The sequence below is a fragment of the Pinus tabuliformis genome, chromosome 6, assembly GCF_031772625.1.
Source record: "Pinus tabuliformis cultivar Carrire ecotype Pingquan chromosome 6, CPIR1, whole genome shotgun sequence".
Classification (NCBI taxonomy): Eukaryota; Viridiplantae; Streptophyta; class Pinopsida; order Pinales; family Pinaceae; genus Pinus; species Pinus tabuliformis.
In genome coordinates, this window is record NC_142292.1 from 1687170849 (window position 1) to 1687242937 (window position 72089).

The 72089-nt window shown below is 39.8% G+C and overlaps 1 protein-coding gene across 4 annotated transcripts; it reads left to right on the forward strand.

Moving 5' to 3' along the window:
- The first annotated feature begins 11830 nt into the window (after nt 1-11830).
- Nucleotides 11831-52140, forward strand: LOC149265462 (inactive ubiquitin-specific protease 5-like). 4 transcript variants are annotated; one of them, XM_089393148.1, is made up of 3 exons: nt 11831-11950; nt 39220-39483; nt 51587-52140. In XM_089393148.1, the coding sequence occupies exons 2-3, from the start codon at nt 39425-39427 to the stop codon at nt 51852-51854; spliced, it is 327 nt and encodes a 108-aa protein (XP_089249274.1). In that variant the 5' UTR covers nt 11831-11950; nt 39220-39424; the 3' UTR covers nt 51855-52140. The 4 variants fall into 4 exon arrangements, with proteins under 4 accessions (XP_089249274.1, XP_089249266.1, XP_089249272.1 ...); XM_089393140.1 differs by having other exon boundaries at nt 11837-12359; XM_089393146.1 differs by having other exon boundaries at nt 11837-12045.
- The last annotated feature ends 19949 nt before the right edge of the window (nt 52141-72089 follow it).

Below are 72089 nucleotides of genomic sequence, written 5' to 3' on the forward strand. Positions count from 1 at the left end.
CTGCTCCAATGATTGCCCAAGACTCCTTACTGCTGCTCCACAAAACAAACTCCACAACTCTTCACAAACTCCTCACAAATTCTCACACAAATGCAATGAGATAGATATGAGGAAATGTGAGGGGGTTGGGTAGCTTTTATAGGCTTGGGAAAGGTAGATGGCCTTGAATAGAACCTAAAACTAAATTAGAATTTTGTTTGGTGTCAGATTTTCCGTCCAAAACAATTTGTTGGGTGTCTTTGGGCGTCACTGGCTAGTTCGGTCAGTTTAACACGAACTCGACCGAGCGGACCAGTTTGTTACCAAAATGACCGAGTCGGTGACAGGCTCAGTTGATTCGGTAACAAACTGGCCACCGGACCGGCCAGGGGTATGGCTTGGTCAGCTCAGCTGAATCCGAGTCGGCTTGACCGTTTTTTAAAATAGTGATTCTAATACAGGGTAAATAGATTCGTAGTTTATGGTTGTCATGCAATATACATATTGTATTGTAATACTGTAAAGAAGAAATATTGAAAAAATCTTTTTGTTTTTCTCTGCTTGGCTTTCCAGGGTAAAATATTTGTGTTGATGTGTTTGTGCTCCATTGCATATTTTTTGTTTAACTAAGAATTTGTTTTCAACAATTACTTATAAATGGTTAAAACCTACAAACCAAGCCTCCGTTGATGTTAATAATAATGGTTGGGTTCAAATTTTAAGAATGTCTTCTCAGCTCCACAAGGTTTTGCCTACTCTAAAATCACCACTAGTAAAACCTTAAAGGGATCCATGGATAAGTCCAAATAATCACGTGGCCTTCGTTGTAGGGAAGGATGCACTTGGGTTGTTATAAATAACCTCCTCATGGTTGGGGTAGTTATGGGGGATGAGGCGAATATTGGGGATGGGCGAGCATAAAATGTTTGGTCTCCACCTCGATTTACGAGATGAATATTGGGGGTGGGCGAGCATAAAATGTCTAGTCTCCACCCTGATTTAAACACTCATTACTAAAATTAGCGATTGAATTCGATCACCTTGGGAACACTAAGCATCATGATATTGATGATTGAACTAAAACTTCCAAGTTTCTAAATACATATAAAGTGTTGACTAGCCTAAGACGACAAGAATATATGGATTATGAGACTACTAAACCCCAACAAAAGCAATGCCATTGGAGGGATTATAAACCTTTATAACACACCATAGTTTAGAGAATGCATGATAAATTCTTTGGTATTTATATTCTTTTTTGTTTTTGTTTTTCAAGTTGTATGTGATCCTCTCGGCTTGATTTGTGGCTCGAGGAGCCGTGACCCAGGGGCATCTCATCCATCAAAGTCACCAGGGGATTGCACTCGTCCTAGGCCACACCAACCCTGAGCTGAATGGATTTTTTAGCATGTCTCATTCCCCAGCACAGGGCACAACCAACCCCCGTGAGGTTTGATCTTGGGTTGCCTTGCTAACGAGGCCCATCCTCAACCGGTTGTGATAATGAGACTTGAAGATATTTATATTCTTTATTTACAAGAGGTTGGTTGTTTTTAAGTTTTTGCTTGTGATAGCCATTAGTTTTATATTTCCAAGTGCTTCTAGTTTTGTTTTTAATCATAAATAGTTTTAGGTTGGTGTGATAATTTCCATTCACCTACCTTATATTTAGATGTGACAATCTCTAGTTTTGATTCAATTTAATGATTAATGTGAACATTGTTAGATTTGGATATACATTTTTTGGGACTAGCTAACATCTATGCTTGAAATGGTGGGATAGAAAGGGTATCATTTTGAATGTGGATGATTGGAAACTAACTTGTGTAGAGGAATTTAACATGGTTGAAACACATGATGATAAGGGAGAGCGTCTTCTAGTGTGAATGTTGATAAGGAAGATATGGTATGAAATTATCCTAAGGTCATATTGGACCTATGTGTCCCTAATAAAGTTAGGAAAAAATGACTTCTTTACATTATGGTTCTTGATTTAAATTTGTAAAAGCACTAAGAGAATGCTTAAGTGTTTCAATAGAGCTATCTTCTAAGGAACAAACCACTTTTTATTTTGACTCCCATTTGGATTCATTACTTGTAAATGATTGGGGAGATGATTCTCTCTAGCCACCAACCTAGTGTTGTCTCTCTCTCTTATGGGAACTTATAGAATATATGTTGAAAAAATGTGGTTCCTATTGGATGTTTTCCATTTGCAACATCTAAGATGTGCCAATGTTATTAAAAAGATATGAAACTTCCTCACACAACCTAAATGGGTCGAAGGTTGGATTGTTTGGTGGATAGTGTTATCAATCAAATAATAGTGTTCTCGTATGACTATGGATTCCAAATTATGGGAATTAAGTAGGAACACCACAAGGTATTTGGAAAAAAAGTCGGAGGAGCTCCAAAAAAGTTACAGTTCAATCCATTCTAATGAGGAATTCCATGTCTTGCTTATAAAACTCACACACTTCCTAAAAGTGGATCAAATTATGCATGTTAGGGGTGCCAAAATATGCTCACAACAACATTGGGTGGAGTTTGGAGATAGGCAAAGCAAGGATATTTTTCAAGGTTGTGGCATCTAAATAAGCATTAAAAAATATAACTTATATCAAATTAATAAGCAACCATATTACTATTAACACATAAGACAATGAAGATGAATATTTTTGTACATAATATGATAATCTTCAATCTGAAGGTGTTATTGAGGAGAGGAAGGTGTCCATGTATGCATGTTTGGATGTCGTACATCAATGTACTTCTCTGAGAATATGCAACTTTGTGATGAAGACTTGACATTAGATGGGTTGATGACTACCTTAATAAAGGTGTTAAAGGACTAGTAATTTGACCTTGGTGTTTTTTCATATGTGCTTTATAAATCCAAATTGGACTTTATTAGGCTTAACTTGTTTTGGGTATGTGAGAAGCATTGTGAAAACAATCATTTAGATAACATATTTATTAAATTCATTAATGACCCTATGGCATTGAGATCATCATAAGATAAATATCAATCACCTTGCTTCTTATGTCCTACATGATCCTGGTCAAGTTAATGCCCATGTCAAACACATATTCCTTGTGAACATGGAGTTATAGAAAACATGGCCCATTTGAGTTTGATTAGCTTTGAAAATGTCATGATAATCCAAGAAGGTGTGGAGTGGACTAGTTACTTAGAACTTGTTGTATTATACATACAAAAATTATTTTAAAAATGTGTGTAACAAAGTGGAGTGTTTCTTTGTGGGACCCCATTTTCGACATTGCAATTATTTCGATGGTGTTTCATTTGTCAATGCCAATTGCAAGCTTGATATTTGACTTGACACTTTATTATTGGTGATATTTTGACATGTATATGTTTCACCTGGACATATTATATATTTTAGTTGATCTTATTATATGATTGAGTTATTATTGCATTTCACTGCATATGGTTCCTAGTAATTGAGACACATATATATTGAGATACATTTGTTTGATCATTCTTAGGACCCACACCAAGAAACCCGAATGATATATAATTGTTATGGAGATTGGTCTTCCTAGAAGGGGACTTCATGTTCAAACTGAGATGTATGTACCTATGTAGACCCTAAATTGCCTTAAACGAGGACTTTGGGTGGATTTAACTATGGAGAATGACTTGTGTAAATTACATTTTAGAGATTTTAACTCCAAAGGCTAGTGATGTGACCTTGAGGAGGGCTTACCATGGAATCGAGCCCTATGCATCTAGAGTTAACTGCTTAATATATTACTTGAGGAATATCTTGTTTGAGATCAAGAGGACTTATTCTTTTTAGGATGGGTGGATTAGGTTGGTGTTAATTATTCTTTGGTTTTAAATTTGTTGTGAGAGTTTTGGTGCATTGGGAATTGAGTTTGAATAGAAATAAAATCCCTAGATATCCTTTGTTAGTGTGGAAGGAAATGGGAAATGTTTTGGATAGATTTTGGGACAGAACATGTTTTTCCATTACCATTTTGGATTAGTGCACCTATGAAGGGGGGATCATAATAACTCAGTGGGGAAAGTGTAAAACCTTTGTTTGATTATTGAAGTTTGAAGCACAATAGCCCTATAGGAAAAATGTTGAGTCCATATTGCATAATAATTCCATAAGAAGAGTGTTAAGATCACATCACACAATAGCCCCATGGGGGAGTGCTGATACAATAACTAAGGTTTTTCATCCACTAGCAAGATAGATGTTGGTTTATGTCATGAATTTTTTTTAGACTTGCTCTTGGTTGTTAGGATTGGTAGCCTACTAGCTATAAGAGTGAAACATTGGTAGCCTACTAGCTAGCATAGGGGGGACTTCCAACATCTTTGGTTGCATGTTATTTGGGAGGGAAATCACTTGGAAGCGCATTTTGCCCAACAAATATTGAAGTTACATCAAGAATGAAAGATTGGTTTGCACCAAAGTTGGGACTTATAGAACTATGATTGAACATATAAGTTTTTGTTTTGTTTTGTTTAACTTCCTCTACTCTTTGATTGATAACTCTTGATCAATCCTTGCTTGATTTGATCCATATTAAGAGAGGTATTAAATTAAATTTTTGTTTAAGTTTTGTATTAGTAAAGGTCCTATGTAGCATGTCCATAACATTCTTGCCAAATTCCACCATCTCACCCTTCATCCCAACCTTGCTTTAGGTATCAAGATTCAAACAACACATTGGGTTTGTAGTCAAAAACCCCTTTTTAGAGGTATAAGCATGTTTTTCTGCTAACCAAGCTTGAAATATTTAGAATGATAGAGCATGGTTGCCTTCTCAATTGAATTTTGTATATAATAACTTGTAGAGCCTTAGATTAGCTCTCCTAAAACATGATGGCCTAAGGATTGATTAAAGGCATTCCACTACTAGAGCTTGATTTATGTTTTAATGCATGCCAAATGGGCATAGTTTCATTTTAGAGCCATTTAGAAACCTTTCATTAAGCCTAAAAGGACTATTTTTTCATAGTTTCTTACACCAAGAGGCGAAGGCCAACATTTAAGAGTTCCTTAACTCAAGTGTCTAACACATGGAGTGAATGAAATAATGAAACATATCTTTTCTTTTTGTGATTATGTTTAGTTAGTGTGGGATTGGGGTTATAGATTTTGTTTTCAAGTTCTCCCTTCCCATCTTTCTTGGAAAGTCATCCTCATGGTCACAAACTCTCATGTAACATTAAATTTAGAGGTGCTTGGTAATTGATTAAAATAGAAGCCATTTTTTTCATTTGGAAAAAATGAAACGTGTTTATAAAAAAATCTCAACACTAATGAAAGATTTATGCAATAGGATGGAACCCTAATTTGTGCCAATCTATACTTGCACATTTAAGTGAAATTTATGAAAATTATGGAAATGGATCACTTATGCAAACTATGAGAACATCAGGTGGGGTTAATCATCTAGAATAAGCATGGCTTCTCTTGATAATACCCTTGCCCATTGTGCCTAGTCTTAAAGATTTGTCTTTCCAAGTAATTATATTGATAGAGTTATTTAAGAGTGTTTATATAGATGCCATAATTGGTCTCCTACCCTTATTTTTCCCATTGAAAAAATCCCAAAATCTTGCTTTGGTTATATTCAAGGGCAATAAACCTTTGAAGCCTAATCATGGCAATGATGGTGTGTTAGAATTATGATTACATTGGGGGTGGAGGGGTTTTAATCAATGTAATGACCAATTTAACAATTTAAATAATTTCACAATCATCGCAACTGAAAGCATAATATTGCATCGATAAAATCAATCATCACATTAATACACATGAACACCATATATACATGAAAACCTTCACAGGAGAAAACCACAAATCTTCTTATCTTCTTCATTCTTTAATTACATCAATTCACTGACACCAACCTGCTGGAGGCACCAACCCCCAAAGATATGCAAGCACCAACTTGTTATTGGCTTTAAATTGATGTAGGCACCAGCCTGATGTAGGCTCCAACCTAATGGACACACCCACATCTGAAATCTGCAAGCACCAACTTGTTGAAGGCTCCAACCTAATCAAGGAACCAACCTCTGATAGAGGCACCCACCTCCTTCACTAAAACATAGTGGACCACTTTTCACAATCTTTCAAACTGGATCCATAAGCTCAAAACACAATAAATTCCCCTTACAAATATGATCATATCAATGCAATATCAACTTGTTCTTCAATCATTAATACTAACATCTTCTTCAATTCTCGTACCAAGACTAAACCTATTCAAAAGCCCCGGACCATTATGACAACAATAAAAGAAATATAGCCTCTTTCCCTAAAAAAATTGTCTTCATGACTTTTCATGTCCCCCTTTCAGATTACCAAAAAAAACTTGCCATTTGACCCTTCTGAAAAATCAAATTTGGCTTCAAATGACCCACAAAACATTATAAAAATTAACATTTCAACAAAATGACCCTAGTGGGTCGACAAAATGCACTTCTCTGACATACACTTGACAAAATGCACCCCGCTAGTTTTACAAAAATTCCAAACCCCAAAAAAGTTTTCAACAACTCTCACATGACTTGAATACGTGACCTCTCGTAGCACAACTAGGCCCAATATGAAATCGACTGCCATGTTCTTCATTTATGCCATGCAACCAAAGAATGTTTAAATATGAATCAAACTACATTCTGAAACCAAGCCATAGCCAAAACCATATGCTAACAACAAGCCAAGAATCAACCTCATGAGAAAGCCAAAAACTTTCACGCTTGACCATTGTGCCACACTACTTGTATCTCAAACCAAATCCATGACATGCCATTCCATTCCATCGCACCCCACCCCCCGCCTCCAACACACACATACACACACACACGTGTGTGTGTGCGCGCGCTCGTATGTTACTTGGAATGAAAGCATAAGAAACCCCAGAGTACTTCCCTACATTTCATGGATGGTAAATTGGGTAAGCCATCAACCCTGATTATGGGGTCTTGCCCAAGGGAATCAAAGAGAGTCGAACCTGTGATCAACAACAACTAGCAATAATATAAAAAAACTACACATCTAGCTTTAGACCGCTTGAGCTAACCCTTAGGACTATATATGTGTGTGTGTGGAGGTCACCGAAACGATGTTAATACAAATTGGGATCTATGTTTAAACCTCCATATGACAACATTTAACGCTTAGACTGTGACCAGGGTAGCTCCTTGGGATTTCCCCTCCATATGATTGCGCCATGTAACATGGTCCTTAGGGGTCCATGGTCAACTATATGTTATGTCAATGTGATGTGATCGTGCCACGTGGCATGTGGCACTCTCTGAGTGGTGCAATTTATCACTCAAAATTTTACCCAATTGACCACCCAAAAACATTGAATTAGCATGCCACATGGCACCCTGCCATATTGCCACAGCATCACACATCATCATCCACGTTGGCTCTTCATGTTATCCTTATGCCTATGTGTACACTTGTCGCTCATCGCCACCTGTCTCTATTCCACACCGACCTTCCACGTGTCAGTCCACATGTTACCTTCTATTATGCATGAATCCCATGCCACCATCTGACATGTTGTGTCACCCACGTCACCCACTTGAGCATCGATGATTCGACGTGCTAACTGGGCATTTGTTAGTCGAAGGGTCCAACTAATATGTGTCAGCCTTCATTCGCTGACATGCACTCAGTTGATGTGACAACTTGCTTTACGTCATCCACATATCAATGACGTATCAGCCTGTCATTAGGCTCATGTGTCGTGGTTCTTGGTGGTGTGGAGTGTGGGAATTTATAACAAGGGGCAAGGGTTCCAAAATGAGGGGTAGGGTCTTGTGAAGGAGGGGTGAGATTCTGGCGTTAAACTCCATGCATGTTAGCATGCCAATCCACAATTGATTGCCCACAAATGTGTGGATCCACCCTAAAGCTGCACAATCTTTAATAAATTTGGTGTTTGATTCCTTTTCACCAATGTGCATTTTCAAATTAGCTTGTCTCTTATTTCATAGTAGTTTAGCTAAGTGTGGCATATTATTGGAAAGCTCTTAGAGATCTTAGAGATGACTATCCAACCAAATCTTATGCATACTCGTTTGATCGTCATAACTTTAGCAAATGCTCAATGATCTCTAGGGTTTGTACCAACACATTGTCCAATAGGATAGGAGCCCATCCTCTTTGATTTAAACCAAGTATGGAAGGCTAGGGGCCACCCCCTAAGGATAAAGATTTTTGTCTTTTAGACATGATGATGATGATGTTCTTTGTGTAGGCTAGTGGGATATTATCTTTCTTATGCTTTTTATTCCCAAGGAAAATTTCATGGGGCTACCGAGGGGATGATTCCCCAGATTTGTGGATGACATCCATGGTAAACCCATCAATGTATACTAATGTGCCTAACCTAGGGTGATTCAATTCAATTACATGCTATCATAAAACTAACCAAATTCCCAATAATACTGGTGATAATTAGTTGAGCGAACCGAGGTACATGCTAGCATAGAACTAGCCAAATGCCCAATAACATTGAGGACTATTAGTTGAGCTAACCCCTATCTTGCTAGTTACTTGCTACTTGCATGTTTGTAATTTATCGTTAGCGTATATGAAAAAATGTTATTGGTTTACTAGTTTTCCATGTTATCGTAAGATTTTGGATTCCATTTCATGACTGTTACTTAACACAACTCACCTTGTTTTGGTATAAAATGCCTTGTACATTTTGAACATATTAATATGAAAATAATGCATTTTATAGTAAAAGCACTGTAATATTGTCCTTGTTTCTGTCTCATATCCTAGTAATTCATCAAGCCTTCTAGCAATAATCATGGTCTTTGAAGACACAACTTACTCTTGTTAATGTGAAGATACATTGTAAGGCGACATTAAAGTTAAATTTGATCCATCGTCTGAAGATGGATATGATAGTTTGCATACTTCAATATCCCTTAAATTTTGTGTTTTAATGACAATGTAATTTTGAGTAACTGCCATGAATGCAACTAATAATCTAAGTATATTTAGCTTTCCACCATCTTAAGCGTTATTTATCAAGGATGTGATTTTCTTGAGAGGTGAATATTATAGTGAAAGATTAGGGATGTGATAATTTGGTTCGAGTGATAAGGTACTTCAAAAGCATATTTAATGAGACTAGAGATATTGTTTAAAAACAATCAACATTTCTTCATAACTATAATTTATCACCTATAAGTAATAACTATATTGTATATAATCAGAGATATAATCATAACAATTATTTTTTCTTTTAGCTCGAGTTGAAAATATATTTATATTTCAGAAAATTTGTGCTGCAACTGTACATCCTTTACAAGTATTTCCTGTTGGTCCGGATTGTTCAACACTGTATTTCTTGTTGGTCCAGATTGATTAACATTGTAGTAAGCAACAAAATTCTAAAATGTGTTCCAAAACTACGCCCTGGAGTAGGCACATGGGCGTTATAATGTTCCAAAAATTCTAGCTTGTAGATCACTGAAAAAACAACAACTAAAAACTAACACTTACAAAACATTATTTGTATGCAGGCTTAAGGAACTGGAGTTAAGCTTAGAACCCCATCCACTTTGGGGTTTCCTTTTGCTAGATGGACCCCCTCATTCACTAGGAGGTCTGCATTCTTTTTGTTGTGCCTGTAAACACTAATAAAAGATTTGGAGTGAAAGCTTCTTAACATATGATAGATCCTTTTTACAATAACTTAGTTCATGAGGAGGTCTTCCTTCTTGTTGTTGTGCCTATAAACACTAATAAATGATTTGGAGTGAAAGCTTCCTAACATATGATAAATCCTTTTTAAAATAACTTAGAGTTTGATGTCAAAAGAAATAAAGCCACTAATGAGATGACACAAAAGGAATCATAACAATTCTGAAATAAAAATAATTTATAAAATACTACTTACATAAAAAACTTTGTTAATTCTTTTGCTTGGAAGACCTTAAATTAAGATGATAGCATCTTTACTCACTTTGATTCATCAAAGAATTCAATATCATACCTTGAAGTCTATGTTACTTTTAATTATTATTATATATATTAGATGTCCATAAAAACTACAAATCTTACTTTACAATAACATATTCCACATTAATACTTTCCTCTTCCAATCGATATTCATAAAAGTATATTTATCTTTTAAAATCAAAATTATTTTTCAGGTATCTTGATCAAAGATGTTTAGCCTATATATGCAGGAGGCTCTTCGGTTCGGAGAGCATATTCTTCAGCCTCCCATGAGACCAAACCCCACATAGAGGATCACGACATTTTTCAGGGTATTACCTTGAGACAGGGGCACAAAGAGAACAATTGATACCGTTTCATATCCAAACTCTAGACCAGTGAGGATCCGTTGGGACCTCACCCCACCACATGAGACCCTAATAGCTAAAACATCTCAGATCCGTCCCTGGGAGACGGACTAGGTTCTCCAGACCTCAACAATGCACAAACTCCCCCAGACAACGAGTTAGTGGACAATCCGTACCTCCCACTAACCCTTCATCAGGTTAACAAACTTTATGGATTATTATTATTATTATTATTATTTATTTATTTTTATTTTTATTTTTTTGTTTTTATTTTTATTTTTTTGTTTTTTCAGTGCTCTTCAGTCAGTCTCGGATGTTAGGAGCGATGGGTCTGAGCCTCTTCGTCAGGGCATTGCATACATTCTATCTTTTATGTTTCTGCATTGTACCTTTTATATTCATGCATTGTATTTTTTATAGGATACCATTTGATTCTCCTGCATTTTATGGACATCATTGTACTCAACAGTCCCTTTGACCTACTTTGTGGTTAAATACAATTACCTATTATGAATAAACAAAATCCTAAACTTCTCCACTTATTATTATTATTATTTATTTTATTTTTTTTTACACGGTGGGAAAACCTATCATAACTGAGTGGTCAAACCAAGAGTGAGGACAACCATCTCTCGCTGCTAACCGCGAATGCAGGCTGACTCATCACCCTTATTCAAGGAAAACCATGCCACCTGGAATAACCTGCTGGTGGCCTGTAAGGGGCAAGTTTTCACTCCTACCTCATCACCCTTATTCAAGGAAAACCATGCCACCTGGAATAACCCGCTGGTGCCCTGTAAGGGGGCAAGTTTTCACTCCTACCGGATGCCTTTGGGTCTTGGGCCGTTAATTTCTCTCCTTACATCCGAAAAAGACAACCTCTTAGCCAAACAAAAATTTTAGGACATACTCTAAGCACTAAACTTCTCCACTTTGAATATATTCTTTTACAACATATCTAGTTCTTTGAGATATATCCATAAATACAATGATCACATTTTATATGGATATAAATAATTGTTTTAACAACAAGAAAATTGTTCTAACATTTCCTTTTCTCTCTATTAAAATATTAATTATTTTCACAATATGGAAATTTGTTTATTTTATTTTAATCAAAATTCAAAATTTGTAAAGCAATAAATCCATTTATATATTAAAAACAAACTTTAAATAACAAAACAAATAATTTTTTATTACCAAATTAAAAAATTAAATTAGATTGCACCTTTTCTCAAATTCAAATGTTCTCACCCTCAACTTATTTACTTCTATGGATTGGTTACACATGTATTTATTTATAATATTTATATTAATTAATTAACCCATTATTTATGAAATAATTATCCCATTCTTTATTTTTCTTTGGTGAAGCTGGAAAGAATCTCTAGCTGCTTAGTTGGAAGATTCTAATTTCAATTTTATGGTGTGAAAATAATATGTTAATTTTAACCCTCGATCGATACCATCGCCAAAATTTCAGACCAGTTATTTTTATTTTTATTTTAACCCTCGATCGATACCAGCTTGTTTTTCCTCTGGTTTAGAAAATTATCGTCAATTTTAGTTCGAGCGGTCTCTGAATCTAAACATACACTCAATTAATATTTCCCGAAGTTGAAGGAGACGACCATGGTGAGTGGAGTTCCCATGGTGATTTCAAAGTCAAAACCCAGGGTTTTACAGTAATCAGTTATTTGCAAGAATTCATCCCACTAGCAGCCAACTGGGTATGCCGATATGTACCGAATTCGGCCTCTTAGGGTTTATTGGAAAACCCTTGCTCATCTGTATTTAGAAAAGGGACCTGTATTTCTCTATCATTTGCACAGATTTTTTGTCAGGTATCTGTGTCACATGTAATATTTTAGATCGATTGAGCCAGAGTGATGGTTCTTTAGGGCTTGAACCAACCTCTGGAAACATTCGGTCTCCACTGCCTAAAAAGCTTGGTGACAAGCTGATATTCACTGTGGGAATGACCCACTTCCTAATGATCGAGATTGAAGTTGGAGTTCAATCATATTGTCTCGAAATATAGAAGGTCGTGCCGAGCTCTACAGGCATACGGATCGTATGTCCTTGGCGTCTATAAATGTTAGAGTGTGCTGTTTTCAGCTGTTATTGGATGAATTTTGACACTGTGGAGTTAGAATTGTTATTGGGGACGGGCAACTTGCTGTTCGGATTTATCATTGGTATTTATGCATTTTGAATTATATGCGATCTGGTCCATGTCCTAGTCAACATTTCGAACCCTTCTACCTGAGATTCATTGTCAGAACTAACAAGGTCAAGGTGTTTGTGAGTGCCCTGTTTGATGTGGAAGTCCACATCTCAATTCCTACTGCTAGAAAATAAACCCAATAGGAAAAGATGGATCCAACAAGTATGCAACTTCGAACTAGTTGATAAAACTGCAAATTGCCCTACCACTTTCGAGTGAGTCGATTTTACTAAATCAGAGTGAATATCCCGGTCCCCTAAAGTAGAAGCCTAAAATGAGATTCAAATTCAAATATATATTTCCAGTCAGTGTTTTGAGTCTCGACTTGTGCTTTGATAGGACATCATCTGCAGTTAAATATTTGGCCATGAATATTCTCGTTTCTCGGAGCATTGGCTTGTTATTCGTTATATGGTCTTTATTTCTTTCACTTTCTTTCTTGTCTTTCATTTCTGTCCTCATTGCCGATTGAATTTCTTCTATCTGTTTCCATTTTCGCTCGGTAATCCCAGCTTCTTTGATGATTTGATTTCTCCTTCTTGGTAGCTTTACAATATTGCATTGATATATGATTCTTTTTAAATATGTTTCTAGCTTTGTTTCTTTTGCACGCAGTGTTCAGACATCTTAGTTCTCCCTAAATATTATACATGACATATTTGACATTCTCATTAATAGCTTTTGTTTCTCCATGGACATTAATATACTTTTTTTATTTCCTCCTACTTTCGGTTAAGAAGTTTTCAGCCGTTGTTATAGTCTCTTTGTCATTTTACTACTGATATTATCCCTAGCCTCTCGTCTACCAAGCTTTTGTGTATGCCTGTTATTTCAACACAACGTTCTTTAATTAGCTTCCTAATTTTTCATGTATGTTACAGTCCATTTATAATAAATGCCTAGGACTACATTTCTTTGCCATGCGTTTTTATTGCATTTCTTACCTCAGCTAGCTTTGACACATCAAAATCCTCAATGTGTTAATTAGTCTTACACACAAACAACTATAGCTTCTGAATCTCACTTATTAATCTATTAGGCGATGCTTGTTCTGCCTGCAAAGCTAGAACACTATTATAGGGAAAATCACACAATCAACACCCTTGACATGTCAAGCATGCAATATAATACATTAAATCATATATTTTGAGAGAAAAACCGATATAGATTATATTAAGGATATATAAAAATCTGGATACATATCAAAATCTGTGAGACTCAGCTGGTTAACATACAGCTGAAACAGATGACAGATTAAGTGACGAATGCGACAACATATAAACCTATCATTACAATTATGATCAAGCTGGTGGATCCATCCTCATGATAACAGAGGCACTACAAAAATGAAACAGACCTGTCCCAAAAAGAAAAGTTATTGTGAGAAGACATAAGATACCACATGAAAAACGCTTCGTGGGAGAAGCGAAACCGCCATGGAAAGATGTTGAAAACATATGAAACGTAATGAAAGCCCAAATCTGTAAAGCACCCCCCATTGAGTGAAGCAGGTCCCAAAAAAGAGCAAAGACATAGTCTATGATATGCCTTGTTATAATGTGCACTATGTGATAGGAGACAAGCCATGTGGGCTGAGTTATTATGACGCCGTGTTGTGAAATGTGAAATGCCTTACAAATATTCCTAGTAATGAGCGCAAGGCTATAGCCCGATTAGTGAATGCATATTAGTCCTGGTAGTGGGCTAGGATCATGGTGTGGTTGTTATGTTTCCTTGGTCTGCTTATGATTATATAAAAGTATGAATAAAATGAAATCTGTAATAATATAATATCCGCCAAAAAGGGTTGATTGAGTAGGCAACAAGGGGCCAGATGCCACAAGAGGGAAAGAGGAAATTGTGTGGATGGGTGATTTGACTTGAAACATGTCCTTCCGGAAGCACAAGATTCTTTCCCATGCTTCCTCATGTCCTCACATCAGTCTGACTTATGTGTCTCCAAAGTGCAAGTTGTCACATCACTGGGAAGGGAGGAGGCCTAATGCAAATAAAAGTTCCTTTCTTGCCTTTCATTATCATTCTTCCACTTTCCATTGAGCATTCCTCTCCCATGCTATGTGTATATGTCTGGGGTTATGGATAAATCTGTGTTTGAATCCATGGCTCTTATGGCTCTCTGTTATTGGCCAAGTGTTTCTAACTTGCGCCTTTGGGTTATTTCTAGAAGGCAACCAGTAGGATTCTTTTTCTCTGCACTGAAGAGCACTTGAATGGGAGAAGATCCCCGAGGGACTGTGGAGCAGAGAAAGGGAAGATTTTGGTTGTGTTGTGTAGGACAGTGGAAGAGAGTGCCTTGGCTGATTGATGGCTGGATGAGGGCCTGGAATGCTTAGTAGCGAGCAGATTGGCTATGTCATGAGTGTAATGGTTTTGTCTGAGTGAGATTAGAACCCCGTAGTGGCCTCCTTCATGATGTTGTAATGTGATTTGGGGGTGGAATCCATAGATGATTCCTATGGTTGGGTGGTGAGTCACTCCTAGCAACATGTTGGGTGGACTTGCCTCCCTCTATAGACAAGTGTTCATGCTTGTCTATCTATGGAATGCCTTCTATTATGTTAATGGATGAATTCAAAATATGCAATGCTATTTTTGTGCTATTTTATGTTGCATATGAATTCTATTTCTATTGCTATTAGAAGTTCGAATTAAGCATAATAGTTGGTTATTAGAATAAGGAAATTTGTATAGATTGCCCTGATGGTCTAGCGAGACATCTGGATTCGTGGGATGTCACAAAGCAAGAGAAAGTAGAAAGCTAAAGCTAAGAGATAGAGAGATAAGATAAGATAAGATAATTTTATTTATGTCTAACTATTGACCACAAAGTAGGTCAAAGGGACTGTTGAGTACAATGATGTCCATACAATGCGGGAGAACCAAACGGTCTCCTATAAAAGATACAATGCATGAATATTAAAGATACAATGCATGAAGTATAAAAGATACAGTGCATGAACATAAAAGATACAATGCATGAAATGCTTTGGCGGAGAAGATCCAAGAGCTAATTGGAGCTAATGGGTCTGAGGATCAGACCCATATCTCCTAACATCCAAGGCTGAATGAAGAACACTAAAGGAAACTCAACAAAGTCTGTTGACCCGATGAAGAGCCAGTGGAGAGCTCTAGAGAAAGTTCACTAAAGTCAACAATTGAAGACCAAAAGGCAGTACAAACTTCTCTTTAATGTTCCTTTTTGAGCCTTGAGTTTTCAGTATATGTATTCGAGATCTTATACTTGTGAATGGCTACTTAAAGAATTCAGGAAGCAATTGCGATTAGTTAATTGTTTAATTTGCGGCCTTATCACTTTCTTCATGTCAACCTTAGGCAATTCTTTCACCTTTGACTTTTTATTCAGCAGGTCCCATGTGCTTTTTGCACTATTTTGGTGGGGGTGTTAGAAATTTTAGTGTAGGTCAGCACAAGTCTAGAAATAAGACTTCCATGACTTGAAGGATACTTTAACAATAATTAGAAATAGCATCGCAATGATGGTTGAGAAGTCCCTGCAGGTGCTTCCAGCATTATCTCCAAATTTCTCAAGGTGAATCTACCATCTGTCTCCATATCTGTCTACAAGTACACATTAGAAGTTGTTATAGTTCAACTCCCAATTGGTTGTACCACCTCCTTAATTGGATCCTAATAGTATACTTTAGACAGTGACGATTAATAAGATTTTATGGGAAAAACATCTCTTACCCCCTAATGTTAGTGCTTCGTTCTTAAGTACATGTTGGATCTCAACATCAGCGAATTGTGTTGGAATTCCTAGGTAAACAGCATCAGTAATTGCTATAGTCCATAAGTTCAAGTGTCCTCACATTGCCACACCATTTCCTGTGTTCCGTGGTAACTAGATGTGGCCTGCACCAATCTTTAGTGGGACTTAAATAAAGCTGCAATCAATTTAGTGGATCTTCTTAGGTTTTGAACAAGTCTTAAATGCCTTGAAAATTCTTTGACAAGCTTTCACTAGTTTTCAATAAATCTTCATTTTTCAATTCTTAGATCTCTTGATGGATTGGTATCAAGAAGCATGACACAAACATATATTTTCCAAGGAAAACCTTGTGTTGAAACCCAAGGGATGCTTCCTCACATTCGTTGATGTTATCCCTGGTAAACCTCTTGGTGTAGACTAGTGCGCCTCACCAGGAAGGGTACAAACCAACACCTGTTGGCATGGAATTAGTCAATTTCCCAACAACATTGGTGACAAACCATTGAGCTAACCTATTGGGCTTCAAAATGTTTGGAACATCTCATCCCACCCTCAAACACTTCAACAGGAATGAAATTGTTGGTGCCTTGCCAGCCCCAATCAACCCATGGGGGCAAACATGTCATAAGTGGAACTTGACCTTAGGCGAGGAGGAGAACAACTTCAATTCATAACCACCTAAACTAGACCCAATTAACTTTGTTTGTTGGACATCTTGTCCTGTCCCAAAGCACTCAAGTGTTAGTGAGATTGTTGGTACCTTGTGAGCCCCATTCTGACCACAAGGGGCAAACATGTCACAAGCAGGATTTGAACCTGGGTGGGGAGGATAACAACTTTTCCTATTGATCACCCAAGCTAGACCCAGTTGACATGATATTGGCAAGTTATTGACTTCACACACATATTTAAATCATTTGATGAAACAAAGAAAGTGGAAATTGTCCCAAGCTTTCTCGAGAACGATGACAATCTTTAATTCATATCATATTGCTGCTTATTTGTTCATCCAGATTAAAAGGTTATCATCATTTTTTGGAAAAATGTACACCCCGTCATTCTCTTTTTTATCTGCCATTTGATTCAATGCGACTAGATGTATAACCAAATAGTGACAATTCACTAAGAATCATTCTTTTTGCTTTGCAGGTTTGGAAGATTTACAGTAAACTACAACAGTTTGTGTTGCGCACCCCACAACTTGAAACAAGAACATTTAGATTCATAGTTTCTGATACATCTCCCTGTGATCACCTTGAAAAGAATTAAGAATACTGGAAATGAAAATTAATTACTTTCTGAAAGTCTCTGTTACTAATTTTCTAATGAGACTTCTTAAAACTTAAGCAGACCAACATTATTGATAAATAATAATAATAATAATAACTGTTTAAGGTCAAGTCCAAGCCAGACACCAAATTGGTATATGAAACCCCTTTGTTGGTGAGACAAGGGACTTACTTCCATGCAGCGATTTGACTGCTAAAGTCTATGGAGGTAGAGATATTCTACCTTCCTCTAGATTCGTACCTGTGACCTCTTACAAGCAAGCACATGTTCTTAAACATTAAGCCCACTCAAACTATACTTCATGTTCACGTTCTTCTATTAAATCACTTCACATTCTTCTATTAAATCTCAACTTGATGGTTTGTTCACTTCTAAGTTTTTGTTTCAGCTATTAAATGTCAACTCGACAATTTGTTCATTTGTCATTTTTTGCTTCAGCTATTGTGATGACTGTTGGTGGCTTCTTGTCAAACTTCCTCAACCTTTCCATTTGTTGGCCATTGTGCCATTCAACTTCTTTTGGCTCAGTCTTTGTTCTGATTACTATCATCGGAGTTACTCCAAGTCCATCGAGGACATTGTGCCATTCAACTTCTTTTGGCTCAGCCTTTGTTCTGATTACTATCATCGGAGTTACTCCAAGTCAATCGAGGACCTTGCATCCAGCTAGGAAATGGGTTTTCTCCATCTTTGGAACTGGATTACAGCTTTAGTCATATTGGACTCACTAATAACTTCACGATTTCCTTTGAGCCGAATTCCATTAGCCAGCACGTGAAGAATCCATGATAATTAGCATGCACATCATCATAGTATAGAATGATCATTTATTGTCATTGTTGATGCCACTTCTGTATTGGCTGTCATCTTTTTCCAATTGATGATTTTGTCTTAATAATTCTGTCAACCACATTCGAGTCGGTTCATTAGACGTCACTTTTGAGGATTGTGGCGAGAGTTTGTCCTCCATTATCACTTAAACATTCTCTTGTTAGCCCTTATCTCAGTGTTGGTTGAATGTGTAATCAGTATGCTTGGACTAGCATGGGCTTTGACAGCTCCCACTTTGTTGGTCTCTGGCAGTTGGCCTCCCTTGGTTGAAGCTACTATTGTCAGCTGCCTCTAACTGTACGGAAACTTCCATATACGTTTCAAATGGACAGAATGGGTGAATCTCACTTGACTGACACATTGCCAAAATTCCTCTTATTTTCCCTTTCTTTTTGTGGATGACTAAATTTTTCTAGGCTGCTAATTTTCCCTGTTAGTTTGGATGTTTCGGCAGATTCTTCCTCAGATTGGCCCAATTCATGATTAGTGGGCACCTTATTTCTCTAAGTTGATCCATGTGCTTTGACTCTATGAATCAATTGTCTGAGTGTCACTGACTCTAATAAACCTTTACATGTCTTCCATACCCAATTGTATGATTTGTTTTGAAATCTAAGCACAGGGAACTGATTACTTATGGTTATCAGGGCATCGACTTAATTTAATGACCTCGACTTCTTTAGCTTCTTGGATGTTCATTCAATAGGTCCTTCTCCCACCATTCATATCTCAAACAGGGTCTCCTCTTTATCCTCTCATTTCATGTTTTCTTGCTGGTATTAATCTCTGAATTCTAGCATTTTCAAATGATAGCACATTTGGAATTTGTTCTAAGTCAAGCATCTTTTTATAATCTTCTAGTTACAAACTTATAGTGTCACACTGTATACCTAAAAGAATATACACAAATTATTATCTAGGTTGAAAACAAAATGGAGGACATTTAAAGCATAATGACTTGATGCTATGGAGGAAGTAATGTAGTGAATCCAAAGAAGGTCGAATAGATATATATCTCAAACCGTTAAATATACATCTGTATGAAAATACATATGGTTCTCATGATTATTTTAAAGTTTGTGGCTAGAATGTGACTATTCATAGTACTGATATATTGTTTTTTGTGGAAAAAATCATAATTCCTTTTCAACATAAAATGAGATTACATTCAGGAGATGCTGTAAGCATTGAGAATTTTTTTTCTCCAGAAATAAAACTCCACAGCCAACGAGGGCTCATTGCTGCAAACTATTCAGGGATACTGTGCCCCACGGAACCAAACACTAGTGAGCAAATAGATAGTTGTCCAAATTTTTTCTCATCTATAGCTGCCTCATATGACCACACTAGCAGGCCCACAGAAAAGAAAAATACATATAAATCACATTGATAAATAGTGTGTTGCTGACATTAAAGGAGCCTTAAAGACTTCTAGAAAAAAAATGTTTAAAACAGTCTTGAAATACTAAAGTATGGCTAGATGTAAATTAGAAGCATGGTTCATGTTAAGTCTCCACAGCACGCCCATCTTTAATTTTAGAGATCAGCCAATCAGGGGCCGGTTCAGAGCTCCTTTTGACAAATTATTAACCAACCTGTTCCTCTCTCTATGAACATGTTGAAAGGACACAAAAGAGAGACGTTTTTATAGCAAGGATCTCATCCCAAACAGGCTGAAGTAAGAAATTTTCCAAATGATCCACTACATTTAAATAATTTATCTAAGCTGCACAAATCATCGAAACGTTTCAGAGTTTCCGAAACGGGTACATTTAGAAACGTCACCTCCAAAAATTGGAAACGTTGGTCGAAACGTCATATATGTATTATATAAAATAAAAATTACAAATAAGTAAGACATTATCTTGCAAGCCCCAAGGGTTGGCTCCACTGGTCGAGTCCCCATTGTTAAGTACCTTGCCGATCGGGAGGTCAGGGTCAATTCTCCTCGACGCCCTTGGTCTAGACTTTGGCTGAAGGGCTTTAAAAGATTCCCTTCGGGGTTGATCTGCCCAGATTTTCCGTGGATCTACCCATGAACCACCTTTAAATAAAAAACACATTATCTTGCAAGAAAAAAGGTAATAAGACCCATAGATTGCAATTTAGAAGGAAAACCAAGCCTCTATTAACTTTCATAGATGATTACATGATGGTCGAGTTTTGGAGTTTCGGGTACATGTACGGCCCGAAACACTGGGTTCCTAGAAGTTTCGTGCAACATAATTTTATCACAAGAAGAGAGTCACTGAACACTTGCAAATGTGATACATCCCTTTCAGCTACGCTGATCAAAGATAACATCAAAGCCATAAGTTCCTTAAGGTTTTTAGTCCCTCAAACCAGGCTTGCTTTGAATTTTAACTGGTGAGAATAAAAAAGGTAACCAATGCCCCTTGGTCCACTCACCTGAGGATACCCTTGAGCAGCCCCATCAGAAAAAGACAAGCCCTTGATCTATCTATGACCTCTTCAATTATCTGCCTGTACTTGAGGGAAGTTTTTGAGGATATTTAAGCTTTGGATGCAGATTTTAATGGAAGAACAAACTTGTCATCAAATAAACAAGCATCCCTGGAAAGCCAAACCCCCCATAGTACTGTTGAGAATTCAGTGGGGTAGTAAGTAGGCAAATTCTTTTAACTTGATAACTGTTTGTGTTACCTTTTTACTTATTAACTTTGTTCCTTATTATTACAGTAAGCGATATATCAAACAACTACCAAAACAATAACAACAATTACACAATATATAAGCTGCAAGCCAGGGCCAAAACCCATCCTCTTGAAGGGAAAACCTGTAAATCTCCTCTTCTTATAGATTCTTCAATTGACGAATACCATGACCTAATGACTTAGACAAATACCCTCTAAGATCAAGATCAATTCGGCCTTCTGCTGTGGTGCCTTTGACCTCTTCATTGTAGATCCAAATTTCTGGCTCACGGCAACTGCTGCTGCTTCTCTTGGAGACTTCGATCTCCCTTGAATAGCCTTCTTTTTTCTTCGCTTGCCTTTCCTTGAGTCTTAGGGCTAATGAGACACCCTAAGGAGACTTTCACTTGCCTTTCCTTCTCTTCTTCTTCCAAGATCGAACCAAAAGATAATCCCAACGCAAAAACCCTAACTTCGACCTTTTAAGAGAGAGAGAGACCTATCCCAAACAATTTGACTTCTTCAACTTCCTCTTCTTCACATAGAATGAGATGAGTGAGTGTGTAGAATGGAGGACGAGTTCCTCTCTCTCTTCTAACGGTGGACGTGGCTCTTCATGTAGGCCGAATTGACAGCTCCTTAAGCCGACTTGATCTTGGAGATATTTCGACACTTTAAAGACAAAATTAATTTTTCTTTAGAAGATACAATGTGCCCATAGGGTCTTCAAAATATGACAATGACTCTTTGACAAATCCTAGAAGCACTCAATGGGTGCTTGACCTATAAAATAATTTCTTTTTCAAAAATACATTTCATACTTATGAAGACCGATCCTAGTTACACATTCTTCAACAATTACAATGGCAGGCAAAGCTAAATCTCCTTAAAAGCTTGATTCCCTAACCATCAAGGAGATCTTTCGACATAGATCTCAACCCCTGCATGCCATGCCCTGCCTTGGGATGACTAGGACGATCAACTCATACTTTCATGTTGATCCGCCAGATCAAAGCAACAAATGACAAACAAAGGTCCATAGTGCACCAGATAGTTGAATGGTGAGGCCTTGGGTTTCTCCTCGTCCCTCCCCCTTTGGTAGGCCAACCATTATTATTGAGACTGGTTTGGAGGTGCTAAATTGTGCATCAAGACACAATTTGTTAGGGTGTTAGAGGGATCAACTCTAGATAGATCCACAGTAGGGCGACTCATGCCTACCAAATTACCTCCTAGTGCTAGAGGAGCAGCCGAAGATCCATTCAAAGTTTCTTTCTTTTGACCTCGGATGCTAGGAATATTCCTCGATTGTACATCTCCTGCAGTATCATACAGTCAGACCACTCAATGGTTCCAGAGGACTTCAACATTGGTCCATTTCCCAGCTTGCCCCTCTCGCCCTCAGCCATCATACTTAGGAGACTTTGATGCCATTGGATTCATCATCAAATATCTCTCTCACTCTTTCTATCTGGACTGACAGTTGAGTCGTCCTATTCTCTAGTCTTGGACAAACTCACTTAGTATTTTGTATCACTATACCTTTATCATGGTTTTATACATGTGTTCTGAGGTTGCGCTAATATAGGTTTCTTTCTTTATATTATTTTCTGCAATTCCATGAGATGCACTTGCACTTCCACATTGTACTCTTACTGGTTGTATTATGCAGTTCCATTGACCTACTTTTGTGGTCATTCTTATCTTATCTTGTCTAACCATCCATTTAGGTTATGTTCCACAGAATTACCTCTCCAATGAAGTCTCTTACCAGTCAAAACTTTAGGCTCTTGCGAAACCTGCCCTAGATGAACTGTTTTTTCACAAGTCTTTCAGAGAGGACATATACTTGGTCCACAACACACTCACATCAAAACGTTCTTGTTGAGAACCAGCCACATAAATTTCCTTTCCTTTTGTGTGTTAATTTTTCATCAATTTTTCTAGGCTGCAACTATTACTTCAACAATATCCAATAGCATCCAATTTAACAATTTCCACTTCTTCAATTTAACCAATGACAGTAGAGCAATAGTAGATAGAACAATTATTCAAATGCACAATGAAAGACAACCAAGAGACAAGAGACACAATATTTGGTCAATGACCAGGGAAAAACCCCACTAGGGGGGAAACCCTTGCAAATCTTCTTTTATTAGATTGTCTTCAAATGTTCAGTAGAGAGAGTACATCATCCAAGAGTCAAAGTCAAACTTTGACTAGCCAATATCCAATATCCAAATATGTCAAAGAACTATCCAAATCAGAGACAAAGGAGAGAGATGAAGTCAACAATAGTCAAATCTGATCCTTCTGCAAATCTGTCCCAGTCAACATCAGTCAACAACAGCAAAGTCAATCTTAACCAGTCAATGGTCAAAACAGTCCTCTAGCAACTTGGACAAGGGCAGACAAACTCGGCCTCAAAAGCTGGTCAAAGTCACCTCAAAACAGTCAGTCAAACTTGATCAAAGTCTGCACTTCTTGCTGCAGTCAAGCCTGTGGTTAGCCCTGAGGTCAATGTTGGTCAACTAGCCCAGATTTCATTGATCTTTGTGCCCTCCAATGCGGCCTAAAGAAACAGAAAAATTCCACTAAAATATGCAGTCAAACGAGGTCAAATATACCCAAGTCAATGCTGGTCAATGCCCTGCAATAGGTCTGAAATTTGGCCAATTTGAAACAGCCACCTGTCCCTTCGCACATGTGAGAGATTCCTTCCAATTCTGAGCTGTACAAACCAATAGAATGAGGAGAGAGAAGATATGTTGTGAGTTGACGAAGTGCCAAATGAGAACTCATCTTGTATATATATGCGACTTGAGGGGTGTCATTTTGTCCATGAGATGTGTCATTTGACCCAAGGCCGACCTTTACAGTTTTGTATTTGTGGGCTTGACCTCAAAAATCCACTTTTCCTTATCCGAATTGAGTGCTTCAAAAGTCAATTTTGGGCCTCTCGAAAAGAGGAATTCAATGTAACCATTATCTCCATCAAATGGGCTGTCCAAAGTGGAATTTGGCCCTAGTTGCAAAAATCAATATTGTGGGCATCTTAGTTTCCAGACATTTTCCCCACCAACCTAGATCATCCTCCTTAACAGGGATAGGAATTGACTTACACCCCAACTTTGGTGTATATTTCCTTCTACCAGAATTTTTTGACCAAATCAATTCATTAGAACAATCTTTTATTCTAACATGGCTAATTTTCAACCTTCTGATGTATTCTCTCCAGAGAACAACTTCTTCTCCATTCAAACCTAGCATCATAACATACTTCCATTCCTAGCTCCAAATTGTTGAAAGGATTGGATCTGTTTTTTAATACTGTTATTGTAAATAGCCTAACAAATAGAAATACCATATACTCTTTATTTCGGTATCTTATACATTGTTGAAAATGTAGCGATGGAAGGTCTTCTGGCTTGTGCCTTAGCTAATGAAGACCTCAAATTAGTCCTTCTCTAGCATGAATGCGAGTTCACGAGACAAACCTCAGTTATGATGAATTGATTTTCTAGTTTACTAAAATGGTCATCAAGATTGCATGTGTAGAGTTGGAGCTTCAGTTAATTGGAGTTTTCTTTAGTTTGACTATAGGATGAGGTGACATGACAAGTTGAGTTAGGTTGAGTTAAGACTTCAGAGATAAGTGAAGAGAGGATGAGTTCAGTCCTTAGTTAAATCGAATCACAACTAGAGGAAATCAAGGAGGAACTCAAGCTAGTTAAATGAGAGCTTGTCCAAGTGTAACTGGGATTTGCTCCATTTAACTAGCAAAGGAAACTCGCGACACTAGTGTGAACTAACATTCGACAAGGCCCCCTTGCATTGAATTCTATCTATAAAGAGAAGGACGAAGGCACAAGATCATAGATCACTCTTTATTGCGGAATGTGCATCAGTTGAGGATCAACAGTGCGCATAGTTTTAGGAGCCATAAGTGTGCAAGGATATAGGAGCCAAAAGTGTGCAAGGATATAGGAGGCAAGGATTGTGGAGCAAGGGACCAAGATTCATAGAGTAGGTCAAGGCTACTTGGGAGCGGGAGCAAGTAGCGACATTTTCAAAAGTGTGACAATCCAAATTGCTTACTGTTGCGGGGGAGCGCCCCCCCCCCTTCGAACCCGCTCCCGAAGCGCGCTCCGGGCGGGAGCGGCTCGGGAGCGGGTCGGGAGCGCGCTCCCCAAATCGCTCCCGGACGGGAGCGATTTTCGGGAGCGCGCTCCTGTAAAAAAATTTGTGCTCCCTGGTCTGTGAGGGAGCGCTTCAGGGAGCGATCGCTCCCGCGCTCCCGGAGCGCTTTTTAATACCCGGGAGCGATCGGGGAGCGATCGCTCCCTGATCGCTCCCGGGCATTAAAAAACGCTCCGGGAGCGAATTTTAAAAATCCGGGAGCGGTTCGGCGGAAAAAAAATTCCGTCGGACCCGAAAAAAACAAAAAAATTTAACTAATTTTTTTTGGTTTATAAGCCCAATGGGCCAAAAAAAAATCATTTCAATGAGATTGAGCTTGAGCTTGAGAGCTGAGGAAGAGCAAAGGAGCAAGGAGCAAGAGCTGAGGAGCAAGGAGCCAGAGCTGAGGAGCGAGGAGCAAGTGCCAAGGAGCGAGGAGCAAGCTTGCAGAGGTAAGTAACTTAATCATTTAGTTAGTTTAGTTGGTTAGGTAGTTAGTTTGTTTAGTTTAATTTACCTGTTTGAGTTTAAAGATCATTAATTTAAATTAAATGAATTAATCCCAATAAACTAAATTAATTTGCAGATTCAAGACTCAAACCCTACAAACATCAAACACGATGGACCTGGGGATTTTTATTGGCATTTTCCTCTTCCTGGTCCCTTTTCTGGTTATTATGGTGGTGGAGAGTAGGAAACGGAGGGGGCCTGAAACTGAAGAGGTGGATGAAGAAGCCGGAGGAAGTCAAATAGGTGAAAACCCCAGTGAGGAGGATGTGGAGGAGGGTGAACATGAGGGTCAAAAAACTAAACAAGACCAAACTCCATTGTGGAAATATGTTCAGAGGGCTGAAACAGGGAGAGGGGGTGGAACCACTAAATTTCATTGCCCCCATTGCAACACTGATTACACAGGCTCATACACCCGTTTGAGAAGACACCTTTGCGGGAAAAGGGCATGGGATGGAGAGAAACAAATAGGAATCAGAACTTGCGACGCGGTGTCAACAGCAGATAGAGCCAAATACATAAAGGAAGAGGAGGACGCCCAATACAAAGCAAAAAGATCAAGGGGTTTCTTTGAAAGCTCACAAAGAACTCCTTCAGCATCCTCCCAAGGCAGTGGATATGGACATGGAGGCTTAGGGTCATCATCTTTACGCCGTAGAACCATATCAGATTTCCTTGATGAGGGGTGTAGGAATGATGTGGATTCAAAAATTTACAGGTTCCTCTATGCAAATGGGATACCATTCAATGTTCTACGCTCACCTTATTGGCACGAAATGGTTTCTGCCATAAATGATGCCCCTAAAGGATACAAGAGCCCTGGGTATGACAAGGCAAGAACTATTGGCCTTGATCATGAAAAAGAAAAAATATCACATTCTTTGAATAAAATGACAAGTTCTTGGACTGACAATGGGGTGTCCATTGTATCTGATGGATGGACAAATGTAAAAGGCAAGCCATTGATAAGTGTTCTTGCTGTGTCCCGAAGTGGTCCCATTTTTCTAGCTGCACATGATTACTCAGACAAGTTCAAGACCGCTATCAACATTGTAGAAGCATTGCTTGAAACAATTGAGCGTATTGGCCCATACAATGTCATCCAAGTCATCATTGATAATGCTCCTAATTGTAAGGCAGCGGGAGCAATTATTGAGGATAGATACCCGAACATATTTTGGTCTGGATGTTTGGTTCACACATTGAACCTTCTGTTGCATGATATTGTCAAAAACAAAAATGAACAATACCAATGGATTGGTGATTTGTACAAGAAAGGAAAAAAAATGATAAAATTTATTACAAATCATAGCAATACCCATGGCCTTTTCCGCAGTCACTCGAGATTGGAGTTGCTGAAGATTGCGAGGACTAGATTTGGTAGCTATTACCTCACCTTCAGGCGCCTTTTGAAGGTAAGAGAGGGTTTAGCTAGCATGGTATCAAGTCCAAATTGGCAGGTGTTAAAGGAAAGGGCTACAAATGTAGCTGACATTGCAGGTTTTGAAACGGTGGAGGAGGCCGCTCTTGATGGGCAGTTTTGGACAACTGTGAGACAGGTATTGGATTTCACCAAGCCAATTTATAACATGTTTCGGTTTGCAGATACAGACAAACCAGTGATTGGCGAGGTGTATGAGCAAATGGATACCATGTTGGGGGAAATAAAAGACATTGTTAATAACAGAGATCCCGACTTGTACAATCTGATTCACGATTGTGTGTGTGAACGGTGGAAAAGGCTTAACCTTCCACTACATTGCTTGGCGTATATCCTTACGCCAAAATACTACTCAGATTCTTGGTTGGGCAAACCTGCAGCAGGGGGTGGTGTTAGGACCAAACCCCATTTAGATCGAGAGGTAACTAAAGGATATCTGGATGCATTAGAAAAGTTGGTGCCTGACAGGGAGGAATGTGCAGCTGTGCGCCTTGAAATAGGCAGATACTTCACTGGCAGTGGTTTGTATGGTAACTTCCATGCAATGGACGACAAAGATAAATTTGATTCTCTCACATGGTGGGAAACATATGGCGGCGACGGACTTTTGCGAAAATTGGCATTGAAAGTTCTTGCACAGGTTGTAAATTCTTCTTCTGCAGAGAGGTGTTGGAGCACCTACAGTTATATACATAATGTGAAAAGAAACAGGCTCAACGAAAACCGAGCAGAAAGCTTGGTTTATGTGCACTACAATTTGAGGTTGTTGAGCCATTACTGTGATCGGGCTAATGAAGATCCCACATATAAAATTTGGGACAATCACCCTGAGGACGACAATTTGGAGGATGGCATTGTACATATGGAAGAACTAGAAGATGAGCTTGTACGGGATGAAGCTGAAGCAGCTGCAGCAGCCATGCCACCTCCACCTCCACCATCCAGTAGCAGTTCTCGGGGCCCGAGTCTTGTTCCATTGCTGTCGCCACCTCCATCGACACCCTCGCGTGGAGGCTCTAGTTCTGGTCGTCGGTCTGGGCGGGAGACTCCTAGAAGACCGCCACGACCTACTTATACTCCTGGAGACTCTCGTGGCAAGGGCCACTTGTAGATTTACAGTTTACTTGTCTTTTTTAGTTTCTATTAGACTTGTCACTTTAGTTTTCATAACTGTTCAGTGTTGAGTTTTGAGTCCTTGACTCTTGACTCTTGACTCTTTCATATCATTATGACATTATGATATTTTTTGTAAACATTATATCACTGTGACAATGAAAATTTGAAGTTTGAAGTTGGGCCTTGGCAATTATAACTCATTGGTAATGATTGTGAATTATGAATATGATGCTTTGTGAAAGACTAAAGTTGTTTCATTTCATCTCATTATTCATGTTTCATTTTATAAATTTTTAACATTTCATATCATGTTAACAGTTAGAAGTTAGGACTTAGAAATATCTTCGATATTACTTCTTGTAATGGTTAAACTTGGCTTACAAGTACAACTTGTTACTTTGGTGATCAATGATGATAAATGTTATTGAATTGAATGTTATTTTAATTTATTATTTTACTAAGGTTGATGACGATTATAATTTCTAGATGATTGATGTGATATGGTTCAATGATCAATTTATGTTTTTTTTATGTTTTTTATGTCTATTTCATCATTCTACATGTTTTTGTTGACATATATGTATCAAAAATTAAAAAATATAAAAAATATATATATTTTTAAAAAATCGCTCCGGGATTCGCTCCCAAACCGGGAGCTTCTGAAAATGGTCGCTCCCGCTCCCGCTTCCCGCTTCCGCTCCCGCTCCCAAGTAACACTAATTTATTGTATGCAATGTAAATACTTTTATAAAAGAAATACAGTGTTCCATGGGGATGGTGTCCCCCAGGGTTGGGTGCATGCACTCCTCGTACCCAACACACTTAGGACGGGGGGACGTCTGGGGGTGCGTTTTGCCACACACCCCTTTTGGAGAGTCGTGGGGAGACGCAGGGGGTGCGTTTCCCTAGTGTGGGGAACGCAACTCCCCAAAAAGGGTGCTTCTAGGCTTCCCCCCTCGAATTTGTCTAATAACACTTTTGTTTGTTTGTTTGTCAAGTGGTTTGAGTTCATCAGGCTTGACCTGTGGCTTGAGAAATTGTGAGCTAGGGGCATCTAAGGGTCAAAATCACCTGGGGATTGCACCTGGCACGGGCCACACCAACCCTTAACATGAGCGGTTTTTTGCCCACGGAGTTTCCAAGCGATGACCTTCACATCACAGAGTGACTTAACAGTACACCCCATCATCGTCTATGCTACGCCCCGTGGTTGTCTAATAACATTTAATAAAAAAATATGAAAATTCATGTATTAAAAAACTTAAAAGAAAAATAAAAAATAAAACAAAACTTAAAAATAAAATAAAAAACAAAACTAAACTAAAAATTAAAAAGTTAAACTTTACCTAGGTTAACTTACCTATTCATTTCCCAAATTCTCTTGCTTGCCATTGAGCTCTGCTGAGTACTCTATTGCTCGCCGTCGAGTTGTGCTCTCTCCTTGTTGTCGAGTTGTGCTCTCCTGTCGCTATCGAGCTCTGCTCTCCTGCCGTCGAGCTCTGCCCTCTTGCCTGCCATTGAGCTCTTCTAGAATGATGAATTTAATTTTTAAATCAATGTAGATTATAGAATGATGAATGATGAATTTAATTTTTAAATCAATGTAGATTATAGAATGATGAAAGATATGGATAAATGTATTTGAATATTTCATTATTGAATCTCATGGTATGGATGAATGATGAGTATGTCATATGAATGATGTATGTATCAAAATGAACGATGAGGATGGACCAATGTATGTCTTTATTTAATTCAATTATGAATTTGAATTTTATGTGTGGATCAATCTATTACTATTAGTCTATTTATGCTTTCATTATTGAATATGAACTTGAATTATATATATATATATATATATAATTAAATATTATATACCTCGGCGTTCCACGGTCCACCAATCATGAGATTAGCCATGTAGCCTCATTTGTTCATGCCTTATTTGAATGGTTTGATAAGGGTCACGTCAGGGAAACGACGGATTGGGTGATTTGATTACACCTTATTGTACTAAGGATGGTGGATGGATGACGTGTCCTGGAGTTTCAAGATGAACCACGCTCAGGGGGGATTAGGATGACGCAGGGCCGGGGCATGGGGGCCTTTACATAATCTTAGTTGTTATTGTATTGGCACAGGGTGGTCCCACAAGATAGATTGCCTAAAAGGTTTTACCCCGGGGCCAACTTAGAATGCGCAAGGGTGAAGTGCCGGGAAACAGAGTTTGGGTAACGGGAAAAGTCTCGTCATTAGATAATTTTTCATTTGACCTCTTTGACTAGTCAACTCGAAAGTTATTTTCCAGAGCGAAATAGTAGTGTATATTGAAAGGAGGCGAGATGATGTAAGGCAGGCAGTGGTGGTGAACATGTGAGCCCGACTGTCCATCTATTGGAGTGTTGGTAAACCCACAGAACTGGTAAGCCCAGAAAGCTCATCCAGAGCAAATTAAAATGCGCAAGTGTTAAAGGACGGGTAACAGAGCCTGAAAGACAAGAAAACCAACTGCAAGAGATGGTAGAGGTATTGTTGGTAAGCAATTTGTCAGGTAAGGGAGAGTCAGATTATATCTATATATATATATATATATATATATATATCTCTGTGTGTATTCCTATATATGTATCTTGCAATGTTGTGTACTGCTGAGGGTTAGGAAAACCTGAGCCGAGAATGGGTCGGCAACTAACACGAACATGCCAAGTGGTGGTGAGGGGCTGATTAGGTTGCCACGTGGCAAAAGTTGATGAAACAATATTACAAATTGAACACTTTTCACCAAGGTCGTGGTGGGGTGTTTACAAAAAGCTTCCGATTCGGGAATGATTTTTATATAATATATATTTTTATATATTTTGATGCATATATGTCAACAAAAGCATGTAGAATGATGAATTAGTGATAAAAAACATTAAAAATGGATTAATTAAAGTTTAAACCATATAACATCATTTATCTAGTAGTTATAATCTTCATCAACCACAAGGCAACAAATTACAAGTTCTCATTTCTATAGCATGTAAGGGTGCACAGAACCAAAATAACATTGAGTTCAATCCATCTCTGAACTGAAAAATACATCAACAAATAGGCTCTAGATGGCCTCTAGCATCCAAAAAAATCATGCTACAACAAATACCTACATATCATCAAAATCATTGCCTATCTTGGGATCTTTGTTATTAATATCGCCCTCTAAGTATTAACATAAGATAGAAAAAACGTAGCATATCAAGTCAAGATTTTGTTTGAGTGATGGGTACATTTTTAGTAGGGTCGTGATGGTGGAGTTTGACAACCAGTGTAACTAACGTCAAGGCACATAGAGGACTTGGTGCTCTTGATTAAATACGAGTTCTATACCCTAATACATGACAAAATCCAATGGAAATATTGCAATCCCCCCAATCCTAAAATCCTGAAAAACTGTTAAGTTTGCTGGATTTTGAGTTAGATCTAAAATTCTACATTCTCCGTATGAAATCCATTGAGGTCGGAATCACTCTCAAACATTTTAAGTCATTTCATGGTAATGTTAAAAATTAAGTTCACTTTTACTTTAAGAATTTAACATTATCATGAATTGCATATCAATACTAGGGCCATAGGCTTGAATATTAGGCTGTCCTGCTAAAAAATTATTTTTTCCAATCTTCAATAGCTCCCTTTATCTCTCTTGAATTGGTAGGGAGCATACTTTTTTATAGGGAGTGCACTCTTCATGTGCTTGTGCTCAGAGCGTGCTTCGGGAGCAGATTTGGGGGGGGTGCTCCCCCATAGCCTTGGAGCAGGTCGAGACTATCTTCATTAAAGATCAATTGTGCAGGGCCGAGAACAATTGTAGAGCTGAGAATAGTGAGGGGAGGCCTAGCGCCTTCTCAATGACAAATTGTGGGATGTAGTAGCAACGTGAATTGTAATAGATCCATTTGTTCAAAGAACAACCAATAAAAGACCACAACAAAGAAAGCAGGTTTTCCCTTTTGGGTTTCTTGGGTAAAACAAGCGTGTCAATTTTGTGTGCATGTGTTTTTATCTAAATTATTTTCTGCTGCATGTCGAAAGTTAAGAAACTCTGTATCTTGGTGAAAGTAAATTTGGTTTCAGTTTTCAATTGCATTGTTTTCGGTAATTCATCTAAGTAGTGCGTAGAGTTTCAAGAAAATTAACATCGTATAAGAGCCACACTTTGTATAAAAACCAACACCAAGATTGTTCAGTTAGTGAAGGGCGTAGATCAGTCAATGGGCTTGTGCTAGAGTTTTGAAGAGCAATTTTTGGATAACAATTTGTCATTCCAAGGACTAAAGGTAGATCACTGTTTAGAAGGAGCCTCTAACTTCTGCTCATGGAGGGAGCAAATCTCAGTAGTGTTGGAAGATAATGGGGTGCTAGATTTTGCAAAGAACCCGCAAACTACGCCCACAAATACCCAATAGTTGACCCAACATAACAAGAATGACACGAAGGCTAGGAGGATCATTCTTGAGGGGGTAAAAGACCATGTTATCCCTCATCTCCATGGGAAGGCAACAACAAATGAGATGTGGAAAGTCATCTTTGATTTGTATTAGGGATCTAGTGACGCCAGGAAGCCTGCCCTGAAGGACAAGCTAAGAAACATCCGGATGAGCAAAGGAGAGCTCATCATTACGTACCTTTCCAAGTTCATTCAGGTTCGGGATGAGCTAGCTGGAGTGGGCGAGACTATAGCAGACAAAGATCTTGTGAGTCTTGTGCTACTGGGACTTCATAAGCCTTGGGAAAATATCCAGGATGCAGTCAGTGGCAGAGAGAATCTTCCCAACTGGGAAAGGCTGTGGGGAGACTGTGTCCGGACGAGAGTTGGAAGTTCAACAAAGAGAAAGGTTGAGGAGAACTTTGCCTTGGAAGGCAAAGGTATCAAAGCCAAGGGCAAGAAGGGCCATGGAAAGGTTGAGTCCAGTCAGAAGGGCGAGAAGAAGAAGAAAGATCTAAGCAAGATCAAATGCTTCTCTTGCCTCCAGTTCAGGCTATGCCACTAAGTGCCCTAACCGAAGGGGTTTAATAAGGATCATGTGGTAGCATCAGCCAAGGTAGATGATTTTAATTCTGAGTTCGAGGATTTCTCATTGATAGCTTGCATGGTAAGCTCAGAGGGCAGTAGCATGTGGTACATTGATTCTGGAGCATCCTTTCACATGACTGGGAATAAGGAATATTTTAGCCAGTTGAAGGAGAAGGACATCTAGTTTCACATTGAGCTAGGAGATGATGGCGGTACTTGACCAAGGGCGTGGGTATTGTCAGTTTTGAGAGGGAGTCTAGTAACCCTGTCCATCTCAACGATGTCCTCTATGTTCCAGGCCTTAAAATGAACCTTGTTTCTATTTCCACCATAGAGGACAAGGGTTATGATGTCATTTTTAGTAGAGGAAAGGCCTACCTCAAGAACTTAGAATCTGGAGCCATGAAGGAGATTGACGCGAGGATGAAGAACCTTTACAAGCTGTAGGTTGAGATAGACGCAACCTTGAGCAGCAAGGCAAGGCGTGACCATGGCAGAGATGTGGGGGAGCTTTGGCACAAACGCATGGGGCATTTGCATCATGGGGCGCTGAAGATCCTTCAACAGATAGGCACAGGGCTACCACAGTGCAATATTGACTAGCATGAGGTTTGCAAGTGGTGGACACTTGGCAAGTATTTCAAATTATCATTTCAGGGCCGAGATAACAAAGCTAAAGGGATTTTGGAGCTGGTACATTCAGAGGTATGTGGGCCCTTCTCTTCTCCATCCCTCATGAGACATAGGCACTATGTCAACTTCATAGATGACTATTCTTGGAAGACATGGATCTTCTTTATGAAGAAGGATGAGGAGGTCTTCTCCAAGTTCATGGAGTTTTAAGGCCTTGGTAGAAAACCAAACCGGGAAGAAGATCAAAGCATTGAGGAGTGACAATGACGTGGAATCCGTCTCGATGCTTTCAGGAACGTGTGTGCCAAGGAGGGCATTAGGAGAGAGCTTACAACACTCCATAACCCTCAACAGAATGGGGTGGCTGAGAGGAAGAACCACAACATAGGTGGAGCGGCCAAGGCCATTTTGCATGACCAAGGGCTGCCCATGTTCTTGTGGGCAGAAGCATGCAACATTGCAGTATTTTTGCAGAATAGGAGTCCACACAAGGTGTTTGGATGAGTTACACTGGGAGAGGCTTTCACGGGCAAGAAGCTTGATGTTTCTCACTTTCGCATCTTTGGCATCAAAGTTTCCTGCCATGTGTCCAAATAGAGCAAGAAGAAGCTAGAGTCCATAATTGAAAAGGGAATTTTCGTGGGCTACAGTGGGACATCTCAAGACTCAGATGTACAGGTGCATATACCATCACTCAAGAAGACGATTATCAGGTGGGATGTGAGGTTCGAGGAGGACAGAGCTCTAAGGGAGTCTTTGGAGCGAGAGTAGGTTGGAGTGCTCGAGGAGGAGCTGCTCGCTCCCAAGTAGGAGACTCAACCAATATCATAGATTGAGTCTCATCCAGGTGGCAAGTAGGCTTTACAACATTATGACAAGGAGTCAATGTAGGATGAGGAGGAGAGACTAAGACGAGTCAGGGTAGCCACTCAGTCAGTGACTCCCAACATAGGGAGGAAGAGAGCCAAGTGGGCCGAGAGGTTGATTCAAGAGGCTTAGGAACGAGTTGAGACTCCCGACTCTATGTTCAGGCAAAGCAAGCAACCACAGAGGTACATTAGATATATGGCATTGATGACTAAGTTATTGGACACATAGCCTTCTTGTTATGAGGAGGCAACCTCTCAACAGGTTTGGCAGGATGCCATGGTGGAGGAATATTCCTCTGTCATGAAGAACGATGTTTGTGAGATTATGCCACAACCAAAAGGAAAATTGGTAGTAGGCTCACACTGGGTGTACTAGGTGAAGCATGGAGCAGATTGGAGTGTGGAGAAGTACAATCCCAGGTCTGTGGCCAAGGGCTTCTCGCAGGTTAAGGGCATTGGCTATGAGGAGACATTTGCTCCAGTGGCACATTATTCATCCTTCAGGTTGATTCTAGCACTTGCAACTCAGATGGGGTGGAAGATCCACCAAATGGACGTGAAGGCAACATTCCTCAATGGGGTGGTTGAGGAAGAGATTTATATGGAGCAACTAGAGGGATTTGAGACTTTCCGTAGAGACACTCATGTCTGTTTGCTAAAGAGAGCTCTTTACGGGCTCAAGCAGACTTCAAGAGCATGGTACACTCTCATTGATAGCTACTTTCAGGGATTGGGCTAGCCCATTGTGATCCACTGTGACAATCAGATTTGCGTTAAGCTCTCTGAGAATCCAGTGTTTCACGATTGCTCCAAGCATATTGAGTTCAAGTATCATCATCTTAGGGACTGTGTGCCGAAAGGGATAATAAAGTTATCGTAAATTCCAACATATGAGCAGGTTGCGGATATCCTAATGAAGGCCTTAGTCAAAGGCAAGTTCATGTTTTTCAGAGATAAGTTGGGAGTTGTACATAATCCCTTCCTCGCTAAGAGGGAATGTTGAAAATGTAGCGATGGAAGCTCTTTTGGCTTGTGCCTTAGCCAGTGAAGACGCCGAAATAGTCTTTCTCTAGCATGAGTGCGTTCATGAGATAGACTTCAGTTATGATGAGTAACTTGATTTCTAGTTTATTGGAATGGTCATCAAGATTGCATGCATAGTTCTGGAGCTTCAATTAGTTGGAGTCTTCTTCAATTTGACTATGGGGTGAGGCAGCAGTGACAAGTTGAGATAGGTTGATTTAACACTTCAGAGATAAGTGAAGAGAGGACGAGTTCAGTCTTCAGTGAACTCAAATCACAACTAGAGGAAATCGAGGAGGAACTCGATCTAGTTAACTGAGAGCTAGTCCAAGTGTTATTGGGACTTGCTCCAGTTAACTGGCAAAAGAAACTCATGATACTAGTGTGAACTGGCATTCAACTAGGTCCCCCTTGCATGCATCGAATTCTATCTATAAAGAGAAGGACGAAGGCACAAGATCATAAGATCATTCTTTATTGTGGAATGCACATCAATTAAGGATCATTAGTGTGCATAGATTTAGAAGCCAAAAGTGCGCAAGGATTTAGGAGACAGAAATGCGCATGGATTTAGGAGCCAGAGTGTGCAAGGATTGTGGAGCAAGGGATCAGGATTCATAGAGCAGGTCGAAACTATCTTCAACAGAGATCAATTGTGCAGGCCCTAGATCAAGAGCAGGGCCAAGAACAATAGTAGAGTTGAGAATAGTGAGGAGAAGCCTAGCACTTTCTCAGTGACAAATTGCTGGCTATAGTAGCAGCGTGAATTGTAATAGATCCATTTGCTCAAAGAACAATCAATAAAAGACCACAACAAAGAAAGCAGGTTTTCCCTTTTGGGTTTCTTGGGTAAAACAAGTGTGTCAATTTTGTGTGCATGTGTTTTTATCTCGATTATTTTCCACTGCATGTTGAAAGTTAAGAAACTCTGTATCTTGGTGAAAGTAAATTTGGTTTCAGTTTTCAGTTGCCTTGTTTTCAGTAATTCATCTAAGTAGTGCGCAGAGTTTCAAGAAAATTAACTTAAGCCACCCCTTCCTGAGAATGCACTGTCCTTATATTATGGTTGGAATAATAGCTTCCACTAGCCAATAATAGGAGATCATATTTGGTAGTAATTATAGTCACTGTAAATCACTGCCAGATAGCAATGCCATATACCCCTTATGTGGGTATGTTATAAGCCTCCCCTTCTTGAAATTGCATTGCCCTCATATCATGGTCGAAATATAGCCTCCTCTAGCCCATCACAGTTAAATTGCATTGATTTGAGCACCATTTAGAAGAGAATTTTTAATACCTAATTGATATTTAGTGTGGGGCAGCTACAAGAGGTTACTGTTCACATTACGGTGAGCATCTATGCAACCTTGGATTAACAGGTGTTTGTAAATGTCAGTTAAATGATTGAGTTGCAATAAAATTCTTTTAAAACTACAAATTGGCCAGTCACAGCCCTGAAATGGGCATTGTTTATTGCTGAAACATTAATCATTGACCATTGATTGATTCCAAGAAATATTCCAAATAAGACTTAGACAAGGAATAGATGAGTAATTTGTTTTGACAATTGCTTGAGTGCCTGGTTTAGGGTTTTTGTCAACAAAGGTATATTAAAGTGCATTTAATGTTTTATATCTGGGCCCAACATCTTATAGTTGTACATTTGTTTGATTCTATATGTTGTTTGAAGAGAAGAATTAGTTGTGTTTTTCTGATCATGTCGTATATATGATCCTTTTGGTTTCTGATTATTGATATGATTTTCAACGTATATCTGGGCCCAAGATCTAACATTTGCAAGATTGTTTGATTCCATATGTTGTTAGAGAGGAGAGTTGGTGGTGTTTTCAATTATGTCATATAAGTGATCCTTTTGGTTTCTGATTATTGATATGATTTTCAGCATCTTCTATTTGTTTGAATTGCTCTTGCACTAGACATTGGTGGTTGGACTTTATCCCATGAGTTTACTGTGGAGAGGAACTTGCTGTAGGACATTCATTATATGAAAGATTTGAGCCTTCATTGACCTGTTCATTCTCATGATTTGCTTTAATTCCTTCTTACTTAACCTATCTCGATTGTTTAATTCATCATTGAAAATGCCAATAAATTTTATGGTCCACTAGCACTACCTAAACATTATATTCTCTTTTGCATTGAAATTTTGAATCGAACCACAAACAAGACCTGTCATATGTAATCCCCTGTAATTGGAGCTGCAAATGTAATACAACTATAGTGATTAGCTTTATTATGATCAATACAAACATCAATATTTTTGTGCATAATCTGAGAATATTCTTCCTATCTTAGTCAAATAAGCGAATTATTTCATTTCAGTATCTGCATTCTGAAGGGCCTTAGTCTTTTCAGCGTGCTTGAAACCCTTCATACACTATAGGAGAGAAAGAAATTGTAGACAAATCCAAATTTTTTGCCAATACTGAATCTTCATTATCAGCTAAGAACCCAGTACAGCACACTTAAATTATACCATTTTACATTTTCTCGGTTCTCTATTTTTTCTTAACATATATAGCTATAATAAATATCTATCAAATGATATATAATAGTTGTTATTGTATGAATTATATATATTAATAACCATAATATACAATTGTTACTTTACAAAATACATAAGTTTGGGACAAAATTATATATATATATATATATTTTGTTGTGAGTGTGTGTGTATAGATATATGGTGCACCCGTTATCACAAAGCCATGCAATCTTCATCCATTCTCTTTTTTATTTCTTCAACTCTTATGTTTTTATTTATTTATTTAAATTATAAATTTAATTATGTTTCTTGTTTTGTTTCCCGTTGTTGTATACACATAGCTCTGATTGCTGTCAATCAGGGTTATCTCAGGTGGTTGGGAGGAATGATTATCTTCCCTACCTAGGTTTGACTCCCACAAGTGGCATGATGAGCTCTTATTGAGTATATTGTTGTAATGGCTTCAAGCCTTGTTGTTGAATGGCCTTGAGCCTAAAGAATATCTTTACCCTCGCCTATGGGCTGGAGGGTAGGGTGCTTTGTTACGTGAAAAAAAGAAGTACATAGCTCCGATTGCTATTCTGAGTTCATTCTTGACCTGTTCTTCTAAACCTACTTTTGTACATGTACTTTGTTTTCACTACTTTCGACTTCTTGAGAGAATGTGAAGTTATTTTGTAGCTTGTCTATTCATATCATCCTTGATGTTGTAAATATATGGTCACACATTTAACATTACTTGAATGCTAAGGTTTAGCTTTTCTGTTGACTGCTATTGTGGCAGAACTGTTTAGTTTTATAAACATTGATTTTTTTGCCTCCAGATGGTGGAAAGACTGGTTAGATTATGTTTGTCAGGATTGGACTAGCACAAGCAAGGACACCCCTGTGCACCATCCAAAGTCATATGAGCATTTGTCTACTATTCCTACTTTGCCAAAGAGGCCTGCCAGTATTGATAATTCAGATTTAGTTGTGGATGTCAAGTGTGAAGACTCTAATGTGGAGCCCGAGCTTCATGACACATTAATGGAAGGGCGTGATAACATTTTGTTGCCACAGAATGTGTGGAGGCATTTTCATAAATGGTGAGTTTGGACATATTTCATTTCAGATCTTAGTTTAACATGAAACGATATGCATGATTCACGATGTCTAGGATAACAGATGTGAAGGCTGTAACTGGTATATTAAACATTTATCTTGAATTAACTTGTTGTTTGGTGGTTGAGCATTTTTCTTTCGAGTATTATATTAATTTTTAAGGTACACTGTTTGTCTTAAAACATCTATTCTTGCTTCTCTGTCACTTATTTCTGCCTCTTTTTCACTTGACTCTAGTCCAAAAATGCTAAATCCTGTATTTTTGCTAACCATTTGTGTTTAACACAACTGGGAGCCTTATCATGTAAAAACAAGTCTGTATTCTTTATTAGAGGTTGTGCTACCTTGCAGGCCTGTTGCATCAAGAAACTAACTTGGCTTATCTGAGTTTCTGGTATTTCATGGCATTAATAGCAATTGCTGTGTACAGACGTCTGGATGACCATTGCGTTTATAGGATCTATATCAATTGTTAGAGATAGAGAGGCTTTTCAGAATGTCCACATCTTGGTTATAGATTGAACACATATAATCAAACCTATTGACTGTCATGACTCATAATTATGTCAACATCAATAGAAACTATGAGAAGTATGACTATTGGAGCAATTTTTTGATGTTGGCAATCACATGTGAAATGTGGCAATCATAACAATAGACGTGAATGATCGGCAAATGTTTCCTTTTGAATTCAAGAATCTGGTGCAGAGTAACTGTGTTTGTGATGATTGAAAAGTAAAATAAACTTGGCATGGACCAAACACTCTGCTGCCTATCAGAAACTCACCGTGGACCAATTGTGGATGCTAAAGTGTGATATACCCTATATTATAAATAATATATGTTATTATTAATAATATTATAATACTATATAGTAAATATCATATCCTTACACAGGGATGTGTCCCTACAGGCTTTGTAGTATAAATATTAAAATTATAAATATGACACTCATGTATTTTTCACATCGACCAACATATGTTATATTCAGTATATTCCCTATATGTTTTATATTTTACATGTTCTATGCAATAGTATTCAACTCAGGTTGGTACAAATGGTATTAGAGCCACAACCTTCCTTTGGCCGGTGGCTAAAATTACAAGGCCAGATTGTAGTTTGTACTAACCATCCTTTTTAACCATTTTTGTTTTCCAGTCTCTGGTTGATCTGCTTCTCCATCCATCACTGCTTATATAGTTCAATCCATACATTGATTCAAACAAATGAACCAATAGTTGTTGGTCATTGTTATGTCTGTGCTGCCATATAATGTCGCCCCTTATTGTGGATACTTATGTCATAGGAAATTGTGGATAGTCATGTCATATAATATTTTCTAATAATGGTTTTAAGAAATTCACTACTCCTTTATTAAGGGATTATTGAAAGAAAAGAGGTTCTCATTGCTTTTAATCCATTTGAGACTATAATTATATTATCCTTCAATTGGCCAATCAATTACAAATTGTAGAGACAATCATAAGCAAAAGCTTCAATGCAAATAAAACATCGTATGAAATCAACCACTTATGATTGACGAATTATGTTTTAAATCTCAATTTAAAGTCTCATATGTGTGGGATAATGTTGATATGATTCTAAATTTCCAATTGACTAATCGTTGGGTACCATTTCCTTTCATTGGAAAAAGAATTTCATAGCAGTTTGGCAGAAAATAACAAGTTGACATTATATGATATTACAACCGAAATTCCCAAATAAGGCAGGTTTTCAGTAAATACTCGTATCTCACAATTAGATAGTTTCACTCTAATTTGCACGAAACGGGTAAATGGGTACGAGTTTCCGAAACAGGCACGGGTACAAAATGTGACCCCCCCAAATTTTGCAAACGGGAAACACGATATATATATATATATTAGAATTTAGGACATTTAAGAAATGTTATGTGCAATCATAAAACATACATGATACATTATAATTGATTACATTTAAAGTTTAAACATTACGATTAAATTTACATCACTTTTACTCATGAATGATCACATAATAAAAATAGCAATATCGGAATATCCAAAATCAACCTTTATTATATATCCAAATCTCAAAATCAGCCTTTCTTATATATGAGGCTGCAAGTACAATAAAGACACTGAGACTGCAAGAACTATAAAGACAAAAGACTAATCCTCATCATCATAATCCTCATAAAAAATAGAAGCAGAAGCATGCTCAACAGTGGATGGTGGTGCTGAAGAAGATGATGGGCCAATTCCACTTCCAGGCTGGACCTCAATATTCAGGGCAGCAAGAGAGAGATCCAAATCAGGACTTTCTGCATCCACATCCCATTCTTTAGAAGGACCACTGTTGTATTCTGGACCCCTATGAGATGCAAAGCGAAGGTTGGAGTGTGCATAAACGAGATCCTTTGTCTTTTGTGAGCCCAACCTATTGCGCTTCACATAATGAATAAAACCATAGGTGCTCCAATTCCTTTCTGCTGATGAAGAGCTTGCCACTTGTCAAAGAACACAAATGACAAGGTTTTGCAAATGTACACCATTTGCTCCATGACAAATCCACCACCTAATTGGATTCGTGGTGTTCCTCTCCTCCAAAGCTGATATATCTACATAATCATCTAATCCCGCAACAAAACTAGCAAATTCTTCCTTTACCTCCTTGTGTAGATGAGATGGAAATATTCTCATAAGGGCTTTTTTCACCCTATTAGCCACCTCTCTATCCTTATGGGGTGCCTTCCTCTTCCCCTTGCTTTGAGCAATAAGCTCCTCATCATAAAATTTGGGGTTCAAGGCATGTGCTAAAGTGTGCAATGGAGTGTTGAAATTGTTCCACCTATCAACAATGATTTTCTTGACTAAATCAGCAAAATGGTCATTAACAAACAAAAGTTGTGGAGACTCTTGTGAAATGATTTCCATAGTTTTCTCAACCATGGAATCCATGCCATCATATACCTTTCCTAAGAAAGGTTGGTCAGTGTCAGCATTCCGAAGAAGCTCAAATGTAGGGGTTGTGAACTTTAGCAGGAAATCTAGCTTGCATCACCAATCCTCATCAAGGCACAATCTATGCACCATATATCCCCGCTCTGAATCTGCTTGTCTCCACTCAACCCAAAGTTGACTCGCAACCATAGAAACTAATGCATGCTTAACCTCAACAAGGCAGCACAACATTAGGAAGTTTGAGGCATAACTTGTTTCAACAACTTTTAACAACTCCAATTTGGAGTACTCTCGAAATATTGCCTGAGATTGGTGGTGGTTGGTGATGAATTTAACAATCTCCCTTGCTTCCCCTATTATTTCTTTTATCCATGGAACTTGGTTGTCGATCTCCTTTAAGATCAAATTCAGATTATGGACAATGCAGGGTGTCCAAAAGATGTGGTCATACCTCCCCTCAATAATTAAACCTGCAACTTTGCAAACTGGTGCATTATCCGTGATAACTTGCACCACCTTGTTAGGCCCTATTTATTCAATAGCTTTTATAATAGCATCAACAATGAACTATGCATCTTTTACCTCTCCTTAGCAGTCTTCCGCCTTTATAAACATTGCTCCTTTGGGGGAAGTGGCAATGATATTTATCATTGCTCTGTGCCTTTATCTGTCCATCCATCTGAGACTATGGTAACCCCAGAGCTACTCCAGGAAGAACGAATTGGTGACAAGATATCCTCCACAAGCTCCTTCTCATTTTTGAGACTTTCTCATAGTTGGGCCCCTTGTACCCTTGAGGAGCTTTGTTAATTGCCCTTATCATATCTTGCTAGTAAGGAGAGCGAACAACATTGAATGGGATACCACATGCATAAATGCACCTAGTCACTTTGGAATCAGTTTCTTCTCTCACTTGCACATTCACCAATTTAGCAATTCTACTATTATGAACTGAAGGGGATGCCCCTCTGAGATTTTTGGATGCTGGTTGTACATGTTGTTGAGTGGCCCTAACTCTCCTCTTCCTTGCTTCAACTACAATCCTTGGCTCAATGTTAGATGGAGCTTGAGGAGTAGGTCGACTAAGCTCATCATGCCTTCTCTTAATCCCATTTGCCTCATCTTGCTCTCTTTGATATGCCCTCCTTGCCAATGGGTCTGCTGTTTTTGTGCAACCTACAATCCCCTGTCCTCCTCCATGCAAAATATGTGCCTTCACTCTTGGGTAGGAGCCCTTGTACGAATTACTGCAAAGATTACCACCTCCACATTTTTGAAGCTTTTGAACATGCCTCCAAAGAGGATAATATTCAGCCCATGGGTTGGCCCTAGGGCTTGAACTTGCAGCTGCACTTCGGTTGGAAGCCATTGTTGCAAAAAAAAAAAAAAAAAAATCCGCAAAGAAAAAACGATTTTCATATTTTTGGCAGCATAAACCCTCAAAAAATTGAAGAAATAGGAGGAAAAAACTAAGAAAATGAATGTTTCTTACCCAAAATAATTTTCTGTAGTTGAAGCTACCCCAAAATGCCAGAAAAGACAAGAGAACTATGGCTGTACCTGAGCCAAAAGCCAAGAATGTTGTAGCCGGAAACTCTGCACTCCAAATCTGCTACTGAAATCTCTTTCTCCTGTTGCTGAAATCTCCTTTGCTCAATGTTGAAAACGCCCTAGCTGAAGCCACTGCTCTCTTCCTCTTTTCTCCTTTGCTAAAATCATACGTCTCCAAGAGAAACGACTTGCTCAATTGTGTGATGAGAGAATGAGGCGAGAGTCTTTTTTATAACTTGAGAGAGGCATCTAGAAGCATCCAGAAGATATTTTAGTCGCCCAATAAAAAATTAGAAGCGAAAATAAAATAAAATAAAAGAAAACGGCAAGTGTTAAGTGGAAACTCCGCCGTATGGCTTGGAAACTCATTTCCGGCCGTACTGGCCACGTTTCCCCAGCATGAAACGTGCCAGTACGTTCGGAAACGAGTTTCCAGGCCGTATGGTACGAGTTTCCTCGTTTCTGTTTCGTTTCCAGCCGGAAATGGACCCCTAGGCAACGTTTCCTGCAACTTAGGTTACACCTCAACTACATCATCTAGTCAAAAACTGCCAACACCAAGATATGATTTATGTTGACAAGACATTAAAAATGATTTGTGACAAGTACCAGATGAAGCATTGGGTCAGCAAAATTAGGACACTTAAGCAAAATCTTGACGTTTTTCTGAAGTTTTTTAATACTTGATCCTCTTTTTATTTACTTGTACCATCTTACTCGCTTGTATCTTTATTCTCTTTAGTTTTCAAGAGTAGCTTTGGTACCCCCACAGTATGTTGTTACTGGTTGTAATTTTGAGTCCCATTGACATACTTTCTGACCACTAGTGGACAGTAATAAAATTATCTTTACCTATTGATATCCCTCCACAAGTTTTAGAAACAAGATAAGATTGGCAAACATGATAACTAAGATATATGCGATAATCAGATTCTGCAAAATAAAAAATGTCAGTAAGACAATTCACACTCTTGTTCAACTAACTGTTGAATAAAAAAAATGTTAACAATGAATAGCATTATTTGTCATAATCAAGATTATCTAGAAAATAAAAACACTGATGGATTACAAATGCAAGCAGTTATAGTTAAAAACTACTAATGGAAAAAATTGTTATAAAACTCTGAATTCAAGGGAAGATCAAAGTTACAAAAGTATCTGTATTAGTTGGTTTCCAACTAGTACTATTCTATAGATTTATCAGTGGCCTGCCATTAAAAGTTATATATCTATCCTCAATTGTAGTGTCCCATGGAAATTTTTTCTCTTTAGGGTTACAAAATCACAAGATAAATTGTAACAGTATCACAGTTTTGCTTTCAAATTCAGACAGTGGTATTACTGAACATACAGTAATGTAGCAAGTAGTGAATTCCAATAGTTCACATCAGTTTACAAGGCTACACTTACTGCTAATAGCATCTATCGATTCTTAGTAATCAGAATCCCTTTTTTACGAACATCAGTAATTAATATAATGATCATAACATCAGTCCAGTACCTAACAATATCTAATTCACCACGTATTATTTACAGAATTACTTTCGTCCTTACCGTCTCAATAGACAGCTTACAAAGTTCTTCTAAGTTCTTACAAACTTAGGTGACCTAACCACGCCCTAACACACATACCACTGTGACTTATGGATGCTGAGGAGACCTTGCGGATTGCCCTCTTGCTGTAAGTCTATGCTGGTCCAACCTTTGTTGCTGCCTAAAGTGTTTTGAGGATGTTGTTGATGCTACTCTGGGCCACTCCAGCCTCCAAACCCTTCTCCATTGTACTTCACTACCAAAGGAAACTCATACAAGGCTCCGCTAGCCCAAGACTATACTTCGCTTCTCAGGGAGATGTCCCCAACACCTTGCTGTCCAGGGATAGCCCTTAAAGCTACTGTCTGAGCTTCAGAAGGATACCGGTGTTTCAACAGAGCCATGAGAGGGGATCCACAGCCCTACATTGGACCTCAGAAAACCCTACTACCATAAAAAGGGGTCTTCTGTTACACTTGTCTTTACAGGTTCTGTGCTGTCACAGGTGAGTGCCAAAAAGAGGCCCGCTACTTCATCCCGCTGGTCAGGGTCGCTACTTCAATCCACTGCTCCCACAAATACCTCAGGCTCTTTTGCTGCCTTAGACAATATCCCCAGAAACCAGGGAATACCTTTCAAGTCAACAGTCCAACGAATTCTCTCTTCTTGAATGCCACAACCAGATGAAAATGCCACAGAACAATTGTGCTAAATAGATGAAAGAAAAGAAGGGATTGGCTAGGGTGGGATCATCACCGCTGAAACCAATCAAAAGGAAAAAGGGGGTCTTAAAACGCTCAGAGCCTCAGCGCACAAACAGAAATATCCAATCCACCATGATGAGAAAAATGATTCTATCTCTCTTATTTATAGATTCCTTATGGGGTATCTTCTCCTTATTTTGATGTGGGAGGTTACAAGTTTAGCCCCCAATTCTGGCTTTTTGCCCCAGATACCCCAAATTTAGTCACTGTTGCCCCAAAACATTGGATAATGGATTTACCCCTTTATCATCAACTATCACTTACAGGGTTGGATAGGCTGTTTTGTCCTCCTTTGGGCAATTAATTAATAGGGAACATTACATCAATCAAATTCAGAATTTGAAGCTGTTATTGGTTCTCAGATTTAGTGTCATAGACAGTCTCACAAAGTTGATTTTTCAGTGCATACATATTCACTTCAACCTTCTATTTATGCCATTCTGTAGAAAGGAATTTCTGTCATCCTAGGTGCCAAATGGATACTTTGGGAATATTCACCATGAGTATACAAGATCACTTTGGTAAGTTCTATTCAAATGGATGACAATTCTGCTTTCCTGGTTCTGCTCCTATTCTACTGCTCTCAATTGCTATTCAGAATCCATCGATTTACAGTGGTCCTCATCAAGGAGTGAAGCAGCATTATAGCAATTTTTCGATTCTGAGGACAAAGCTTCAAGCATCTCTAGAACTTGTAATGTACCTAATAATATAAATAATATATTAATAATATATATGAAATATAATATCCTTACATAGGGATGTGTTCCTACATGTGTTGAAGTTTGTACTATGTAGTATAAATATTACACTACTGTATTCTTCACATTGACCAATATATGTTATACTCAATGTATTTCTTATATGGCCTATATGGTGCATGTTGTGTGCAATGGTATTCAACTTAGGTTGATTCCACAGCGACAATAGAAATTAAGAAGTAAAATGTGAATTCATTGAGTTTAGCATGCCGACCTCGTAAAAAATGTAAGACACCTTTTAAACATCGATCAAGGGTTGTTCTCGAACTTGGACAAAATGCTCAACAATATAGAAGACAGCTGATAGTGCAAAATAGCATAGGTTATAGCAGAATTCCTTCACGATCGGTAATATCCCGCTCATCTGGTATAGCAGGTTGTACTGGTGGTCTGGGAATATCTGTCAAATTGAGAATATCCAAATCTTTTGTAGAATTGAGATAACTATATGATACTACATTAATAATGGTTGAGATAACTATATGATACTACATTAATAATGGTAAGTTTTGTGAGCATATGTAGTGTACATGCCATATGTGGTGTATAGTGTATGGGATTTCTGAAGTGAGTATAGCATATTTATGTTATGTATTGTTCCTGATTTAGGTGTTATATGTTGTGTTTTTGACATAGACATGTCACACAGTGACACTTCATGCATGGTGTATGCATTTGATTGGCTTATGTTGCATTTTCATTCAACATAGTATGCACAATGTCTACAATGTACATGTCACAGACTGCCATTTTCTTGTGACTCCATGGTTGTACACACACATTCATTTTGTAGTGTCAATTAACTACATTATACATCTTGGATGATTGGCATAACCTTCCCCTACTCTTGTTTCAATGTTCCTTGGGATCTGTGAACTATGGAATTTGTAAAGTATAAAAAGCTAAAAACAATCAGTAAAAGCATGGAAATTTTATATTCAACACTTTGATTTTAGAAAATAATTTAGAAATAGTAGCTATTACGAGGAGAAAATTCCAAATCAGAGTATTTGGGGCAGAATTTGATCTATTCTGCCTGGTTTGGAGGATTTCAGATTAGCATTTGACACACTGCCAAATTTATCTCATGTGCAATGAACCATACAATAGCAACAGACCACCACTGTTATCAAATAATGTGGAAAAAGGCATGTTGCAAATGATAGTATTTCTTTTTACAATTCTTTCTGCTCATCACATGCTTTTATGATTTATTTTTGGGTTTTGGATGCACTCAAGTTTCAACATTTCTAATTTGAATCCTATGGAATTTTTTTCAGTGGATCTTGATTCTCTAGTTAGGATGGAACATATCTCTCTTTCTTTTGGTGATCTCTATGGTCGTGGTGCTTACATTGTTCATATAAGTAATTGTTTTTTTCTTGCTGTTCATGAATCATTTTCTCCTATCAGAGGACAGATAAATGTTTCTTTGTTTTGCTGCTCTCTCCCCAAAAATCTGTAGACAAATATGATAACCTCAAAGGCATTTCCTACAGTTCTGTTTAAACTTGTAAAGCAGTGTTGTCAAATTGAAGAGGATTTGTATACATCGGTCACATAAAGCTTCCCTACAAGAGTATAAAATCATGTGGAAAATACATGTTGCAAACAATAGTTTTTTATTTTTTATTTTTTCCCAATAATTTCAGTTCATCACATTTTATCATTTATTTTTTTGTTTTGAATGCACTGTAAACATTAGTAATTTAAATCGTATGGAACTTTCTCCATTGGATCTTGATTCGCTACCCTCTATGGCACAGTTCCCTCTTTATTGCAGCTATGATCTCTAAGGTCTTGGTGAACTCACATATTCGTTTGCATGATTGTTCTTTTCCTTGCCATCCATGATTTTTTTCCTTCCTTTCAGATCAAGATGTCACCTTTAAATGCTCCTTTGTTTTCGTGCTCTCTCTCCCAAATAGCATTGAAGAGTCTTATATGATAAAGAAATTGGATTATCAGACTTCTCATAGTGAATGGTAACATTTTGTAGAGTTACCATTCCTTCAATAACGGAATGGCATAAGTTTGCCAAAATTCCCAAAACTGGTTCTGTTGAAGCTATACGATATCTTGTAGGATTTCAGTTGTTGACTTGCAAAAGAGAGGACAATCTCATGGTAAGTTGGCTGCACAAAGGCTCATTAGGTCATATTGTTTGTTCCCCTTGAGGCTGTGCCAAACTATTTGTTTGGGTGGGAAATCATCCCAAGTTACAAAGGTTTACTCTTGGACGGTAGAGTGAAACATTGCTAATGCTACCATTTCTTGCTTCTGCTCTTGACCATGCTCTTTGGTTGAGGTCACAAGGGCTATAGCTATTAGCACCAGTATATAGTTAAGTTGTTGTGTGATGACACAGAAAAGATGATCCATGGGTGCACTTATCTTACTCTGTGGATCATGGCCTTCTTTTAGGACTCTGTTAATCCCATTCCATTATTTTCATTTGCTGCAGTGATGAATATCACAGTGTCCCATGACAGTATCATTGTCACCTGCATAGTGTATAAGGATTTTGAATAAATCTGAGTCCATCTGTTAAGTCCTTTGCACCAAGTTGTACTTTCTGAACCTATAGTTAGATATATGTGTGGCCCAGGACGTTATCATCCTCACCTCCATGGTCTGTAAGGCTTTTGATTCTATCTAAATTTATCATTTTTGATGGCTTCTAGAAGTGCTTAAAGGGAATGATCGTTGTGCCAATTTGTGTTGGTGTTGACATGTGAAGTTGACAAATTCACTGTCTAACTAGTTCATTCTGCTTGGGCTGCAAGATTAGTGCTGTATTAGTAACCTAACTAGCTTATATTTTACATATGGCATGCAAAGAGCCAACATTTTCCTTTCCTCACTGTTGTACCCAATAGAAACGATGCTTTAGCCTGAGCCCTGATCTGCCACTTGTTAATTTGTGGCCCAGGACGTTATCATCCTCACCTCCATGGTCTGTAAGGCTTTTGATTCTATCTAAATTTATCATTTTTGATGGCTTCTAGAACGCTTAAAGGGAATGGTCGATGTGCCAATTTGTGTTGGTGTTGACATGTGAAGTTGACAAATTCACTGTCTAACTAGTTCATTCTGCTTGGGCTGCAAGATTAGTGCTGTATTAGTAACTATATGGCATGCAAAGAGCCAACATTTTCCTTTCCTCACTGTTGTATCCAATAGAAACGATGCTTTAGCCTGAGCCCTGATCTGCCACTTGTTAATTTGTGGCCCAGGACGTTATCATCCTCAACTCCATGGTCTGTAAGGCTTTTGATTCTATCTAAATTTATCATTTTTGATGGCTTCTAGAAGTGCTTAAAGGGAATGGTCGTTGTGCCAATTTGTGTTGGTGTTGACATGTGAAGTTGACAAATTCACTGTCTAACTAGTTCATTCTGCTTGGGCTGCAAGATTAGTGCTGTATTAGTAACCTAACTAGCTTATATTTTACATATGGCATGCAAAGAGCCAACATTTTCCTTTCCTCACTGTTGTACCCAATAGAAACGATGCTTTAGCCTGAGCCCTGATCTGCCACTTGTTAATTTGTGGCCCAGGACGTTATCATCCTCACCTCCATGGTCTGTAAGGCTTTTGATTCTATCTAAATTTATCATTTTTGATGGCTTCTAGAAGTGCTTAAAGGGAATGGTCGATGTGCCAATTTGTGTTGGTGTTGACATGTGAAGTTGACAAATTCACTGTCTAACTAGTTCATTCTGCTTGGGCTGCAAGATTAGTGCTGTATTAGTAACCTAACTAGCTTATATTTTACATATGGCATGCAAAGAGCCAACATATTCCTTTCCTCACTGTTGTATCAAATAGAAACGATGCTTTAGCCTGAGCCCTGATCTGCCACTTGTTAATTTTTGGTTGAGTATTTTGCTTCTCTTTACCCCATACCATCCTTAATGTTGCTTTTTTGCAGAGACCTGGTAAATTGCTGGCTGGCTGCTTAATATTTCAAGCCTCTCTACTAAGTTTTGTTTGTCATGTGGATGTATTTAATGTCAGGTTATTCTCAATGACACCATAAACCAGCATCCAAAATGATCAAAGTATCACCCGCTAAACTGTTAATCCACCAGATAAGTACATATTCCTTCATAGCCTTAACCAGGTTGATTAGCATGGACTCTTAGATCACGCCTCAAAAGGAACCTCCTGAAACATTTTATGCACGAATTCATTCCTAGGTGTTGGCTGTTGACACATGAATTTTGAATAGTAATTACAGCAATCATGAGTAGATTCTCCAACAATAAGATAGCTTGTGTGCTGAGAGGCTTTAATACCATAGATGAAAAGAAACTACATGCGAGCTTTTTGGTCAGAAATAAAAATGGAGAGAAGGTTTAAGTACAACAATTATTCCGAATTCTGCCATCCAAGATGGTCAAACAATAGCTTATCAGATGTGACAAATAATATATACTATATATTTTCTCTCATTCTAAAATTTTGATTCAAAAATTTACACGTTTCTAAGATTTTCATTCATTGCCTATTCTCTTATAAGCCCTTGCCTTGCAGGTATGGAGGGGGACCTACCTTACCAAGAAAAGTGATTACATCAGGTTCTTCCCAAGAGGACTTAACAGTAGAGGTTTATCCTTTGCGTCTTCGGTTGATAGTAATTCCTAAAGGAAGCCAAGCAACTCTTAAAATAAGCAAAAAGGTTTTTCCTATTCCTGGTTCTATTGGCATTGAGATCAATCATTATGGTTTCGACATTCAAATACTGATTTTCTTGGTGTTGAATGTGCTCTCAATCACTTTGAGTTGGGTAAAGCTAATATGATTGGTAAACTAAGATATTTCAATACATGGGATATAATGCTCTGCATTATTTTGTTTTGCTAATATTTTAGTTGGCACATTAATACTGCAAGTCAGGTTCTGATTATTACTTGTTATGGAAAACAAAACATTTGTTGTTTTCTTTAAATTTTCAATATGAAAAGGATCACCATATAGTGTTTTTAGACATAACATGGTGCTTTTGAAGTATGCTATATTGAAGGAATTTGCAAAGAGATATGCAAGATTATTATTTTGGGTTTTATGTTTTTGAAAGTATTCTATATTGAAGGAATTTGCAAAGAGATATGCAAGATTATTGTAAAAATTTCTCATTTCCCACCCTGGTTTTTAGTTTCACCTTATTTCTCCAAAATAGTTAAATGTCCTTTCCCATATCCATACATTCAATAACTGGAAAATAAATTTTGTTGAAAACACAAATTCTGGAAATTTTACAGAATGCTGGAAAATACAGAAATATAAAAATCAGCACATACAAACACCCATTTAACTCATTTAAATACAGTGATTTTTGGTCAAGGTGACCCTGGAAAAACACCTACAACTCTTGGGGAAAACCAGTTCGAAAGCTCCTTATTTCTGAAAAATGATTTTTTACAATGAGAAATATTCAGCAAAAAATCAGCAAACAAATTTTACAACTTATCTCGTTTTCCGTGCCTCACAGCCAACTGGAAAACTTGCCAACAGCAAAACAGAACAGTAATAAATGCTGTACGGCCTCCTCGAAAAAATAGCAGTACAGCTGTATGGATTTCTGCCCTCGACTTGCTGAAACTCAGCTGTATGGACTTGCTGAAACTCCGCTGTACGGACTTGCTGAAACTCCAACTTGCTGAAACTCCACCTTGCTGAAACTCCGCGTTGCTGAAACTCCGACTTGCTGAAACTCCGCTGTACGGACTTGCTAAAACTCTGCCTTGGAATGTGTGCCAAGTTGCTGCCTCCTTCTCCTCACTGTCCAGAAATCTCCCTTGCTCTCTTGCTCTCCGTCTCTCAATCTACTCATGAAAGAATGAATGACCTTTTCCTCATTTTCCTCCCTTAATCTAACCCTAAGTGACTTTTGGGTAATCCCTAAATCCAATGGCTGAAATAGATTGAGATCTAGGGCTGAGATTAAATGCTTATTTAAATCTCACTTTCTATTTTTTAATTCACCTCACTTTAATAAAGACCCACTTAGTCATGTATTTCCAAAGTCACTTTTCCTTTCTAATTTTACATTGACTTTATTAAAGTCACTTTAAAATTAGACTTTAGTAACTTTATCACTTAAAGTCACTTTTAAATTAAATTTGACTTTATAAAAATTATAAAGTCACTTTAGGAGAAAAATTAAATTCTTTTGGACACTTTTCGCTAGGCCAAAGATCAAAGCCTTAGGGAACCACCTGTCCTTTGGTACCAAATTTCAACACTCCCGCTTACCGAGGAAGGTGTTCCTCACCACACCCATCTTGTCTCTGAAGTAGTCATGCTTGCCCCGTGGTAAGGCTTTGGTAAGAATATCTGCAACCTGCTCATCAGTGGGAATATACTCAAGCTTCACAGCGCCCTTCTGAACACAGTCTCCGATGAAATGATATTTGATCCCGATATGCTTTGACCTGTCATGAGATACTGGATTCTCCGTGAGTTTAATGCAACTCTGATTATCACAGTAAATCACTGAAGGTCTCAACGACTGACCAAATAAGCCAAACAACATCTTGCGAAGTCAGATGGCCTCACAACTAGCTAGACTGACTGCCATATACTCTGCTTCCGCTGAACTCAATGCTACTGACTGCTGCTTCCGGCTGAACCATGACACTACTGCCGAACCCAACCCAAAACAGCACCCTGAAGTGCTCTTCCTATCAGAAGCACAACTTGCCCAATCAGAATCAGTATAACCTGCCAATATCACTCCATCCCCCTGCCTGTAGTCCAGACCATAATCCATTGTCCCCTGCAAGTACCGCAAAATGTGTTTTGCAACCACCCAGTGAACCTTCCTAGGCTCACACATAAACTGACTCATCGTGTTGACAGCAAAACAAATATCTGGTGTAGTGTTGACCAAATACGTCAAGGAACCAATCAGCTGCCTGTACAATGTGGGATCCACCAACTCGGAATCCGAAGCATGAAGCTTCTTCCAGTTGTCGACATGGGTCTACAATCCTCCATGTGGAATCTGCTAAGGATGTCCACAATATACTTCCCCTGCCCCAGGAAGAAATGCCCCTCCTCCTGCCACACCTCCAAACCCAAAAAGTAATGCATCAAGCCGATGTCCTTCATCTCAAACTCCGTCGCAAGCTCTCTCTTGCAGTGCTCTATGAGTCTCTCTGCACCTGTAATGACCAAGTCATCCACATACAGCACCAGAATGAGAGGCTCCTCACCTATCACACTAAAGTAAAGGTTCGGATCTGCCTCACTCTTTGTGAAACCCATCCCCTGCAAATATGTATCTATCCTGGAGTACCAAGCTCTGGGAGCTTGCTTCAGGCCCACATGGAACTCCTTTCCATGCACCTTAAGGCCCTGTGGCTACTCAATGTACACCTCCTCCTGTATGAAGCCATTGAGAAATGCAGTCTTCACATCCATCTGGTGGATCTTCCAACCCACCTCTGCTGCTATCGATATAATGGAGCGGATCGAAGTATATCAAGCCACGGGAGTGAAGGTCTCCTCATAATCAACTCCCTCTACCTAGGAGAACCCTCTAGCCACAAACCTCGCTTTGAATTTCTCAATGCTGCCATCTGCAGCATGCTTTACCTTGTAAAGCCATCTGGAAGTAACCACGGATTTGCCCTCAGGCCTCGGCACCACCTCCCAAACATCATTCTTCAGGATAGAAGAATACTCCTCCTGCATGGCCTCTCTCCAGACCTGCTGGCTAGCTGCCTCCTCATAGCTAGAAGGCTCAGAGTCAAGGATGCTAGTAACCATTGCCATATAGCTACAAAACCTCTCAGGTGGTCTACTCTCTCTGACCGGCCTCTTAGGCTCAGCAACAGATGTGGCATCTCTCAAGGTGTCCTGAAGCCACTTGGGTTTCCTCTTCCCTGAGCGTACTTCTCCCATTGGAGAATGAAACTCCTCCTCCTCATCATCATCAGGAGCTTGAACTCCTGACTGTTTGTCTGCTGTCCTCCTGCCTGCACCTGAACTTGTAGAAGCTGAGGTACTGTGTGAACTGTCCATCAATGGACTCCCTAGTGAACTGCTCTGCATGTTGCCCGGAGCACCACCCCTCTGGCTCGGTGAGCCACTGTTCACTGACAGACCTGACATCCTCATAGATGTACCTCCAGATCCTCCTGATCTTTGCCCACTGGATCCCTGCGACTGACTCAACTATTGCTAAGGGTCTGGCTGATCCAGATACTCTAACTCCCGTGACCTCCTAAAGGCCCTGCCCTCCTCGAACTTCACATCCCGCCTGACAACAACTTTCCTCTGTGTAGGAATGTAAATTCGAAAGGCCTTTGAGGTCTCACTGTAGCCCACAAAGATAACCTTCTCTGCGGTGGGCTCTAGTTTGGTCCTCTTCTCCTTGGGTATGTGATAGAGGGAATTACTCCCCTAGGGCTTTTCGGGTTGAAACCCTAGCAGATTGAAAGTTATCTATTCAAAGAAACATGCATTCATACAACCATTATGCTATTATAAGCAAATTCTATGATAAGGGTACGTACCTTTGGTCCTACGTTTGAGAAGGCCTTTAGGGTCCAAACCCTTCTTGGAGTTCCCTTCTTCTCTTTTGTCCTGCAAAACAACCAATTCAAAGAACACAGCAGTACATGGAAAAAACTTATAAAGAAACCATCTTCATGTTATAAATAAAGGTAGTTAGTTATGAAATCCAAACAACCATTTACATATGAATTCTAAACATGACTATCATTAACATAAAGAAGATTCATTTCGGGAACCAAGACATGTGTTTCTTTTATTATAGACAAATAAAGTACATAAAAAGGAATATGTTCACCTGAATCACCTTCAGCAGGCTCCAAGCAAAGCTTCCTTCCGGATCCGTTCCAGCCTCAAGCCTCTAACAAAACTCCTTCCATGACTCTCTCCATGATGTCATAAATGGTGGATGAACATCAACACACAAGGAAACAAAGGTTTCCTGTACAAAATGGGGGAAGTGCAGAAGACACAAGGGACTTCAGACCTGGTCAAGGGAAAAATCTCAGCATAATAACCTTTCTCTCTATTCTCTCCTCCTTTAGGCCTTCCCTTTGAGGTCTTTTTATACCATCTCCAAAGTAGTTTTTAGTTAGGAGTTGGTTGGGAACAGTTGGGCCACGGGCACTAACAGGTGATCAGCAGGTAAAACCCGCGATCTCCGCCCGAAAATAAGGAGTGTTATATTTTTTTAAGTGTTTTAATACATACACGCGGGTTGGATATACACCTACCCGCGTATACACGCGTTTAACTCAGGGCAATGTCGTGTATAAGGGATAAAACACTATATTTTAAATTTTAGGACCAGGTCTGGAAGGAGGGGTTGCCCTAGGCCATGAGTACAACATCACAAACCATAAGAGTCAGATTTGGAGCTATAACAGATGCCCCCTAATATATGAGGTCAGAAGGGGTACATGATGGCCTAAATATATTATGCGAGTACATGGAAAGGAAGTCTGTCAAAAACTGAGGAGGACTTCACCAGAATTCAGCCTGCCAAGCCACCAAAGGAGATCAGAAAGAAACACTGTCTGAGGCGGGCATACCCATGCTCAGAAAAAGTAAAGCATGTCCGCATATCAAGTACAAGCGGATCCACTAAGTATACAAGTATAAATGACTGAAAGATACATAATGGATCATCTAATCATAATGAACAAGTACATGTCTGAATATCACATATAAGACTGTCAATGATGCTGAAAGATGCAACGGATCACTGATATCAAAGACTGATCCCTAAAAGGTACCAACTGAACATGATGGAATAGGATGGTACTACACTGCAAACTCAGGTGCCAGCATATAGAATGTCACCATGACTGACTGCAACATATAAAGTGGAGTGGTATCAACTAGCAGCAACAGGAGCAACTGTCAAGTGAACCAATGAATGCTGATACAACCTGAGGTCTTAACCGACCGCCGTGGTACATTTCTACACCATGGGAATAAATGATCTGAAGTCGACCATGTGAGAAATCGTTTGATTACCGGTCATTGATGTATACCGTTAACAAACGCGAGACTACTTACCGATAATGATAATGAGCGTCAAGGTACCCAGTACAATCTAACAAGTGTGAATAGATGAGCTGGAGTCGAACACCTGTAAGAATCTATCGATCAGGAGACAATGATGGTTTCCCACTGTCGATAGTGAAGGATCTGCCACTCGATAGCGAAGGATCTGCCACTAATGACTGCAAACCCCAAGGTACTGCTAAATGGACTCTAGATCTTTGCCCCAGAGCAATGAGTCGGAGTCGATAGGGAAAGATCCGCTAGAAGGAAGGCATTAAGGCATCCTTCATCAATCTAGCGCGAGTGTAACCCGTAGGCCAATAATGTGGAAGGAATTAGACGAAAAAAATGTAGTAACCCAACCGAAGTACGTTTCCGGCGTACACAAGATGTGGCTAGCGCACGACAGAAACCCTCTGAACCAACCAATAATGAAAGCTGACACAGAGGTGAGGTATCCACCAATAGGGTCAAATGGAAACCAAGTTACTGCACGAATCCCAATGTGTGATAATGTATGTTGATGTCGAACACAAGGGAAACCACTCAGTCAAAGACCCATGATACTGATCGATGCTGAGCACAAGGTAACCTATCAATAATGAAAATAGGGCCAGGGTGCAGCTCTAGGCCTGTCCTCAGAGCAAGATGTCGTCGTCGATAAGGACAAGACCCGCCAACAAAAAGTCAATGGGGACCTTCTCAAACCGGCACGAGTAAAGGACCAATATAACTGATGTGATGATAGACATGACACTGACAACCAGGGATGGCCGACTGAAAAATGAGTCAAGAGACACCGCAGAAAGGCCGACTCAGGCTAACTTCCCTTGAACAAAAGCACGACTCAATGTGACTATGTGGTAGCATATGATGACTCTGTATAAGTTCGCCATGCAGGAGGCACGAACGAACCCTCCATATGATTGGAAGAGATAACCAATCGGGGGAGAACTGACTCAATAACAAGGTTATGGCGTACCTAAGTAAAACTAAATCCCACCCATGCGGAGGAGACTTTGTTTTGAGTGCTTTGTTCAAGGGCGACACGACTGACTCTAGCTGCCAACAATAAATGGAAATAATGTCCCGTTCCCGCTCTTTTTGGAATATTTAATTTTTTTGTCTTTTTCTGTTAAGCTGGAAAAAGAATAAAAGAATGCTATGGTACAGTGGAAAGAACGAGTGTCGGTGAAACAGATGATCTAGTTCCTGGGAAAGGAACGTTCCTATGCTCAATGCAGGGAGGTGAAAACTGGTTAGTGACACTCAAAGGTATGTTCCTTCCACGGATCAAGGTGTGTCAAGCTGCAGAAGTCAAAGGTATGCAAGGTTGATTTTGCAGATGTCATGGTCAAAAGTTGGCTTAAACACGAGTCCAAGTGAAGCCGGCTCTAGGCCAAAAGGTGCAAGTGGTCAACATGCAATGCAGTAGTACAACTCAACACAAAGGAGCCTCTAGGGTATATGGCCAAAACAAAGCGGAGAAGCTAAGAGGAATGAGTCTTCAACGCATAAGTCATGGCGGGACTACAGAGGACTCCCGAGCCTACTCAAAACGGAGCAGCATGGGCAACAAATGTCAGTGAGGTGCTAACTAGGATGCCCATGTAAAGGATGGCTCTACCATCGTGTCATGATTTAAAGAATCGGCGAGTGAAGATGGCTTACGAACCATAACACGATGGGATTGACCCTATGGCAGATGTATCGGTCAAATGGAGGCTAGTATGCATAATGCAACGGAAAAAATGGTGTCCCTAACCTATATGCCAGTGAGAACACGATACCTGCCATGACAGGTCAGCAGTCATGGAACCGTCTCGAAACTGAAAATCGTCCAAAATGTCCTGAAAAACAGACCAATCTCGACATTTCAAGCTCTTCAAGTTAAAAGTCACATGAGGCCAAACAAAATAAAATTTTGAAAAAATTTTGCATTTTCAAAACTTATAAAAAGCATTTTGGACTCACCATTTTTACCATTTGAGTTTGAGAGCAAAAGATTTGGAGCAAAAGGAGCAAACTTCCCACAGCCAGATTCAACCGTTCAAATTCGTCGAAAACCTCCAGGTAACTCTTATACTTAGCTTGCAATTAATTGTGACAGGTTTTAGGATTTTTGGTTGATGTTTCATCGTTGAATTTTTGTCCGAAATTTCCTCGCGGCATATACGCAGGTTGGTAATATCGAACCTGCGTACACGCGGGCCCTATACGCGACTGTGTGCACAGGAACCCGCGTATACGTCGTGAACCATTTTAAACAAAATCTAGCGGTCAATTTTTTCTCAGGATGCCTGTCACGTGGCGTGAAAGAGAGCACGCAGTGGTAGACAATGAAGTTATGAACAATCCAGAAGCATTAGATGCCCTACGGGGATGCGGTTTGCTTAAATTTTTCAAATTGCCAAATATGAAAGCGAACACGCGTCTGCTTGAGATGCTCATTGATTATTGGGATGTCGATGAGGAAGCTTTTATGATCGATCAGATGCCGCTCAGGGTAGAAGTGGAGGATATCTATTTTATCACGGGCCTTTCCCGAAGGGGAGAGGTAGTACAGTCCCGGGGCAGGACACGAAGTGCCCTTTCGATAGAGGACTATGTACAGATATACTGCCCGGGACATCCCAAGAAGGTTGGGAGCCAGATTTCCATCACACATGTGGCGAGTTTATCACTTAGGATAATCCTGTTTACCATGGCTTGGGTGAACGGATCATCCTCTCTGCATCAAGCGTCACGGCAAAACATGAGCGTGGCAGTTGACTGTCTCACTACTGTGTTCGACTGGTGTACTCCTCTTCTGGCCAACATGAAGAGCCAGCTCACTTCTATCAGGAGGGGTCAGACTAAAAACTTTGGATATGGGAGCATCTTGTGTACTTTCTTTTTCGAGAAGGTTCCCGCACTTCGCCCAGGGTAGCGGTTTCCATCAGCACCCCACGCGATCCACGCATGGGCTGGTGGGCTGATCTGATGAAACGTCTGGGGGGTGGGGAAGTCCCAAGGACTGCTTTCGACGATGACTTCTTCACCTGGTGGGATCAGCAGATCATCGCCGTGGATGACTACCCCTATGTTGGGTTGGATTTCCGAGGAGATCCTGATCTAGTGTTACCACCGAATGCAGCATGGGGCGAGATTGGTAAGATTTTTAGATTTTATGATTTTTTTGGATTTTTCAAATATAATGATGAAATTCAAATGACTGATATGATGATCATGTTCCAGACATCGGGCCGGTACGACCAGGACGGCGCGGCCGAGGAGCCGAAGAGGCGGCTGCTAATACAGAACGGACTCTGAACAACGTCCAGCGACACTTGGCGAGATTGAGCTGCCGAGTACCGATGGCCGTCATAGAGGACCTTCCTGAGGATATGCAGCGTCATGTGGTTGGCATGCCACGTGACTGGGTTCGCATTTTTCGGCGTGTGGCCAATGCTATAGTGACATACTTAGACACTCATCCTGAGCCGAGGCATTAGATATGCCGGACATGATTATGGGCATTTGAGTCCCAATTTTGTATATTTTTTGGACACACATATGTACACTCGAGACGTTTTACGATATATATATATATATATATATATATATATATATATATACAGTTTGACATTTTGATACTTGAGTTTATTGTGATGAATGATTGATATGCCAGTCTAATGCTTGTTTAGCGATAGAATCAACTAACCAATTATGAGATCTTGGAATATGCAAATAATTAATATAAGTAAATGATCTTTGCAACAACCTCACCCTTAAATACTGGCGATATAAAGATGGATCCCGTACCCGATAAATGTTATTTAATTGAAACACTATCAATTGAGAATCAAGATATACTACCAATGAGTCGATCCCATGAGAGATTGCCTCGGATGATAAATTAATAACAACAGTATACTCGGCCATATTGTTTGAAGCAGGACCGATGCACACGCCTCTTGATGCCATCAATTGACCAGTTGGATAATAGAGTACCCAAGCTGCGGAAGCAAGATTCCGAGTGTGCCGACTAGCACCATCGGCGAACCCAAAATAAACCAAATCATCCATCAACACCTGCCAAAGCAGACCAAAAAGCGCTGATATCAGAAAACTCTCGATGATATATGTACAAATATACATAAAATACAAAGAAGCCATTGCCTGGCCAAAACTAAGCAAAGTACTTCTTTAGGTAGAGCCCGTTTTGGGGCTCCGCCAACTTGTTTCCTTCGAAATCAATTAACTCATACGATCCTTTTTCTAAAACTCGTTTAATAATGAAAGGACCGTACCACATAGGCTTAAATTTGCCTACCCCCAAGGCGTCCTTATCTTGGTCATAGACCAGGACAAGGTCATCTTCAGAAAAGACTCGAGGACGGACAAACTTATCATACTGCGTTTTAACCCTTTTCTTATGGGCCTCATTCATCGTGGCGGCATCTCGACGCTGCTCATCGAGATGTTCCAAGTGAACTAGGCGCTCTTCGAGACTCGAAGTCTCCGGAAGAAGCTCAACAGCTAACTTAAGAGATGGAATTTCACATTCGACCGGAAAGACAGATTCCATCCCATAAACCAACTGAAAAGGAGTAAAACCAGTAGCCGTTTTGACGGAGGTTCGGTATGCCCAAAGAGCCGAATACAACATAATGTGCCAATTGGACCGATTTTTATCGATTGTCCGTTGGAGTATCGTCTTAAGAGTTTTATTGACTGCCTCGACCTGTCCATTGGCCTGAGGATAATAAGGGGATGAATGCTCTTGGCGGAAACCTAATTTAAGAGCCAATTCGGACATCAGTTGATTCTGGAAATGACTGCCATGGTCAGTGACAATCTCTCTTGGGATACCGAATCTTGAGATAACCTGATTGAAAAGAAACAAAGCTGCCGTGTCACTATCGTTCTTATAAGTAGGCATGGCCTCGGCCCACTTCGTAAAGTAGTCTACAGCCACGATAATGTACTTGTGATTCGCCGCTGAAGGCAGATTACAAGTTGTAAAATCAATACCCCACTTAGTAAAGGGACCGACGGTGACAACGGGAAAAAGAGGAGCTGGATGCGCGCGCATCTTCCGAGTAAAAATTTGACACGGGTGACAGCGTTTGACCGCTTCCACACAGTCTTTAAAGAGTGAAGGCCAAAAATAGCCGGCACGTAAGATGCGCTGGGCTGTAGCAAGCCCTGATAAATGACCACCACAAGCTCCACTATGGCAGTCATTGAGCACAGACTCTGCTTCCTCTAAGGTTAAACAGCGCCGAAGGATGGAATCAACCCCTCGACGGTATAATGTGTCACCAATGATAACATAGTTTTTTGCCAGGTGACGTAATTTTCGACGTTCATCCTTGGAGAAAGTAGAGGGAAACTTCGAAGTCTGGAGATAGACAATGATATCTCCATACCAAGGGTCGAGTGAAGAGATGAGGAATAAATGTTCGTCGGGAAAACTTTCCTCATAAACAGTATCCTCTCCACAAGGAAGCTCAGAAATTAGCTCCGTGAAAACCATGGATTTCTTAGACTTGGCAGACAAGAACTCGAGATCGAATTCTTGCAAAATGACTATCCATCTATTATATTTGCCCCCAATCACTCGCCTACTAAGGACAAATTGAAATGGATTGACCGCCGCTAAGACAAAAGTTTTGCGTAGCAAGATATAATGACGGAGCCTCTAGACAACGTGAACAGCTGCCAAGGCCAACTTCTCAACCGGAGAATAGCGAAGTTCAGGACCTATTAAGCCTCGGCTCAAATAATAAATCACGTGCTCGGCGAGAGCATCGTCTTCCTGAACGAGAACCATACCAATGGTTGATTCTGCTGCAGCGAGATATAAAAGGAAGTCTCTACCATAATCCGGTGGACTCAAAAGCGGGGCAGAGACTAATGCCTTTTTCAAAGCATCAAACGACCGCTACGCAAAGTCGTCCCACACAAATGGAACTCCTTTTCGTAGCAAACGCATGAACCCTTTAGTGATCTCGGCATAGTTTGCTATGAACCGTCTTAAGAAATTAGCCTTCCCTTGAAGACTTTGAAGTTGTCGAATTGAGGACGGGGGAGGCAACTAAACTATTGCCTCAACCTTGAAGGGATCAACCCGAATCCCTTCATCGGACACTATGAACCCTAACAACCGACCGGATGTAACCGCGAAAACGGACTTGTTGGGATTCAACCGGATTTTATAAAAACGACAACGTTCAAAAACCAATCGAAGATGACTAGGATGATCAGTTCTCTTTCGAGAACGAGCAGCGAGATCATCCAAGTATGCCTCGATGACATGTTTGATGTCGTGGAAAGCATATGACATGGCCCGCTGAAAAGTGGCTCCAGCATTTTTAAGACCAAAAGGCATCTTTCTATATGCAAAGGTACTCCAGGGACATATAAAAGCTGTCTTATGTTGATCTTCAGGACGGATAGAGATTTGATTATAACCCGAAAAACCATCCATGAAGGAAAAAATTTCATTACCCGCACACTCGTCGATAATCTGATCAATGAATGGCGTGGGGTAATTATCTTTCGGACAAGCCTTGTTTAGGTCCCTAAAATCGATGCATACTCGGATTGTTCCTTGCTTTTGTCCACAGGGACTGGATTAGAAACCCAATCAGTAAGACGAACAGGGTATATAAAACCCGCCTTTAGCAGCTTCTCAACCTCAACTTTGATAGCTGCAGCTTTCCTAGGGTTAACCGGCCGAAGCCTCTTACGAACCGGTTTCGCGTTTTCATATGTCTTGATCTCATGTTGAACTATAGAAGGATCAATGCCAGGCATTTCTTCATAAGACCAAGCAAATACATCACGATATTCCTTGAACAGGTCAGTGTAGATTTGATTTTCTTCAGGGGAACACTCAATTCCAATGAAGATATTCTCGATGACGTTAGGGTCCCTAGAGATGTTTATAGGTATCGTTTTTGAAATTACCGACATATTACCTTCGGCACGAATGTGTGCTGGAGCCAAAGGGTTTGACACCATACAAACATCACTAGTGAAGAGCTCGGAGAATCTAGATTCTACTTCCTGCAATGGAGGAAGAAAGTATGAACGATGGTGTAAGTCTTCCCAAGGTCGATCTATACCCATCATTACTTCAAGGATTGCTTCTTCAGAAGGTAGAACCGAATCTAAGCAATCCAAGGCAGAGGTAGAATCAAGGCTCCAAGCCGGGGCCACATGACCATCTAACTCCTCTTCGGAAAACAGAGTATAGTGGTTGTCTGCAGAGTCTACGATAGACTGATATCTAAGCTCAGCTGCAGATATAGGGAATGCCATTCCATTTACTTGTCCTTCAACTAATGTGGTCGTAGGTGAAGGCAAGGTCCAAGGGTCTGAAAAATAACGAGTTCGAAAGAACTCTTCTCGAGGAGACTCCTTAGATGATGAAATAGCATTGATTTTAGCGAAAGGAGAGGGAAGATCAAATGTACCCATCAATGAGGAATACATCCCTACTCCTAAATTCTCAGTCGGCGGGCGAGGGTTATCCACTAAAGGGACAGTAGAGTCAGAGCTTGCTTGAGGATCAACTGGACAATAGTCCAATTGATCAACCTTAATGATTTTCCCCTCATGAGGAAAGCAAATGACACGAAACAGAGTCGAAACAACGACATCCATCTCGTATACCCAGTTCCTTCCTAATAGGAGATTATAGTCTAGGTTAGCGTCTACGACCTCTACTTCAATATTGACGACCTTTCCCCCAACACATATAGGAAAGGCCGGGATAATCCCATGCGGCTTATGAGAATGACCATCAAATGCAGTCAAGATGGTGGGTGAAGGAACAGCCGAGGGTGATCCAATAGCCTTCCAGCATGACATCGACATAACGCATGTGGAAGCTCCTTCATCTATCACGGTGCGAAAAATATTGATTTTTCGGTATGTAGACTTTATTTGGAAAGCCATATGATGAGGGAGTCGCTTTTTGACATTTAACATGTCAAAAGTGAGCACTAAAGAGTTAGCTGGATCGACTGCTCCAATTGCGGAGAGTAAAGCACTTCTCTGAGCCGGACACGACTGGAGAACCTCTAAAGCGGACATGGCGCATAGACTCTGAGCCAGATCCTCCACAATGGAGTAATTTTGGGCGGCCCTAGCATTAGGATTAATCGTCGCACGTTTAGCGGAACCTTTCGGTATCCGTGGTATAGTCTCGACAGGGGGTCGCTCAATATGAAGGTCAGTACTTCCGGGAACAGTCTTGTCCTTGGAAGTTTCGGCTTCACCATAATCACGTGACCGAGTAGCCACATGGACGTTAGAACCCATCATGAAAACATTTGACGATTTTTCCCCTTCCTGGTTGCCCCCAGCGGAGGTTCCAGGATTTGAACTCGCGCCAGCAAGAAGTTGCTGCCCTTGGGGAAACGGGTTAGTTAACACAGCTTGAGAACTAGAAGTCCCTTGCTGTCCTAACAAGCGCTGAGCGTCTTCAATCTTAGGGCAGAGATGAGTTAGATGGTCTCCACTGCACAATTTGCAGGGAAACTTGACTTTCTTTCTCGACTCATTTCTACCACCACCGGCGTTGTTGCCGGATTTATTTGCATCAAGCTTCCCATCTTGGTTCTTTTTCTTACCTCGTCTTTTCTTTTTCCCATTGGGATTTTGATTTCCTTTGGGGTTATCAGATTGGACGGCATTTATTGAAGACGTTTGGGAAGCGGGGGGATTAGACGATGTGACTTGGTTGTTAGAAGCAGTTTGCAAGGACAACTGCTGCAATTGATTCAACAAGTTCACGGTAGTTGTGTCTATTGACCCGACGATACCATCTGCGTGCGGACCTGGCTTCGACTTAGCTACATCAACCTTAGATCCAGGAGCATCTGGCAAGTACTTTTGTAGGATCCCAGACTGAGAGTAGATCAATTCTAATTGCTGGGCCCTAAAAATGGCTTGCTCCTCAGAATAGACCCCAGACATGGAGACATCCTTGGAGATCTCGGGTTGTAAAGACTTCAAAAACCACTCAAGACGGTACTCCGGAGGGATTTCGGCTTTAATGAGCCTCTTTCTCCATCTCCATTCCTGAATATGGTCAGAAATGTGGGTTGCCTTATCCTGACGAAAGGTGGCCAGAAGTTCAATTCCGGCATCATAGCGGACAGGCAACTGGAAGTGATTTAAGAAAATATTGGCTAAGTCAGTGAACGATGTAAAGCTGCTCCCTGGCAACTCTATATACCATTTGGCCGCATTACCAGTCAAGGTGCGCTGAAAGAGTCTCAACCTAATCGAGTCATCGATAAGGGAGTTAGATGAGCACCACAAATGGAATGTGGTTACATGGTCGCCTAGGTCTTCACCACTCTTCCCTTCGAATTTTGGAATGTCCGAAGGGAGTTTGGTTGGGACCGGAGGCCAGGCCGGATTGTACTTGATTGGGTCATTTGTTAACTTAGTGAGATCTGGCAAGTTTAACGTTGCCAAAAACGGAAGCCTGGGAGGACCTTGGGGATTCCACCCAGATTGGGCAGAACTCCCAAAGCTCTGAAAAGATTGTCCTGGAATTTGGGAGGCACCAGGCTGCCCGAAGTAACTAGTAGAACCAGCTGAACCAAAAGGCAAGCCTTGTGGTCCAGAAAAATTCAGAGTTTGACCAACTCCGGTCGTATAACCTCCATAACTAGCAAAGTTTCCTCCTAAAGGATTGTAGGGAGTTGATAACCCCTGATAGGGATTCCAAGCCGAAGCAAGGGGAGGAATACTTTGAAACATACTAACCGTGGAGTACGGCCTATTCCCTTGTTGGCCGATAAACGGATTCCCAGTTCCCGCGCTACTAACCCCAGGGTTATTCCAACCTTGGAAAGGATTGTTGCTTTGTCCCACAGAAGAAAAAGGCATGGATCCTACCGTCGGGTTGGAATGTGGTATATGACCACTTCCAAAAGGAAAACCCTGGAATGAAGCCGATCCGCCCATCATGGACGTAGCGGCACTAAACGGAACCGATGGAATACCCTGTGAATGGGTGCCAAATGGGAAGAATCCAGTACCAAAAGCATTGGTTTGGGCATTTCCACTCGTGGACGGAATGGAGGTAGACCCAACTATAGATGTGCTAGCAAAAGTTCCAAACAAGGAAGTAGAGGAGATGGAAATGGTTCCTCCCCCTTGCACTGATGTTGGGGTTTGCATAGTCGTAGCACTCGTAGAAGCCATGCTTCCAGTAGTGGTCATCGATGGTAAGCGCGTAGCGTAACCTGGACTTGACGGTCTATGCATCGGAGTCCCAACGTATTGCAGTACGTCTGGATGACTAGATGGTAGTGGATAATTTGGAGCCGCTAACGACTCTGAAAGTTCTTCTACCTCTATGTTATTCTCCGCTTGAAAGAGAACTCGAGAAAGGACTGGAGTGTCCCTCTCTTGTTCAGAAGTGCCAGGCCTTGCTTGGCCGCTAATGCCCTCGAGAGGAGGATCAATCCCCGATGCGTCAACCGGCGTGGGACGGAACCCACCGGTAGTATTGCCTCTGCGCCTTCTAGGAGAAGGCTCTAAACTTGGTGGCGAGAGACCACGAAGTCTTTGAGACCGTCTTGGAGATCGGTCAGCCACTTTGAATTTTTTGTTATGATCTAACTAAAGACTCAAAAAATTGAAAGCTAGGCCAACTAAGAGCATAGAGCACACACTATAAAGTCCCTAAAGATACAGCCAGTCAAACAACTTCCAAGTATTTCCGCTCCGGGTGATTAAGACTAGACACCAAAATATGAGAAAGTGAAATAAGGGGCCTTCCGAAGATAGTCTGAGATGATGAGGGCCCAGTCCTATCAGCGAAGGTATCAGAGGAAGTTATGCTGACCTCCTAACAACAGCCTGCGCCGGTGCAAGCCCCCAAGCTTCGCAAGGGTGCCCTCCAGTAGTACTGTCGAGAGTGATGCAACGTCAACCTCAGGTGCCACGGGATTACCCTCCCCAACCACCTGTGTAGTTCCCTAGGAGTAGCAACTATGGATACCAACTCGTCGCAGAAGCCAGGCGGAACAGTCATGAGGTAAGTTCGGACAAGTAGGAGAGGGGGTATCTCTCTTCCATGTCTTTACAGACCCTCGTGCTTAACTCCCAGATCCGGAGCTTTCCTGGTCTTCCTAACGCTATTGGATTTTCTCTCGTTATTCAGACTCCTACGTTTGACGTTTATATGGCCTTGGAGAGTTAACTCTCCACTCGCCTAATCCAAGGCCCTAAAATCCTAATTTTGTTGGTGTAACTAACTAAAACAAAAAGTTCTAGTGAATTTTAGTTAGCGCTTGATTTTATTAGGCTGTTCTTTAAGTCACAAGGTAACGGAAGTGAAACTAGTGGTGTTTTTTGACGCAAAAGAAATTAATAAAAACTTAACTACATGCACATGCACTTTTTCGTTTTTCGATGAAGAGCAATTTCTATAGGGTTCAGAGGTACTTCTAATAAAAAAATTTTTCCTTTTCTTTTCGTTAATGCACACTTCACACTCACAAAAGCTAACAAAGCTATATATGCCTAAAAAGGGGATGCAAATCTATCCTAATGCAACAACTATATGTGGATGCAAGATTCAAAACTACTCTAAAAACAAAAATGAAAGTTGCTTGCTTATCAATCTTTATCTTGCCACTTACAATGCCTAGATGGAATATGAGATGTTACCATTCATTTCGTCTAAACACTAAAAACAAGTTCTAAGACAAACATAAAGCACTTTCACTTCACTAAAAGGAAACCAAATGAAAAGCAAGTTCAAGAAAGCAAAACTAGGATTTTCAAAAGATTTTCTTCAAAGCAACAAGCAAAAAAGTCTTTTCAAAAATGCTCTCAACAACACTGAAACTTGTGATTGAAGAATAGGCAATTAAACACTTTTGCGAATCAACACCACTCAATGGATGAAAACTCAACAAAAATAAATGTGCTTGAAATCGCTCTTAACAATCAAAAGCAGCAATGAAAGCTTTGGCAATGAAAACCAAAAGATCAAAAAGACAAATTCCAAGAAAGTGTCAATCAACAACTTTCATGAAACAAAGAAGTGGATGGTCACAAAAAGCGGTTTTGTCAAGCAAACAAAAAGTCACCAAAAGCAAGATTAACACAAATATTGAATTCAATCTCCCTACCCTGATGAAACAGAGCAGCCAAGATTCCTAGCAAGAAATCTTGCGTGCTTTAGCCAAAAACGATGACGCTTGCAATCAACAAAAAACAAGACCAATACTCCTTATAATCAGAGAGAATTCAGAACGAGATGCTCGCTGTAAAACAAATAACTGATACTGGAAAATGACTGCTTCAGACTGACTCAAACCACCAGACAAACCTTCAGAGACTAAAAAGATTTATAAATCTTGAAAATTGCAATATATACGCGACTGTACTTAAGTACAGATTGCGTGTATATGCGACTGTGTTTGAGGAAACCTGCGTATACGCGGGTTTACTCAAAGAAACAAGCGTATATACGCCTCTGTATCTAAGAAAAACAACGTATATGAAAAGCTTCAAGAAAAATAAAAAACAAACTGAAGAAACTGGCAAAGCTTAAAGTTCAAGAACAGACCAGACAGTAACAACAAGCAGACAAGGCAGCTGAGCCCTGATTGGCTTGAAAAACACCCAAACTAGGAACAACAAGAGTGTTGTCCCCAGTGGAGTCGCCAATTCTGATAGAGGGAATTACTCCCCTAGGGCTTTTTGGGTTGAAACCCTAGCAGACTGAAAGTTATCTATTCAAAGAAACATGCATTCATACAACCATTATGCTATTATAAGCAAATTCTATGATAAGGGTACGTACCTTTGGTCCTACGTTTGAGAAGGCCTTTAGGGTCCAAACCCTTCTTGGAGTTCCCTTCTTCTCTTTTGTCCTGCAAAACAACCAATTCAAAGAACACAACAGTACATGGACAAAACTTATAAAGAAACCATCTTCATGTTATAAAGAAAGGTAGTTAGTTATGAAATCCAAACAACCATTTACATATGAATTCTAAACATGACTATCATTAACATAAAGAAGATTCATTTCGGGAACCAAGACATGTGTTTCTTTTATTATAGACAAATAAAGTACATAAAAAGGAATATGTTCACCTGAATCACCTTCAGCAGGTTCCAAGCAAAGCTTCCTTCCGGATCCGTTCCAGCCTCAAGCCTCTAACAAAACTCCTTCCATGACTCTCTCCATGATGTCATAAATGGTGGATGAACATCAACACACAAGGAAACAAAGGTTTCCTGTACAAAATGGGGGAAGTGCAGAAGGCACAAGGGACTTCAGACCTGGTCAAAGGAAAAATCTCAGCATAATAACCTTTCTCTCTATTCTCTCCTCCTTTAGGCCTTCCCTTTGAGGTCTTTTTATACCATCTCCAAAGTAGTTTTTTAGTTAGTTGGTTGGGAATAGTTGGGCCACGGGCACTAACAGGTGATCAGCAGGTAAAACCCGCGATCTCCACCCGAAAATAAGGAGTGTTATATTTTTTTAAGTGTTTTAATACATACACGCGGGTTGGCTATACACCTACCCGCGTATACACGCGTTTAACTCAGGGCAATGTCGCGTATAAGGGATAAAACACTGTTTTTTAAATTTTAGGACCAGGTCTGGAAGGAGGGGTTGCCCTAGGCCATGAGTACAGCATCACAAACCATAAGAGTGAGATTTGGAGCTATAACAGTATGTAAGAGTATGTAATGCATCCAAAGATACGAAGATGACCAATATCAGGCTTCTTCCCAGAAAAAAACTCCTCCGGAGTCATGTGCCCCAAGGCACGATGCAGACTCCTGTTCTGCAAATAAACAGCTGTGTTGCAGGCCTCTGCCCACAAGAACAATGGCAACCCCTGATCATGTAACATGGATTTGGCAGCCCCTACAATGAATCTGTTCTTCCTCTCTGCAACCCCGTTCTGCTGGGGGTTGTAAAGAACAGTGAACTCCCTCCTAATGCCTGCCTCCGCACAATAGTCAACAAACTCTCCAAGGGTGTACTCTCCCCCATTGTCCGACCTCAGGGACTTGATCTTCCGACCTGTCTGTGTCTCCACAAGAGCTCTAAACTCCTGAAACCGCTTGAAGACCTCACTCTTAGTCTTCAAGAAATAAATCCAGGTCCTCCTGGAGTGATCATCAATGAATAAAACATAGTACTCATATCCACTCAAGGAAACATGAGACATCCAACCGCTCACATCAGAATGAATCAAATCAAGTATCCCAGTCGCTCTACTGTCACTGCTGGGAAAAGGGGATTTGGCAAACTTGCCCATCGCACATCCTCTGCAAGTATCAAAGTGATTAGTACTGAAATCTGGCACATCTGTAGTGATCTCCCGCAATGTCCTCAAGGCTCCATGATACATATGCCCCATCCTGTGGTGCCAAATCTCACATAGCTCAGAACTGCTAGCTCTGCTGTCGGTACTACTGCTCAATGCCAAAAGGGGCTGGAATGCAAACTTGTACACCTTTGCATGGCGTACACCTATCACTCTAGCTGAATCAGCTGGAGTGCCCCTGGGATACATCAACACTTCTCCTCCCCTGAACAGTACCTCATATCCTCTGTCCTCCAAAGCTGAGACGGATATGAGGTTCTTCCTCATCCCTGGCACATAAAGAACATCTGTCACCTTCAAGGGAGGTTTGGACTCCCTCTGAAATGTCAGTGTCCCCACACCGACTGCTCTAACAACTCTGTCATCATCGAGTACTACCTTTATATCAGTGCTACTCTTTGAAAGCTCTGAGAAGTACTCACAGACTCCTGTTATGTGACGTGAAACCCCACTGTCCACATACCAGATACTCGAAGATGCTCCGCTAATCAAGGGAAAAGCATGCTCCCTCTGAACCTGTGTGGCAGGTGATCCTGCACTAGAGGACTTACACTTAGTGAACGCAAACTCCCGGTCATAACGATCTGCAAAGTCCTCAACCTCTACTG

Coding starts and splice junctions, on each gene's coding strand:
- LOC149265462 (XM_089393148.1), top strand. CDS start 39,425: ATGGAAGGGCGTGATAACATTTTGTTGCCACAGAATGTGTGGAGGCAT. Junction 39,484..51,586: donor TGGAGGCATTTTCATAAATG/GTGAGTTTGGAC, acceptor CTTGCCTTGCAG/GTATGGAGGGGGACCTACCT.